Below are 57,841 nucleotides of genomic sequence, written 5' to 3' on the forward strand. Positions count from 1 at the left end.
CACTCGGGCTGGACCGGAGGGCAGGAGGACCACTCGGGCTGGACCGGAGGGCAGGAGGACCACTCGGGCTGGACCGGAGGGCAGGAGGACCACTCGGGCTGATCCTGACAGGCCGGGCACCCTGGCAGATCAGGGCAGGCGGGCACCTCTGGCAGAACCGGGCAGTCTGGCCACTCTGGCAGAACAGGGCAGTCCGGCCACTCCGGCAGAACAGGGCAGTCCGGCCACTCCGGCAGAACAGGGCAGTCCGGCCACTCCGGCAGTTCAGGGCAGTCCGGCCACTCCGGCAGTTCAGGGCAGTCCGGCCACTCCGGCAGTTCAGGGCAGTCCGGCCACTCCGGCAGTTCAGGGCAGTCCGGCCACTCCGGCAGTTCAGGGCAGTCCGGCCACTCCGGCAGTTCAGGGCAGTCCGGCCACTCCGGCAGTTCAGGGCAGTCCGGCCACTCCGGCAGTTCAGCGCAGTCCGGCCACTCCGGCAGTTCAGCGCAGTCCGGCCACTCCGGCAGTTCAGCGCAGTCCGGCCACTCCGGCGACTGTTGACTGGCGGGCAGCTCCGACGACTGTTGACTGGCGGGCAGCTCCGACGACTGTTGACTGGCGGGCAGCTCCGACGACTGTTGACTGGCGGGCAGCTCCGACGACTGTTGACTGGCGGGCAGCTCCGACGACTGTTGACTGGCGGGCAGCTCCGACGACTGTTGACTGGCGGGCAGCTCTGACGACTGTTGACTGGCGGGCAACTCTGGTGACTGTTGACTGGCAGGCAGCTCTGGTGACTGTTGACTGGCGGGCAGCTCTGATGACGACTGTTGACTCCTGATGCGTGGGGCAGGTATTGGACGTACCAGCCTGGAGACACGCACCTCCATGCTAGTGTGTCTAGCGGGAAACACCGGACCGAAAGGGCGCACTGGCGGTCTTGAGTGCAGGGTTGGCATCACCCCTTCCGGCTCGATGCTCCCCTTGCCCTGGCACCTGCGGGGCGCTGGTACTGGGCGAAGTGGGCTGTGCGTCCGTATAGGCGAGATGGTGCGCACCTCAGCGTAACATGACGCCCTCCACCTCGTACGCACCTCCCTGTAGTCACGAGTAGCTGGCTTACGGCTCTTCCCTGGCCTGGCCAAACTACCCGTGTGCCCCCCCCAAAAAAAATCTTGGGGCTGCCTCTCGGGTTCCCTTAGCTCCCTTAACTTGTCCGCCCAGAATTTTCTTTCGTCCTGCCAGGTCCATTCTTCCATTTTCTTCTCCTGTGGCTTCCTCCTCTTCTGCTGCTTGGTCCTTTGGTGGTGGGTAGTTCTGTAACGGCTGTCTTCTGTAGAAATGGACCAAGGCGCAGCAGGTACGTGAATGCTCATCTTGATTTTTAATTATCTTCAAAATGAACGTACAAAATAACAAAACACGAACGATCAACAAAAACAGTCTGGTAAGGCACAAGGCAAAACACAGAACAATCACACACACAAGACTGCCACGTCCTGACCCCAAAACTACAACAACAGCTCCATCTGCTGGTCAGGACGTGACAATGGGATTGTCAGAGGTGCCGTGCATGAAGGGAAACATGCAGATTTCCCCGAGGAAGATGATTCTGGAACATTACAAATGAAATAACCTAAATAACCCGAAGGACAAATGGACAAACAAACGGTCAGGTGACATTCTGTCCTCTCTGCTGGACTCAGATGAGAAGTGACAGGAGATTGACAGGGAAGTCAATACACATAGAGAATACCCATGAAGGAACAGGGAATCAGAAAGAGAGTGAGAAAACAAACAAAAAAAAAAAAACATTTTGGGAGATTTCATATAAATCAACGTAAGTTTTATTCTACCAACGGTTGACTGAAAACACAGGATAATTCTCATTTACATGAACAACCTGGCGGATAGGGGAGATGAGAGGCGACGAATGAGCCAATTGGAGGATTAGGTCTTAGGTGGTCATGGTTGTAATGAGGATCAGTTGAGGAATTTAGCCACGACACCGGGTTAACACCCCTTACTCTTGAAACAAGTGCTATGTGACCAACAGAGTCATCCTACACAGAGCAACGTCAACGTCTACAATCACAGCCCTTGGGGCACTAGGGCCTAATTTGAAGGAATAGTGCCCCCTACTGGCCTACTGTAATAATGACAATAAACGAAGAAACTGCAATACCGAAGTTGACAAATAGATGGCAATATTGGACAAGTAAAATATGTAATTAGCTCAGCCTGCCGAGCTACATTTATTGACAGTGAAGTTAGTAATACTTGTATTTCAGGGTGAATAAAACATATATATTTTTTGTTGGTATGTACCGTCATGTGTACTGAATTGAATCGATTACAATATAACTCCCGTAACATTACGGTAGTCCTAATTCTGTTCGCAAAACATTTCAGAACTACCGGAAATAATTGTTGGTTTCACTTTAGCTTGGGTTAAGTAAAGACCAGTGGTGTAAAGAAAAAAAATACTTTAAAGTACTACTTAAGTAGTTTTTTGGGTGTATTTGTACTTTACTTTACTATTTATATTTTTGACAACTTTTACTCCACCACATTCCTAAAGAAAATAATGTACTTTTTACTCGATACATTTTACTTTACACCAAAAAAGTACTTGTTACATTTTGAATGCTTAGCAGGACAGGAAAATAGTCAGATTCACGCACTTAAAGAGAAAATCCCTGGTCATCCCTACTGCATCTGATCTGGCGGACTCACTGAACAAAAATGCTTTGTTTGGAAATTAAGTTCTTAAATAAAGAAAAAACAAGAAAATGGTGCCATCTTGTGGACTTCATCTTATTTAGTTTTGGTAAAACCGAGTAGTTCCTTTAGAATACGGACTTGGTCAAGAGTTTGTTCGCATTATTTGTTATAAGTGTTCTTCCAATTTATCTGTTCTCACACACAGTTCCTGGGCTAGCAGTAGCTTATCTTTTTCGGCTTTCAACACCAACTCCCTGGTTCTCTCCACCTGTCTCCACCTGTGCCTTGAACTCCTTAATATAAGGAATTTGAAATGATTTATACTTTTACTTTTGATACTTAAATATATTTAAAACCAAATACTTTTTTTACTGAAGTATGATTGTACTGGGTGACTTTCACTTTTACTTGAGTCATTTTCTATTAACCTTCCTGTTGTGTTCGTTTCATGTTAATTAATTCTGTGTTCCTGGTCCAAAATGACCACCCCATTATAGCTGATTATAAATCCATAATAATACATATATTATCACCTAATGTTGTGTTAGATCTTTTTATCAATTTAAGTTCTTGTGAACATTACAAGTTTTGAACTTCTATTTGCTCTTTATGACCTGTAGGCCTCATTGACCTGAGCTCATACAACTCGTTTTTGAGTAAAAAAAGCATAATGTATGTATTATTTTTGACTATAACAAATACTCAGATGAAACATATTGTCACAGGTGTCGTCAGGAATGGACCAAGGCGCAGCGGGTTGCGTGCTCAACATACTATTTATTAAATACGTGAACACGAAAAATACAGAAACACGACAGGAACACTTTTGCAGGCTAACAAAACGCAGTGCAAAAACAACTACCCACAAAACACAAAGACAAACACACCCTATTATATAGGACTCCCAATCAAAGGCAACTCAACACACCTGCCTTCAATTGGGAGTCCAACCCCAATTAACTATACATAGAAAAACAAACCTAACTAGACACAAATGCAGCAATACAACCTAGAACATTCAACCTAGAACATACATCCAACACCCAGGAACACATAAATCAAACACCCCTCACAACACACACAAAAACCACCACCATACAAAACATCCCTCTGTCACGTCCTAACCAAAATACTGAACCACTACTCCCTCTGCTGGTCAGGACGTGACACATATTGTGCTATTTATCACAGACTACTTTGTTTAACAATGACTCTCTCCTCCTCACCAGTGTCATGATGAAAGATATTATTTTTTTTTAAATTTAACTAGGCAAGTCAGTTAAGAACAAAATATTATTAACAATGACGGTCTAGGAACAGTGGGTTAACTTCCTTGTTCAGGGGGCAGAACGACAGATTTTTACCTTGTCAACTCGGGGATTCGATCTTGCAACCTTTCAGTTTTCAGATTTGAACACTCTAACCACTAGGCGACCTGATCAAGAGCCTCACATACAGTATATCGTTTGGTCATTGTGCCGCCACAGAATGAATTGTGAGCAAGATAAAGCTTTATATATTATTGAAACAATGTTGCGATTGTTTGTGAGAATGCCAACAGGCGTGGTTCCTGTGGGGGAAAGATTGTATTGGGGACAGGAAGCCAAGATGGACACACTTCCTCTCCCAGACCCGCACATGCATGTGTGTTTGAGCACACACACACACACACACACACACACACACACACACACACACACACACACACACACACACACACACACACACACACACACACACACATGAATGTGGGGGTCTGGGAGAGGAAGTGTGTCCATCTGATGAATGGGCATGTGCCTGAACTCAATTTTATACACTAGTCGTAGTCTCACCCATTCATTTCTAACGACCGGTCGGGAAACACCACAGGTGTACAAAAGTTAAATAAAACACCCAAAATGTAATGAAAATCATCGAAATGTATGTTGTGTGTTCAGATGCCCTGTGTGGACAAAGTCATGGAACCTTATGACAATCAGATTAAATTAACTACATGTTTTAGAGAAAAAACTTGTAAATCTGGTTCAAAAATGAAAATTGTGGACTTTTTCCACCACTGGTAAAAACTTTGTTCAAATACTCTTATTATAATGTTATACTGCTATTTATAATGTTATTACAACGGTCATTATACAGTTACTATACTGTTTATTATCAATTTAATAGATGAAACATTGATGCTGTATCTGGACGGAATTATATTGTCAGTTTCATTCCGTCAGTTACTGCGCCTGCGCCTGTAGAGCCTCGCTGTTTGCGGCAGTGGTCAGTCTCTCTGCAAAATAATCTCTTTTTTATTTTACATTTATTATTCCCGCATGCCGTTTTGTTTGCTTTTATACATTTGAAGTAGCAGTGAAATCATAGTGTTAACCGACATGGTGTATCGTCGATCCAGTAGGTGAACCTAGCTATAAAAGAGGCTGGATGATTATTCAGAGATGATACGCTCCTCATCATCAAACGGTGGGTCGGTCCTCCGCTCCGGTGTCATGCACAGCAGCAACACAGCCAGGGATGCAGCGTTAAATCAAGGCATATAGAAGTAGACCTACTTGTTAATAAACCCCTCCACCACCACCACCACCTCCCACCCTTAATGAGAATATCGTCGTGATGGCTGATGAAGATGAACAACAATCTGGTCAGCTGAAGTCACATTCGGTATTGGGCTGTCTTCTTCCACCGCTAGTACCAGGACTCCAGGGCCCGGAGGCCAATGCGTTGCACTACAAAATTAAGAATTCAATTTGGTAAGACAATTGCATGAATGCAATGCATTCAATGGTCAATGCACACACACACACACTACACACACACACACTTCACTCGCTTATAAATTAGCCACGCTGCTGCACAGGTACAAAATGATGACAGACCAGGAGTTCACTCTCATTTAGCTATTGGAATCGTTAGCTAATCAATATGTAGCTAGCTAATAGCTAACTAAAATGATGTGTATTTAACTGACGTTAGCTAATAGTAGAATATTCATGTCGTTTAGTTTGTTAGCTAGCTAACTAGCTAATATTGGTCATCTCTCCATGCTAGGCTGTTGGGGCTGGTTGTGTAAATGATTGCTGCTAGTTAGCCTAGATAGCTAGCCAATTTTCCAGACAGTGAAATAGCTGGCTGTACACACACACACACACACTCTGTAGCTTGCTAGCTACAACATGACAACTAGCTAGCTAACATTGATAATGTAATGTGTGTGTAATAGCTAATTAGCTACATGTATGCATGCATAGCCAAGAGAGGCCCAATGATAGTCATAAAGCTGCAGTATGATTAGCCAGCTATATATGTCCATGACATAAATTACCCATAATGCCATTGAATCCAGTGTTTGGGCACAACATGGACTGTTCTGTATTCTTGTTGATGAGACCTGTCTTATCAATAAAACTACCTTGGCTAGGTGGGATATCCACCACGTTGCTTAGGCCTATCATATCCTATCATATCCTATCCTGTCACATCATATTACATCATATCCTATCCTATCACATCCTATTACATCATATCCTATCCTATCACATCCTATTACATCATATCCTATCCTGTCACATCCTATTACATCATATCCTATCACATCCTATTACATCATATCCTATCATATCTTGTCATATCCTATCATATCCTATCCTGTCACATCCTATTACATCATATCCTATCACATCCTATTACATCATATCCTATCACATCCTATCACATCCTATCATATCCTATTACATCTTATCCTATCACATCCAATTACATCATATCCTATCACATCCTATCACATCATATCCTATCACATCTTATCCTATCACATCTTATCCTATCATATCCTATTACATCATATCCTATCACATCCTATTACATCCTATCACATCCTATCATATCCTATCACATCTTATCCTATCACATCCTATTACATCATATCCTATCCTATCACATCCTATCACATCATATCCTATCACATCCTATCAAATCTTATCCTATCACAAGTGAATAGGGTGTAGGCCATAGGGCCTCTGGGTCCCTTTCTAGATTCTATTGCTATGATGTAAACGCAACAGGCTGTTGTGTGGAATTGAGGGCTTGTACTGACCTGAGAACATGTTTGTTATGCTACTGCGTTTTTCCACTGTCTCCCTCCCTTTCTCTCTCTCTATTCCCCCCCTTCTCTCTCTCTCCCCTTCTCTCTCTCTCTCTCTCTCTCTCTCTCTCTCTCTCTCTCTCTCTCTCTCTCTATTCCCCCCTTCTCTCTCTCCCCCCTCCCTTCTCTCTCTCTCTCCCCTTCTCTCTCTCCCCCCTTCTCTCTCTCTCTCTCTCTCTCTATTTTTCTCTCTTTCTCATTGTAGCAAATCTGTCCAGCCAAAAGTGGACAACATATTGGTGAGTAGTTGTGATTGTCATAGATAGATATCAGTTTATGTCTTAGACGCAGAGTGAAAAACAAGAGTTTAGACTAGTTTAAAGGTGCACATCTACCAGAATGCACCAATTTAGTGATCATTTCAATTTCCTTGTGTGTTTTTGAAGAATATGGCATAGAAATACCAGAAACTGCTAGAACAACTGTGTTTCAGTAACACTTGATTTAAATGATGCAGGTATAATGCGGGTTATAAGCATGTAGTTATGAGCCTTCATAATGTCATAAGGCTTATAACCTATCGAGGTTTGGGGTCAGTTCCGTTTAAATTCCAATTCAGGAAGGACGTTTAACCTTCTATTTAACTAGGGCAAGTCAGTTAAGAACAAATTATTATTTACAATGACGGCCTACCGGGGAAAAGTGGGTTAAACTGCCTTGTTCAGGGGGCAGAAAAACAGATTTTTACCTTGTCAGCTCAGGGATTTGATCAGGCAACCTTTTGGTTACTAGCCCTCCACTCTAACCGCTAGGCTACCTGCCGCCCCTCCACTCTAACCAGTAGGCTACCTGCCTCCCCTCCACTCTAACCACTAGGCTACCTGCCGCCCCTCCACTCTAACCACTAGGCTACCTGCCGCCCCTCCACTCTAACCACTAGGCTACCTGCCGCCCCTCCACTCTAACCACTAGGCTACCTGCCCCCCCTCCACTCTAACCACTAGGCTACCTGCCCCCCCTCCAGTCTAACCACTAGGCTACCTGCCACCCCTCCACTCTAACCACTACGCTACCTGCCTCCCCTCCACTCTAACCACTAGGCTACCTGCCACCCCTTCACTCTAACCACTAGGCTACCTGCCGCCCCTCCACTCTAACCACTAGGCTACCTGCCACCCCTCCACTCTAACCACTAGGCTACCTGCCGCCCCTCCACTCTAACCACTAGGCTACCTGCCGCCCCTCCACTCTAACCACTAGGCTACCTGCTGTCCCTGCACTCTAACCACTAGGCTACCTGCCTCCCCTCCACTCTAACCACTAGGCTACCTGCCACCCCTACACTCTAACCACTAGGCTACCTGCCGCCCCTACACTCTAACCGCTAGGCTACCTGCCGCCTCTACACTCTAACCGCTAGACTACCTGCCTCCCCTCCACTCTAACCACTAGGCTACCTGCCGCCCCTCCACTCTAACCACTAGGCTACCTGCCTCCCCTCCACTCTAACCACTAGGCTACCTGCCTCCCCTCCACTCTAACCACTAGGCTACCTGCCGCCCCTCCACTCTAACCACTAGGCTACCTGCCGCCCCTCCACTCTAACCACTAGGCTACCTGCCGCCCTCCACTCTAACCACTAGGCTACCTGCCGCCCCTCCACTCTAACCACTAGGCTACCTGCCGCCCCTCCACTCTAACCACTAGGCTACCTGCCTCCCCTCCACTCTAACCACTAGGCTACCTGCCTCCCCTCCACTCTAACCAGTAGGCTACCTGCCGCCCCTCCACTCTAACCACTAGGCTACCTGCCGCCCCTCCACTCTAACCGCTAGGCTACCTGCCTCCCCTCCCCTCTAACCACTAGGCTACCTGCCGCCCCTCCACTCTAACCACTAGGCTACCTGCCCCCCCTCCACTCTAACCACTAGGCTACCTGCCCCCCTCCAGTCTAACCACTAGGCTACCTGCCACCCCTCCACTCTAACCACTAGGCTACCTGCCTCCCCTCCACTCTAACCACTAGGCTACCTGCCACCCCTTCACTCTAACCACTAGGCTACCTGCCGCCCCTCCACTCTAACCACTAGGCTACCTGCCACCCCTCCACTCTAACCACTAGGCTACCTGCCGCCCCTCCACTCTAACCACTAGGCTGTCTGCCGCCCCTCCACTCTAACCACTAGACTACCTGCCGCCCCTCCACTCTAACCGCTAGGCTACCTGCCTCCACTCTAACCGCTAGGCTACCTGCCTCCCCTCCACTCTAACCACTAGGCTACCTGCCGCCCCTCCACTCTAACCACTAGGCTACCTGCCACCCCTCCACTCTAACCACTAGGCTACCTGCCGCCCCTCCACTCTAACCACTAGGCTACCTGCCGCCCCTCCACTCTAACCACTAGAGTACCTGCCTCCCCTCCACTCTAACCCCTAGACTACCTGCCGCCTCTCCACTCTAACCACTAGGCTACCTGCCTCCCCTCCACTCTAACCACTAGGCTACCTGCCTCCCCTCCACTCTAACCGCTAGGCTACCTGCCGCCCCTCCACTCTAACCACTAGACTACCTGCCGCCCCTCCACTCTAACCACTAGGCTGTCTGCCGCCCCTCCACTCTAACCACTAGACTACCTGCCGCCCCTCCACTCTAACAGCTAGGCTACCTGCCTCCCCTCCACTCTAACCACTAGGCTACCTGCCTCCCCTCCACTCTAACCACTAGGCTACCTGCCTCCCCTCCACTCTAACCACTAGGCTACCTGCCGCCCCTCCACTCTAACCACTAGGCTACCTGCCGCCCCTCCACTCTAACCACTAGGCTACCTGCCGCCCCTCCACTCTAACCACTAGGCTACCTGCCGCCCCTCCACTCTAACCACTAGGCTACCTGCCTCCCCTCCACTATAACCACTAGGCTACCTGCCGCCCCTCCACTCTAACCACTATGCTACCTGCCGCCCCTACACTCTAACCACCTGCCGCCCCTCCACTCTAACCACTAGGCTACCTGCCTCCCCTCCACTCTAACCACTAGGCTACCTGCCTCCCCTCCACTCTAACCACTAGGCTACCTGCCACCCCTCCACTCTAACCACTAGGCTACCTGCCGCCCCTCCACTCTAACCACTAGGCTACCTGCCGCCCCTCCACTCTAACCACTAGGCTACCTGCCGCCCCTCCACTCTAACCACTAGGCTACCTGCCGCCCCTCCACTCTAACCACTAGGCTACCTGCCTCCCCTCCACTCTAACCACTAGGTTACCTGCCTCCCCTCCACTCTAACCACTAGGCTACCTGCCTCCCCTCCACTCTAACCACTAGGCTACCTGCCGCCCCTCCACTCTAACCACTAGGCTACCTGCCGCCCCTCCACTCTAACCACTAGGCTACCTGCCGCCCCTCCACTCTAACCACTAGGCTACCTGCCGCCCCTCCACTCTAACCACTAGGCTACCTGCCTCCCCTCCACTCTAACCACTAGGCTACCTGCCGCCCCTCCACTCTAACCACTAGGCTACCTGCCCCCCCTCCACTCTAACCACTAGGCTACCTGCCCCCCTCCAGTCTAACCACTAGGCTACCTGCCACCCCTCCACTCTAACCACTAGGCTACCTGCCTCCCCTCCACTCTAACCACTAGGCTACCTGCCTCCCCTCCACTCTAACCAGTAGGCTACCTGCCGCCCCTCCACTCTAACCACTAGGCTACCTGCCGCCCCTCCACTCTAACCGCTAGGCTACCTGCCTCCCCTCCCTCTAACCACTAGGCTACCTGCCGCCCCTCCACTCTAACCACTAGGCTACCTGCCCCCCTCCACTCTAACCACTAGGCTACCTGCCCCCCTCCAGTCTAACCACTAGGCTACCTGCCACCCCTCCACTCTAACCACTAGGCTACCTGCCTCCCCTCCACTCTAACCACTAGGCTACCTGCCACCCCTTCACTCTAACCACTAGGCTACCTGCCGCCCCTCCACTCTAACCACTAGGCTACCTGCCACCCCTCCACTCTAACCACTAGGCTACCTGCCGCCCTCCACTCTAACCACTAGGCTGTCTGCCGCCCCTCCACTCTAACCACTAGACTACCTGCCGCCCCTCCACTCTAACCGCTAGGCTACCTGCCTCCACTCTAACCGCTAGGCTACCTGCCTCCCCTCCACTCTAACCACTAGGCTACCTGCCGCCCCTCCACTCTAACCACTAGGCTACCTGCCACCCCTCCACTCTAACCACTAGGCTACCTGCCGCCCCTCCACTCTAACCACTAGGCTACCTGCCGCCCCTCCACTCTAACCACTAGAGTACCTGCCTCCCCTCCACTCTAACCCCTAGACTACCTGCCGCCTCTCCACTCTAACCACTAGGCTACCTGCCTCCCCTCCACTCTAACCACTAGGCTACCTGCCTCCCCTCCACTCTAACCGCTAGGCTACCTGCCGCCCCTCCACTCTAACCACTAGACTACCTGCCGCCCCTCCACTCTAACCACTAGGCTGTCTGCCGCCCCTCCACTCTAACCACTAGACTACCTGCCGCCCCTCCACTCTAACAGCTAGGCTACCTGCCTCCCCTCCACTCTAACCACTAGGCTACCTGCCTCCCCTCCACTCTAACCACTAGGCTACCTGCCTCCCCTCCACTCTAACCACTAGGCTACCTGCCGCCCCTCCACTCTAACCACTAGGCTACCTGCCGCCCCTCCACTCTAACCACTAGGCTACCTGCCGCCCCTCCACTCTAACCACTAGGCTACCTGCCGCCCCTCCACTCTAACCACTAGGCTACCTGCCTCCCCTCCACTATAACCACTAGGCTACCTGCCGCCCCTCCACTCTAACCACTATGCTACCTGCCGCCCCTACACTCTAACCACCTGCCGCCCCTCCACTCTAACCACTAGGCTACCTGCCTCCCCTCCACTCTAACCACTAGGCTACCTGCCTCCCCTCCACTCTAACCACTAGGCTACCTGCCACCCCTCCACTCTAACCACTAGGCTACCTGCCGCCCCTCCACTCTAACCACTAGGCTACCTGCCGCCCCTCCACTCTAACCACTAGGCTACCTGCCGCCCCTCCACTCTAACCACTAGGCTACCTGCCGCCCCTCCACTCTAACCACTAGGCTACCTGCCTCCCCTCCACTCTAACCACTAGATTACCTGCCTCCCCTCCACTCTAACCACTAGGCTACCTGCCTCCCCTCCACTCTAACCACTAGGCTACCTGCCGCCCCTCCACTCTAACCACTAGGCTACCTGCCGCCCCTCCACTCTAACCACTAGGCTACCTGCCGCCCCTCCACTCTAACCACTAGGCTACCTGCCGCCCCTCCACTCTAACCACTAGGCTACCTGCCTCCCCTCCACTCTAACCACTAGGCTACCTGCCGCCCCTCCACTCTAACCACTAGGCTACCTGCCCCCCTCCACTCTAACCACTAGGCTACCTGCCCCCCTCCAGTCTAACCACTAGGCTACCTGCCACCCCTCCACTCTAACCACTAGGCTACCTGCCTCCCCTCCACTCTAACCACTAGGCTACCTGCCACCCCTTCACTCTAACCACTAGGCTACCTGCCGCCCCTCCACTCTAACCACTAGGCTACCTGCCACCCCTCCACTCTAACCACTAGGCTACCTGCCGCCCCTCCACTCTAACCACTAGGCTGTCTGCCGCCCCTCCACTCTAACCACTAGGCTACCTGCCGCCCCTCCACTCTAACCGCTAGGCTACCTGCCTCCACTCTAACCGCTAGGCTACCTGCCTCCCCTCCACTCTAACCACTAGGCTACCTGCTGCCCCTCCACTCTAACCACTAGGCTACCTGCCACCCCTCCACTCTAACCACTAGGCTACCTGCCGCCCCTCCACTCTAACCACTAGGCTACCTGCCGCCCATCCACTCTAACCACTAGACTACCTGCCTCCCCTCCACTCTAACCACTAGACTACCTGCCGCCTCTCCACTCTAACCACTAGGCTACCTGCCTCCCCTCCACTCTAACCACTAGGCTACCTGCCTCCCCTCCACTCTAACCGCTAGGCTACCTGCCGCCCCTCCACTCTAACCACTAGACTACCTGCCGCCCCTCCACTCTAACCACTAGGCTGTCTGCCGCCCCTCCACTCTAACCACTAGACTACCTGCCTCCCCTCCACTCTAACAGCTAGGCTACCTGCCTCCCCTCCACTCTAACCACTAGGCTACCTGCCTCCCCTCCACTCTAACTACTAGGCTACCTGCCGCCCCTCCACTCTAACCACTAGGCTACCTGCCGCCCTCCACTCTAACCACTAGGCTACCTGCCGCCCCTCCACTCTAACCACTAGGCTACCTGCCGCCCTCCACTCTAACCACTAGGCTACCTGCCGCCCCCCACTCTAACCACTAGGCTACCTGCCCCCCTCCACTCTAACCACTAGGCTACCTGCCGCCCCTCCACTCTAACCACTAGGCTGTCTGCCGCCCCTCCACTCTAACCACTAGACTACCTGCCGCCCCTCCACTCTAACCGCTAGGCTACCTGCCTCCACTCTAACCGCTAGGCTACCTGCCTCCCCTCCACTCTAACCACTAGGCTACCTGCCGCCCCTCCACTCTAACCACTAGGCTACCTGCCACCCCTCCACTCTAACCACTAGGCTACCTGCCGCCCCTCCACTCTAACCACTAGGCTACCTGCCGCCCCTCCACTCTAACCACTAGGGTACCTGCCTCCCCTCCACTCTAACCCCTAGGCTACCTGCCGCCTCTCCACTCTAACCACTAGGCTACCTGCCTCCCCTCCACTCTAACCACTAGGCTACCTGCCTCCCCTCCACTCTAACCGCTAGGCTACCTGCCGCCCCTCCACTCTAACCACTAGACTACCTGCCGCCCCTCCACTCTAACCACTAGGCTGTCTGCCGCCCCTCCACTCTAACCACTAGGCTACCTGCCGCCCCTCCACTCTAACAGCTAGGCTACCTGCCTCCCCTCCACTCTAACCACTAGGCTACCTGCCTCCCCTCCACTCTAACCACTAGGCTACCTGCCCCCCTCCACTCTAACCACTAGTCTACCTGCCGCCCCTCCACTCTAACCACTAGGCTACCTGCCGCCCCTCCACTCTAACCACTAGGCTACCTGCCGCCCCTCCACTCTAACCACTAGGCTACCTGCCGCCCCTCCACTCTAACCACTAGGCTACCTGCCTCCCCTCCACTATAACCACTAGGCTACCTGCCGCCCCTCCACTCTAACCACTATGCTACCTGCCGCCCCTACACTCTAACCACCTGCCGCCCCTCCACTCTAACCACTAGGCTACCTGCCTCCCCTCCACTCTAACCACTAGGCTACCTGCCTCCCCTCCACTCTAACCACTAGGCTACCTGCCTCCCCTCCACTCTAACCACTAGGCTACCTGCCACCCCTCCACTCTAACCACTAGGCTACCTGCCGCCCCTCCACTCTAACCACTAGGCTACCTGCCGCCCCTCCACTCTAACCACTAGGCTACCTGCCGCCCCTCCACTCTAACCACTAGGCTACCTGCCGCCCCTCCACTCTAACCACTAGGCTACCTGCCTCCCCTCCACTCTAACCACTAGGTTACCTGCCGCCCCTCCACTCTAACCACTAGGCTACCTGCCTCCCCTCCACTCTAACCACTAGGCTACCTGCCGCCCCTCCACTCTAACCACTAGGCTACCTGCCGCCCCTCCACTCTAACCACTAGGCTACCTGCCGCCCCTCCACTCTAACCACTAGGCTACCTGCCGCCCCTCCACTCTAACCACTAGGCTACCTGCCTCCCCTCCACTCTAACCACTAGGCTACCTGCCGCCCCTCCACTCTAACCACTAGGCTACCTGCCCCCTCCACTCTAACCACTAGGCTACCTGCCCCCTCCAGTCTAACCACTAGGCTACCTGCCACCCCTCCACTCTAACCACTAGGCTACCTGCCTCCCCTCCACTCTAACCACTAGGCTACCTGCCCCCCTCCACTCTAACCAGTAGGCTACCTGCCGCCCCTCCACTCTAACCACTAGGCTACCTGCCGCCCCTCCACTCTAACCGCTAGGCTACCTGCCTCCCCTCCACTCTAACCACTAGGCTACCTGCCGCCCCTCCACTCTAACCACTAGGCTACCTGCCCCCCTCCACTCTAACCACTAGGCTACCTGCCCCCCTCCAGTCTAACCACTAGGCTACCTGCCGCCCCTCCACTCTAACCACTAGGCTACCTGCCTCCCCTCCACTCTAACCACTAGGCTACCTGCCACCCCTTCACTCTAACCACTAGGCTACCTGCCGCCCCTCCACTCTAACCACTAGGCTACCTGCCACCCTCCACTCTAACCACTAGGCTACCTGCCGCCCCTCCACTCTAACCACTAGGCTGTCTGCCGCCCCTCCACTCTAACCACTAGGCTACCTGCCGCCCCTCCACTCTAACCGCTAGGCTACCTGCCCCTCCACTCTAACCGCTAGGCTACCTGCCGCCCCTCCACTCTAACCACTAGGCTACCTGCCGCCCCTCCACTCTAACCACTAGGCTACCTGCCGCCCCTCCACTCTAACCACTAGGCTACCTGCCGCCCCTCCACTCTAACCACTAGGCTACCTGCCGCCCCTCCACTCTAACCACTAGGGTACCTGCCGCCCCTCCACTCTAACCACTAGGCTACCTGCCGCCTCTCCACTCTAACCACTAGGCTACCTGCCGCCCCTCCACTCTAACCACTAGGCTACCTGCCGCCCCTCCACTCTAACCGCTAGGCTACCTGCCGCCCCTCCACTCTAACCACTAGGCTACCTGCCGCCCCTCCACTCTAACCACTAGGCTGTCTGCCGCCCCTCCACTCTAACCACTAGGCTACCTGCCGCCCCTCCACTCTAACCGCTAGGCTACCTGCCTCCCCTCCACTCTAACCACTAGGCTACCTGCCGCCCCTCCACTCTAACCACTAGGCTACCTGCCTCCCCTCCACTCTAACCACTAGGCTACCTGCCGCCCCTCCACTCTAACCACTAGGCTACCTGCCGCCCCCTCCACTCTAACCACTAGGCTACCTGCCGCCCCTCCACTCTAACCACTAGGCTACCTGCCGCCCCTCCACTCTAACCACTAGGCTACCTGCCGCCCCTCCACTATAACCACTAGGCTACCTGCCGCCCCTCCACTCTAACCACTATGCTACCTGCCCTGCCCTCCACTCTAACCACTAGGCTACCTGCCGCCCCTCCACTCTAACCACTAGGCTACCTGCCTCCCCTCCACTCTAACCACTAGGCTACCTGCCGCCCCTCCACTCTAACCACTAGGCTACCTGCCGCCCCTCCACTCTAACCACTAGGCTACCTGCCGCCCCTCCACTCTAACCACTAGGCTACCTGCCGCCCCTCCACTCTAACCACTAGGCTACCTGCCGCCCCTCCACTCTAACCACTAGGCTACCTGCCGCCCCTCCACTCTAACCACTAGGCTACCTGCCCCCCTCCACTCTAACCACTAGGCTACCTGCCTCCCCTCCACTCTAACCACTAGGCTACCTGCCGCCCCTCCACTCTAACCACTAGGCTACCTGCCGCCCCTCCACTCTAACCACTAGGCTACCTGCCGCCCCTCCACTCTAACCACTAGGCTACCTGCCGCCCCTCCACTCTAACCACTAGGCTACCTGCCTCCCCTCCACTCTAACCACTAGGCTACCTGCCGCCCCTCCACTCTAACCACTAGGCTACCTGCCCCCCCTCCACTCTAACCACTAGGCTACCTGCCGCCCCTCCAGTCTAACCACTAGGCTACCTGCCGCCCCTCCACTCTAACCACTAGGCTACCTGCCTCCCCTCCACTCTAACCACTAGGCTACCTGCCACCCCTTCACTCTAACCACTAGGCTACCTGCCGCCCCTCCACTCTAACCACTAGGCTACCTGCCACCCCTCCACTCTAACCACTAGGCTGTCTGCCGCCCCTCCACTCTAACCACTAGGCTACCTGCCGCCCCTCCACTCTAACCGCTAGGCTACCTGCCCCCTCCACTCTAACCACTAGGCTACCTGCGCCCTCCACTCTAACCGCTAGGCTACCTGCCCCCCTCCACTCTAACCACTAGGCTACCTGCCGCCCCTCCACTCTAACCACTAGGCTACCTGCCTCCCCTCCACTCTAACCACTAGGCTACCTGCCGCCCCTCCACTCTAACCACTAGGCTACCTGCCGCCCCTCCACTCTAACCACTAGGCTACCTGCCTCCCCTCCACTCTAACCACTAGGCTACCTGCCACCCCTCCACTCTAACCACTAGGCTACCTGCCGCCCCTCCACTCTAACCACTAGGCTACCTGCCGCCCCTCCACTCTAACCACTAGGCTACCTGCCGCCCCTCCACTCTAACCACTAGGCTACCTGCCGCCTCTCCACTCTAACCACTAGGCTACCTGCCTCCCCTCCACTCTAACCACTAGGCTACCTGCCTCCCCTCCACTCTAACCGCTAGGCTACCTGCCGCCCCTCCACTCTAACCACTAGGCTACCTGCCGCCCTCCACTCTAACCACTAGGCTGTCTGCCGCCCCTCCACTCTAACCACTAGGCTACCTGCCGCCCCTCCACTCTAACAGCTAGGCTACCTGCCGCCCCTCCACTCTAACCACTAGGCTACCTGCCTCCCTCCACTCTAACCACTAGGCTACCTGCCGCCCCTCCACTCTAACCACTAGGCTACCTGCCGCCCCTCCACTCTAACCGCTAGGCTACCTGCCGCCCCTCCACTCTAACCACTAGGCTACCTGCCGCCCCTCCACTCTAACCACTAGGCTACCTGCCGCCCCTCCACTCTAACCACTAGGCTACCTGCCGCCCCTCCACTATAACCACTAGGCTACCTGCCGCCCCTCCACTCTAACCACTAGGCTACCTGGCCCTCCACTCTAACCACCTGCCGCCCCTCCACTCTAACCACTAGGCTACCTGCCGCCCCTCCACTCTAACCACTAGGCTACCTGCCTCCCCTCCACTCTAACCACTAGGCTACCTGCCGCCCCTCCACTCTAACCACTAGGCTACCTGCCGCCCCTCCACTCTAACCACTAGGCTACCTGCCGCCCCTCCACTCTAACCACTAGGCTACCTGCCGCCCCTCCACTCTAACCACTAGGCTACCTGCCGCCCCTCCACTCTAACCACTAGGCTACCTGCCGCCCCTCCACTCTAACCACTAGGCTACCTGCCGCCCCTCCACTCTAACCACTAGGCTACCTGCCGCCCCTCCACTCTAACCACTAGGCTACCTGCCGCCCCTCCACTCTAACCACTAGGCTACCTGCCGCCCCTCCACTCTAACCACTAGGCTACCTGCCTCCCTCCACTCTAACCACTAGGCTACCTGCCTCCCCTCCACTCTAACCACTAGGCTACCTGCCGCCCCTCCACTCTAACCACTAGGCTACCTGCCGCCCCTCCACTCTAACCACTAGGCTACCTGCCTCCCCTCCACTCTAACCACTAGGCTACCTGCCGCCCCTCCACTCTAACCACTAGGCTACCTGCCACCCCTCCACTCTAACCACTAGGCTACCTGCCGCCCCTCCACTCTAACCACTAGGCTACCTGCCGCCCCTCCACTCTAACCGCTAGGCTACCTGCCGCCCCTCCACTCTAACCACTAGGCTACCTGCCGCCCCTCCACTCTAACCACTAGGCTACCTGCCGCCCCTCCACTCTAACCACTAGGCTACCTGCCGCCCCTCCACTCTAACCGCTAGGCTACCTGCCTCCCCTCCGCTCTAACCGCTAGGCTACCTGCCGCCCCTAGACTCTAACCGCTAGGCTACCTGCCGCCCCCTCCACTCTAACCGCTAGGCTACCTGCCGCCCCTCCACTCTAACCACTAGGCTACCTGCCGCCCCTCCACTCTAACCACTAGGCTACCTGCCGCCCCTCCACTCTAACAACTAGGCTACCTGCCCCCCTCCACTCTAACCACTAGGCTACCTGCCGCCCCTCCACTCTAACCACTAGGCTACCTGCCCCCCCTCCACTCTAACCACTAGGCTACCTGCCGCCCCTCCACTCTAACCACTAGGCTACCTGCCGCCCCTCCACTCTAACCACTAGGCTACCTGCCGCTCCTCCACTCTAACCACTAGGCTACCTGCCGCCCCTCCACTCTAACCACTAGGCTACCTGCCGCCCCTCCACTCTAACCACTAGGCTACCTGCCGCCCCTCCACTCTAACCGCTAGGCTACCTGCCGCCCCTCCACTCTAACCACTAGGCTACCTGCCGCCCCTCCACTCTAACCACTAGGCTACCTGCCGCCCCTCCACTCTAACCACTAGGCTACCTGCCGCCCCTCCACTCTAACCACTAGGCTACCTGCCGCCCCTCCACTCTAACCACTAGGCTACCTGCCGCCCCCCCCACTCTAACCACTAGGCTACCTGCCGCCCCTCCACTCTAACCACTAGGCTACCTGCCTCCCCTCCACTCTAACCACTAGGCTACCTGCCGCCCCTCCACTCTAACCGCTAGGCTACCTGCCGCCCCTCCACTCTAACCGCTAGGCTACCTGCCTCCCCTCCACTCTAACCGCTAGGCTACCTGCCTCCCCTACACTCTAACCGCTAGGCTACCTGCCGCCCCTCCACTCTAACCGCTAGGCTACCTGCCGCCCCTCCACTCTAACCACTAGGCTACCTGCCGCCCCTCCACTCTAACCACTAGGCTACCTGCCTCCCCTCCACTCTAACCACTAGGCTACCTGCCGCCCCTCCACTCTAACCACTAGGCTACCTGCCTCCCCTCCACTCTAACCACTAGGCTACCTGCCACCCCTCCACTCTAACCACTAGGCTACCTGCCGCCCCTCCACTCTAACCACTAGGCTACCTGCCGCCCCTCCACTCTAACCACTAGGCTACCTGCCTCCCTCCACTCTAACCACTAGGCTACCTGCCGCCCCTCCACTCTAACCACTAGGCTACCTGCCTCCCCTCCACTCTAACCACTAGGCTACCTGCCGCCCCTCCACTCTAACCGCTAGGCTACCTGCCGCCCCTCCACTCTAACCGCTAGGCTACCTGCCGCCCCTCCACTCTAACCGCTAGGCTACCTGCCGCCCCTCCACTCTAACCGCTAGGCTACCTGCCGCCCCTCCACTCTAACCGCTAGGCTACCTGCCGTCCCCTCCACTCTAACCGCTAGGCTACCTGCCGCCCCTCCACTCTAACCGCTAGGCTACCTGCCGCCCCTCCACTCTAACCGCTAGGCTACCTGCCTCCCCTCCGCTCTAACCACTAGGCTACCTGCCTCCCCTAGACTCTAACCGCTAGGCTACCTGCCGCCCCTCCACTCTAACCGCTAGGCTACCTGCCACCCCTCCACTCTAACCACTAGGCTACCTGCCGCCCCTCCACTCTAACCACTAGGCTACCTGCCGCCCCTCCACTCTAACCACTAGGCTACCTGCCTCCCCTCCACTCTAACCACTAGGCTACCTGCCTCCCCTCCACTCTAACCACTAGGCTACCTGCCACCCCTCCACTCTAACCACTAGGCTACCTGCCGCCCCTCCACTCTAAACACTAGGCTACCTGCCTCCCCTCCACTCTAACCGCTAGGCTACCTGCCGCCCCTCCACTCTAACCACTAGGCTACCTGCCGCCCCTCCACTCTAACCACTAGGCTACCTGCCCCCCTCCACTCTAACCACTAGGCTACCTGCCGCCCCTCCACTCTAACCGCTAGGCTACCTGCCTCCCCTCCACTCTAACCGCTAGGCTACCTGCCTCCCCTAGACTCTAACCGCTAGGCTACCTGCCACCCCTCCACTCTAACCGCTAGGCTACCTGCCGCCCCTCCACTCTAACCACTAGGCTACCTGCCGCCCCTCCACTCTAACCACTAGGCTACCTGCCGCCCCTCCACTCTAACAACTAGGCTACCTGCCTCCCCTCCACTCTAACCACTAGGCTACCTGCCTCCCCTCCACTCTAACCACTAGGCTACCTGCCACCCCTCCACTCTAACCACTAGGCTACCTGCCTCCCCTCCACTCTAACCGCTAGACTACCTGCCGCCCCTCCACTCTAACCGCTAGGCTACCTGCCGCCCCTCCACTCTAACCGCTAGGCTACCTGCCGCCCCTCCACTCTAACCGCTAGGCTACCTGCCTCCCCTCCGCTCTAACCACTAGGCTACCTGCCTCCCCTAGACTCTAACCGCTAGGCTACCTGCCACCCCTCCACTCTAACCGCTAGGCTACCTGCCACCCCTCCACTCTAACCACTAGGCTACCTGCCGCCCCTCCACTCTAACCACTAGGCTACCTGCCGCCCCTCCACTCTAACCACTAGTCTACCTGCCTCCCCTCCACTCTAACCACTAGGCTACCTGCCTCCCCTCCACTCTAACCACTAGGCTACCTGCCGCCCCTCCACTCTAACCACTAGGCTACCTGCCTCCCCTCCACTCTAACCACTAGGCTACCTGCCTCCCTCCACTCTAACCGCTAGGGTACCTGCCGCCCCTCCACTCTAACCGCTAGACTACCTGCCGCCCCTCCACTCTAACCGCTAGGCTACCTGCCGCCCCTCCACTCTAACCGCTAGGCTACCTGCCTCCCCTCCACTCTAACCGCTAGACTACCTGCCGCCCCTCCACTCTAACCACTAGGCTACCTGCCGCCCCTCCACTCTAACCACTAGGCTACCTGCCGCCCCTCCACTCTAACCACTAGGCTACCTGCCTCCCCTCCACGCTAACCGCTAGGCTACCTGCCGCCCCTCCACTCTAACCAGTAGGCTACCTGCCGCCCCTCCACTCTAACCACTAGGCTACCTGCCGCCCCTCCACTCTAACCACTAGGCTACCTGCCGCCCCTCCACTCTAACCACTAGGCTACCTGCCGCCCCTCCACTCTAACCACTAGACTACCTGCCTCCCCCCACTCTAACCACTAGGCTACCTGCCGCCCCTCCACTCTAACCACTAGGCTACCTGCCGCCCTCCACTCTAACCACTAGGCTACCTGCCTTCCCTCCACTCTAACCGCTAGACTACCTGCCTCCCCTACACTCTAACCACTAGGCTACCTGCCGTCCCTCCACTCTAACCACTAGGCTACCTGCCGCCCCTCCACTCTAACCACTAGGCTACCTGCCTCCCCTCCACTCTAACCGCTAGACTACCTGCCGCCCCTCCACTCTAACCACTAGGCTACCTGCCGCCCCTCCACTCTAACCGCTAGGCTACCTGCCGCCCCTCCACTCTAACCGCTAGGCTACCTGCCGCCCCTCCACTCTAACCACTAGGCTACCTGCCGCCCCTCCACTCTAACCACCCAGGCTACCTGCCGTCCCTCCACTCTAACCACTAGGCTACCTGCCTCCCCTCCACGCTAACCGCTAGGCTACCTGCCGCCCCTCCACTCTAACCAGTAGGCTACCTGCCGCCCCTCCACTCTAACCACTAGGCTACCTGCCGCCCCTCCACTCTAACCACTAGGTTACCTGCCGCCCCTCCACTCTAACCACTAGGCTACCTGCCGCCCCTCCACTCTAACCACTAGACTACCTGCCGCCCCTCCACTCTAACCACTAGACTACCTGCCTCCCCCCACTCTAACCACTAGGCTACCTGCCTCCCCTCCACTCTAACCACTAGGCTACCTGCCGCCCCTCCACTCTAACCACTAGGCTACCTGCCTCCCCTCCACTCTAACCGCTAGACTACCTGCCTCCCCTACACTCTAACCACTAGGCTACCTGCCGTCCCTCCACTCTAACCACTAGGCTACCTGCCGCCCCTCCACTCTAACCACTAGGCTACCTGCCGCCCCTCCACTCTAACAACTAGGGCTACCTGCCTCCCCTCCACTCTAACCACTAGGCTACCTGCCTCCCCTCCACTCTAACCACTAGACTACCTGCCGCCCCTCCACTCTAACCACTAGGCTACCTGCCTCCCCTCCACTCTAACCACCAGGCTACCTGCCTCCCCTCCACTCTAACCACTAGGCTACCTGCCGCCCCTCCACTCTAACCACTAGGCTACCTGCCTCCCCTCCACTCTAACCACTAGACTACCTGCCGCCCCTCCACTCTAACCACTAGGCTACCTGCCTCCCCTCCACTCTAACCACTAGGCTACCTGCCTCCCCTCCACTCTAACCGCTAGGCTACCTGCCGCCCCTCCACTCTAACCGCTAGGCTACCTGCCGCCCCTCCACTCTAACCGCTAGGCTACCTGCCGCCCCTCCACTCTAACCGCTAGGCTACCTGCCTCCCCTCCACTCTAACCGCTAGACTACCTGCCGCCCCTCCACTCTAACCGCTAGGCTACCTGCCGCCCCTCCACTCTAACCGCTAGGCTACCTGCCGCCCCTCCACTCTAACCGCTAGGCTACCTGCCTCCCCTCCGCTCTAACCACTAGGCTACCTGCCTCCCCTAGACTCTAACCGCTAGGCTACCTGCCACCCCTCCACTCTAACCGCTAGGCTACCTGCCACCCCTCCACTCTAACCACTAGGCTACCTGCCGCCCCTCCACTCTAACCACTAGGCTACCTGCCGCCCCTCCACTCTAACCACTAGTCTACCTGCCTCCCCTCCACTCTAACCACTAGGCTACCTGCCTCCCCTCCACTCTAACCACTAGGCTACCTGCCACCCCTCCACTCTAACCACTAGGCTACCTGCCGCCCCTCCACTCTAAACACTAGGCTACCTGCCTCCCCTCCACTCTAACCGCTAGGCTACCTGCCGCCACTCCACTCTAACCACTAGGCTACCTGCCGCCCCTCCACTCTAACCACTACGCTACCTGCCTCCCCTCCACTCTAACCACTAGGCTACCTGCCGCCCCTCCACTCTAACCGCTAGGCTACCTGCCTCCCCTCCGCTCTAACCGCTAGGCTACCTGCCTCCCCTAGACTCTAACCGCTAGGCTACCTGCCACCCCTCCACTCTAACCGCTAGGCTACCTGCCGCCCCTCCACTCTAACCACTAGGCTACCTGCCGCCCCTCCACTCTAACCACTAGGCTACCTGCCGCCCCTCCACTCTAACAACTAGGCTACCTGCCTCCCCTCCACTCTAACCACTAGGCTACCTGCCTCCCCTCCACTCTAACCACTAGGCTACCTGCCTCCCCTCCACTCTAACCACTAGACTACCTGCCGCCCCTCCACTCTAACCACTAGGCTACCTGCCTCCCCTCCACTCTAACCACCAGGCTACCTGCCTCCCCTCCACTCTAACCACTAGGCTACCTGCCGCCCCTCCACTCTAACCACTAGGCTACCTGCCTCCCCTCCACTCTAACCACTAGACTACCTGCCGCCCCTCCACTCTAACCGCTAGGCTACCTGCCACCCCTCCACTCTAACCACTAGGCTACCTGCCGCCCCTCCACTCTAACCACTAGGCTACCTGCCGCCCCTCCACTCTAACAACTAGGCTACCTGCCTCCCCTCCACTCTAACCACTAGGCTACCTGCCTCCCCTCCACTCTAACCACTAGGCTACCTGCCGCCACTCCACTCTAACCACTAGGCTACCTGCCGCCCCTCCACTCTAACCACTACGCTACCTGCCTCCCCTCCACTCTAACCACTAGGCTACCTGCCGCCCCTCCACTCTAACCGCTAGGCTACCTGCCGCCCCTCCACTCTAACCGCTAGGCTACCTGCCTCCCCTCCGCTCTAACCACTAGGCTACCTGCCTCCCCTAGACTCTAACCGCTAGGCTACCTGCCACCCCTCCACTCTAACCGCTAGGCTACCTGCCACCCCTCCACTCTACCCACTAGGCTACCTGCCGCCCCTCCACTCTAACCACTAGGCTACCTGCCTCCCCTCCACTCTAACCACTAGTCTACCTGCCTCCCCTCCACTCTAACCACTAGGCTACCTGCCTCCCCTCCACTCTAACCACTAGGCTACCTGCCACCCCTCCACTCTAACCACTAGGCTACCTGCCGCCCCTCCACTCTAAACACTAGGCTACCTGCCTCCCCTCCACTCTAACCGCTAGGCTACCTGCCGCCACTCCACTCTAACCACTAGGCTACCTGCCGCCCCTCCACTCTAACCACTACGCTACCTGCCTCCCCTCCACTCTAACCACTAGGCTACCTGCCGCCCCTCCACTCTAACCGCTAGGCTACCTGCCTCCCCTCCGCTCTAACCGCTAGGCTACCTGCCTCCCCTAGACTCTAACCGCTAGGCTACCTGCCGCCCCTCCACTCTAACCACTAGTCTACCTGCCTCCCCTCCACTCTAACCACTAGGCTACCTGCCTCCCCTCCACTCTAACCACTAGACTACCTGCCGCCCCTCCACTCTAACCACTAGGCTACCTGCCTCCCCTCCACTCTAACCACTAGGCTACCTGCCTCCCCTCCACTCTAACCGCTAGGCTACCTGCCGCCCCTCCACTCTAACCGCTAGACTACCTGCCGCCCCTCCACTCTAACCGCTAGGCTACCTGCCGCCCCTCCACTCTAACCGCTAGGCTACCTGCCTCCCCTCCACTCTAACCGCTAGACTACCTGCCGCCCCTCCACTCTAACCACTAGGCTACCTGCCGCCCCTCCACTCTAACCACTAGGCTACCTGCCGCCCCTCCACTCTAACCACTAGGCTACCTGCCTCCCCTCCACGCTAACCGCTAGGCTACCTGCCGCCCCTCCACTCTAACCAGTAGGCTACCTGCCGCCCCTCCACTCTAACCACTAGGCTACCTGCCGCCCCTCCACTCTAACCACTAGGCTACCTGCCGCCCCTCCACTCTAACCACTAGGCTACCTGCCGCCCCTCCACTCTAACCACTAGACTACCTGCCTCCCCCCACTCTAACCACTAGGCTACCTGCCGCCCCTCCACTCTAACCACTAGGCTACCTGCCGCCCCTCCACTCTAACCACTAGGCTACCTGCCTTCCCTCCACTCTAACCGCTAGACTACCTGCCTCCCCTACACTCTAACCACTAGGCTACCTGCCGTCCCTCCACTCTAACCACTAGGCTACCTGCCGCCCCTCCACTCTAACCACTAGGCTACCTGCCGCCCCTCCACTCTAACAACTAGGCTACCTGCCTCCCCTCCACTCTAACCACTAGGCTACCTGCCTCCCCTCCACTCTAACCACTAGACTACCTGCCGCCCCTCCACTCTAACCACTAGGCTACCTGCCTCCCCTCCACTCTAACCACCAGGCTACCTGCCTCCCCTCCACTCTAACCACTAGGCTACCTGCCGCCCCTCCACTCTAACCACTAGGCTACCTGCCTCCCCTCCACTCTAACCACCAGGCTACCTGCCTCCCCTCCACTCTAACCACTAGGCTACCTGCCGCCCCTCCACTCTAACCACTAGGCTACCTGCCTCCCCTCCACTCTAACCACTAGACTACCTGCCGCCCCTCCACTCTAACCACTAGGCTACCTGCCGCCCCTCCACTCTAACCACTAGGCTACCTGCCGCCCCTCCACTCTAAACACTAGGCTACCTGCCTCCCCTCCACTCTAACCGCTAGGCTACCTGCCGCCACTCCACTCTAACCACTAGGCTACCTGCCGCCCCTCCACTCTAACCACTACGCTACCTGCCTCCCCTCCACTCTAACCACTAGGCTACCTGCCGCCCGTCCACTCTAACCGCTAGGCTACCTGCCTCCCCTCCGCTCTAACCGCTAGGCTACCTGCCTCCCCTAGACTCTAACCGCTAGGCTACCTGCCACCCCTCCACTCTAACCGCTAGGCTACCTGCCGCCCCTCCACTCTAACCACTAGGCTACCTGCCGCCCCTCCACTCTAACCACTAGGCTACCTGCCGCCCCTCCACTCTAACAACTAGGCTACCTGCCTCCCCTCCACTCTAACCACTAGGCTACCTGCCTCCCCTCCACTCTAACCACTAGGCTACCTGCCTCCCCTCAACTCTAACCACTAGACTACCTGCCGCCCCTCCACTCTAACCACTAGGCTACCTGCCTCCCCTCCACTCTAACCACCAGGCTACCTGCCTCCCCTCCACTCTAACCACTAGGCTACCTGCCGCCCCTCCACTCTAACCACTAGGCTACCTGCCTCCCCTCCACTCTAACCACTAGACTACCTGCCGCCCTCCACTCTAACCGCTAGGCTACCTGCCGCCCCTCCACTCTAACCGCTAGGCTACCTGCCGCCCCTCCACTCTAACCGCTAGGCTACCTGCCTCCCCTCCGCTCTAACCACTAGGCTACCTGCCTCCCCTAGACTCTAACCGCTAGGCTACCTGCCACCCCTCCACTCTAACCGCTAGGCTACCTGCCACCCCTCCACTCTAACCACTAGGCTACCTGCCGCCCCTCCACTCTAACCACTAGGCTACCTGCCGCCCCTCCACTCTAACCACTAGTCTACCTGCCTCCCCTCCACTCTAACCACTAGGCTACCTGCCTCCCCTCCACTCTAACCACTAGGCTACCTGCCGCCCCTCCACTCTAACCACTAGGCTACCTGCCGCCCCTCCACTCTAAACACTAGGCTACATGCCTCCCCTCCACTCTAACCGCTAGGCTACCTGCCGCCACTCCACTCTAACCACTAGGCTACCTGCCGCCCCTCCACTCTAACCACTACGCTACCTGCCTCCCCTCCACTCTAACCACTAGGCTACCTGCCGCCCCTCCACTCTAACCGCTAGGCTACCTGCCTCCCCTCCGCTCTAACCGCTAGGCTACCTGCCTCCCCTAGACTCTAACCGCTAGGCTACCTGCCACCCCTCCACTCTAACCGCTAGGCTACCTGCCGCCCCTCCACTCTAACCACTAGGCTACCTGCCGCCCCTCCACTCTAACCACTAGGCTACCTGCCGCCCCTCCACTCTAACCACTAGTCTACCTGCCTCCCCTCCACTCTAACCACTAAGCTACCTGCCGCCCCTCCACTCTAAACACTAGGCTACCTGCCTCCCCTCCACTCTAACCGCTAGGCTACCTGCCGCCACTCCACTCTAACCACTAGGCTACCTGCCGCCCCTCCACTCTAACCACTACGCTACCTGCCTCCCCTCCACTCTAACCACTAGGCTACCTGCCGCCCCTCCACTCTAACCACTAGGCTACCTGCCTCCCCTCCACTCTAACCACTAGGCTACCTGCCACCCCTCCACTCTAACCACTAGGCTACCTGCCGCCCCTCCACTCTAACCACTAGGCTACCTGCCTCCCCTCCACTCTAACCACTAGGCTACCTGCCGCCCCTCCACTCTAACCACTAGGCTTCCTGCCGCCCCTCCACTCTAACCACTAGGCTACCTGCCTCCCCTCCACTCTAACCACTAGGCTACCTGCCGCCCCTCCACTCTAACCACTAGGCTACCTGCCTCCCCTCCACTCTAACCACTAGGCTACCTGCCACCCCTCCACTCTAACCACTAGGCTACCTGCCGCCCCTCCACTCTAACCACTAGGCTACCTGCCTCCCCTCCACTCTAACCACTAGGCTACCTGCCGCCCCTCCACTCTAACCACTAGGCTTCCTGCCGCCCCTCCACTCTAACCACTAGGCTACCTGCCTCCCCTCCACTCTAACCACTAGACTACCTGCCGCCCCTCCACTCTAACCACTAGACTACCTGCCGCCCCTCCACTCTAACCGCTAGGCTACCTGCCTCCCCTCCACTCTAACCGCTAGGCTACCTGCCTCCCCTCCACTCTAACCACTAGACTACCTGCCTCTCCTCCACTCTAACCACTAGGCTACCTGCCGCCCCTCCACTCTAACTACTAGGCTACCTGCCTCCCCTCCACTCTAACCGCTAGGCTACCTGCCGCCCCTCCACTCTAACCACATGGCTACCTGCCTCCCCTCCACTCTAACCACTAGGCTACCTGCCGTCCCTCCACTCTAACCACTAGGCTACCTGCCTCCCCTCCACTCTAACCACTAGGCTACCTGCCGCCCCTCCACTCTAACCACTAGGCTACCTGCCTCCCCTCCACTCTAACCACTAGGCTACCTGCCTCCCCTCCACTCTAACCACTAGGCTACCTGCCTCCCCTCCACTCTAACCACTAGGCTACCTGCCTCCCCTCCACTCTAACCACTAGGCTACCTGCCGCCCCTCCCCTCCACTCTAACCACTAGACTACCTGCCGCCCCTCCACTCCACTCTAACCGCTACGCTACCTGCCGTCCCTCCACTCTAACCACTAGGCTACCTGCCTCCCCTCCACTCTAACCACTAGGCTACCTGCCGCCCCTCCACTCTAACCACTAGACTACCTGCCGCCCCTCCCCTCCACTCTCCCCTCCACTCTAACCACTAGGCTACCTGCCGCCCCTCCACTCTAACCACTAGACTACCTGCCTCCCCTCCACTCTAACCGCTAGGCTACCTGCCGCCCCTCCACTCTAACCGCTAGGCTACCTGCCGCCCCTCCACTCTAACCGCTAGGCTACCTGCCACCCCTCCACTCTAACCGCTAGGCTACTTGCCGCCCCTCCACTCTAACCACTAGGCTACCTGCCGCCCCTCCACTCTAACCACTAGGCTACCTGCCGCCCCTCCACTCTAACCACTAGACTACCTGCCTCCCCTCCACTCTAACCACTAGGCTACCTGCCGCCCCTCCACTCTAACCACTAGGCTACCTGCCGCCCCTCCACTCTAACCACTAGGCTACCTGCCCCCCCTGCACTCTAACCACTAGGCTACCTGCCTCCCCTCCACTCTAACCACTAGACTACCTGCCGCCCCTCCCCTCCACTCTAACCACTAGGCTACCTGCCTCCCCTCCACTCTAACCACTAGGCTACCTGCCGCCCCTCCCCTCCACTCTAACCACTAGACTACCTGCCGCCCCTCCCCTCCACTCTCCCCTCCACTCTAACCACTAGGCTACCTGCCTCCCCTCTACTCTAACCGCTAGGCTACCTGCCGCCCCTCCACTCTAACCACTAGGCTACCTGCCTCCCCTCCACTCTAACCGCTAGGCTACCTGCTGCCCCTCCACTCTAACCGCTAGGCTACCTGCCGCCCCTCCACTCTAACCGCTAGGCTACCTGCCGCCCCTCCACTCTAACCGCTAGGCTACCTGCCGCCCCTCCACTCTAACCGCTAGGCTACCTGCCGCCCCTCCACTCTAACCGCTAGACTACCTACCGCCCCTCCACTCTAACCACTAGGCTACCTGCCGCCCCTCCACTCTAACCACTAGGCTACCTGCCTCCCCTCCACTCTAACCACTAGGCTACCTGCCGCCCCTCCCCTCCACTCTAACCTCTAGACTACCTGCCGCCCCTCCCCTCCACTCTAACCGCTAGGCTACTTGCCGCCCCTCCACTCTAACCACTAGGCTACCTGCCGTCCCTCCACTCTAACCGCTAGGCTACCTGCCGCCCCTCCACTCTAACCACTAGGCTACCTGCCGCCCCTCCACTCTAACCACTAGACTACCTGCCGCCCCTCCACTCTAACCGCTAGGCTACCTGCCGTCCCTCCACTCTAACCACTAGGCTACCTGCCTCCCCTCCACTCTAACCGCTAGGCTACCTGCCGCCCCTCCACTCTAACCACTAGGCTACCTGCCTCCCCTCCACTCTAACCACTAGGCTACCTGCCTCCCCTCCACTCTAACCACTAGGCTACCTGCCTCCCCTCAACTCTAACCACTAGGCTACCTGCCTCCCCTCCACTCTAACCACTAGGCTACCTGCCTCCCCTCCACTCTAACCACTAGGCTACCTGCCACCCCTCCCCTCCACTCTAACCACTAGACTACCTGCCGCCCCTCCCCTCCACTCTAACCGCTAGGCTACCTGCCGTCCCTCCACTCTAACCACTAGGCTACCTGCCTCCCCTCCACTCTAACCACTAGGCTACCTGCCGCCCCTCCCCTCCACTCTAACCTCTAGACTACCTGCCGCCCCTCCCCTCCACTCTAACCGCTAGGCTACCTGCCGTCCCTCCACTCTAACCACTAGGCTACCTGCCTCCCCTCCACTCTAACCACTAGGCTACCTGCCGCCCCTCCCCTCCACTCTAACCTCTAGACTACCTGCCGCCCTCCCCTCCACTCTAACCGCTAGGCTACCTGCCGCCCCTCCACTCTAACCACTAGGCTACCTGCCGTCCCTCCACTCTAACCGCTAGGCTACCTGCCGCCCCTCCACTCTAACCACTAGGCTACCTGCCGCCCCTCCACTCTAACCACTAGACTACCTGCCGCCCCTCCACTCTAACCACTAGGCTACCTACCGCCCCTCCGCTCTAACCACTAGGCTACCTGCCCCCCTCCACTCTAACCACTAGACTACCTGCCCCCCTCCACTCTAACCACTAGACTACCTGCCGCCCCTCCACTCTAACCACTAGGCTACCTGCCTCCCTCCACTCTAACCACTAGGCTACCTGCCGCCCCTCCACTCTAACCACTAGGCTACCTGCCTCCCTCCACTCTAACCACTAGACTACCTGCCGCCCCTCCACTCTAACCACTAGGCTACCTGCCATCCCTCCACTCTAACCACTAGGCTACCTGCCATCCCTCCACTCTAACCACTAGGCTACCTGCCTCCCCTCCACTCTAACCACTAGGCTACCTGCCGCCCCTACACTCTAACCACTAGGCTACCTACCGTCCCTTCACTCTAACCGCTAGGCTACCTGCCGCCCCTCCACTCTAACCGCTAGGCTACCTGCCTGGCGCCTGAGACGGCGTTTTCAACCATCATCAACAAAACACTAAATGATGGGAAATTCTCCTGGAAGACTGGTGTCTCATCCCTCCAATAGAGTTCCAGACACTTATAGAATCTCGGCCAAGCTGCATTGAAGCTGTTCTGGCTCGTAGTGGCCCCGACGCCCTGTTAAGACACTTTATGTTAGGGGGGGGGGGGGGGTTTCCTTTATTTTGGCAGTTACATGTAACTACAAGCAGTACATTCCACTAAAGTAGGTAGTAACTGGCAACAGTGAAGCAGGTTGGTTCCCATGGTCACAGCAATATAGTATGTTTGTACTAAATGTTTTGTTTCCCCTCTCTACTACCTCTCATTTTACAGCAAGACGTTGAGAAGTTTACAGACATCGAAAAACTCTACCTCTACTTGAAGTTGCCTTCTGGTCCCAGCAATGATAAAAGGTACCTTCTTGTTTCTCCTTTTTCTGTCATTTATTAACAATAATAAATATATATATATATATATATATATATATATATATATATATATATATATATATATATATATATATATAAATGTCATGTAGCAGATGCTTTTATCCCAAAGAGACTAAATGTTTTGCACAGTCCAGGCATCGCAAGGGCCTTGCTCTACCAACTGAGCCATACCGGACCATTTAGCTGTATCTCATTGCACTTTGTAGCCTATATTTTATAATATACCTACATATATATGCATATATATATATATACTTTCAGAAAGTATTCACTCCCCTTTGCCTTTTTACAAATGCTGTTGTTTTACAAAGTGAGATTCAAATTGATTTCATTGCCATATTTTGTTAACGAGCTACACAAAATACTCTGTAACGTCAAAGTGGCAGAACATTTCTAACATTTGTAAAAAAATATATATATATTTTTTTTTAAACATGAATAATAAAACACTAATATATCTTGAGCAAATAAGTATTCAACCTCCGGAGTCAATACATGTTAGAATCACCTTTGGCAGTGATTACAGCTGCAAGTCTTTCTGGGTAAGAGCTTTCCACTCCTGGATGATGCAACATTTGCCAATTATTCTTTTGAAAATTCTTCAAGCTCTGTCAAATTGTTTTTTGATCATTGCTAGACAAGTCTTGTCATATATTTTCAAGCAGATTTAAGTCAAAACTGTAACTCGGCCACTCAGGAACATTCACTGTCTTCTTGGTAAGCAACTCCAGTGTAGATTTGGCCTTGTGTTTCAGGTTATTGTTCTGCTGAAAGGTGAATTCATCTCCCAGTGTCTGTTGGAAAGCAGAGTAAACCAGGGTTTCCTATAGGATTTTGCCTGTGCTTAGCTCCATTCTGTTTCTTTTTTTATCCTGAAAAACTCCCCAGTCCTTAACAATTACAAGCATACCCATAACATGATGCAGCCACCACTATGGTTGAAAATATGGAGAGTGGTACTCAGTAATGTGTTGTACTGGATTTACCCCAAACATAACACTTTGTATTCAAGACAAAAAGTAAATTGCTTTGCCACATTCTTTGCAGTATTACTTTAGTGCCTCGTTGCAAACAGGATGCACGTTTTGGAATATTTATATTTTGTACAGGCTTCCTTATTTTCACTCTGTCAATTAGGTTGGTATTGTGGAGGAACTACAATGTTGTTGATCCATCCTCAGTTTTCTTCTATCACAGAAAGTCCCCCATTGGTCTCAATGGTGAAATCCCTGAGCAGTTTCCTTCCTCTCCGGCAACTGAGTTAGGAAGGACGCCTGTTTCTTTGTAGTGACTGGGTGTATTGATACACCATCCAAAGTGTAATTCATAACTTCGCCATGCTCAAAGAGATATTCAATATACGTTTTTTGTTGTTGTTGACCCATCTACCAATAGGTGGCCTTCTTTGCGAGGCATTGGAAAATCTCCTTAGTCTTTGTGGTTTAATCTGTGTTTTAAAATTCACTGAGGGACCTTACAGATAATTGTATGTGTGGGGTGTCATGTTAAACATTAGTATTGCACACAGAGTGACAGTCCATGCAACTTATTATGTGACTTTTGTTAAGCAAATGTTTTACTCCAGAACCTTTTTAGGCCATAAGAAATGGGTTGAATACTTATTGACTCAAGACATTCCAGCTTTTTATTTTTAATTCATTTGTAAAAAAAAAAACAATTAAAAAAAAATAATAAACATAATTCCACGTTGACATTATTGTGTAGACCAGTGACAAAATAAATCAAAATGTAATCCATTTTAAATTCAGGCTGTAACACAACAAAATGTGGAAAAAGTACTTTCTGAAGGCAGTGTATTCTCTCATTGCACTTTGTATCCTATATTTCTGGTTGTGGAGCACGAAGTTACCAATTGTTATGGCCATTTTATTTTTGGGGGTTTCCTGCTATGTTTTTACCCAGCTGTTTTTTGATCACAAACAGGTAGAGCTCTGCTACCCGAGCCGAGCCCGACGGGCCACGACATTATACATCCGGTTAGGGTCGGATAGGGCCTATTTTGTTCATCAATAACTAGGGTACCGGCAGGGCTCGTTTAAAACTAAATTGATCAGTAACAGTTTGAAGCTGAGCCATTCGCTCGTCCTCTGCTGCTGCAGTACAGTCATATCTGACTGAGATTCATTAACATGGTGTCAGAAACGCTTCAACCTTCGTCAAATACAAGACAGAAGAGATTCTTTTTGTCAGAGTTTAGACTAATGAAAATTAGTTAACTGCTTTCTGGTGTCTCTTCATTGAGCAGAGCAGAGCCCAAGCGGAGCTGTTGCTATGGTTACTCACAGACTCCCAATCAACCACAACGAACTTCAGCTGTGCCTGATTGGGAGCCACACACGGCCCAAAACAAAGCAATACAAAAACATAGAAAAAGAACATAGAACGCCCACCCAATGTAACACCCTGGCCTAACCAAAATAAAGAACAAAAAACCCCTCTCTGTGGCCAGGGCGTTACAAGTAGGGCCTGAACTTCACAGGCATGGGTAGGCGGGGGGCTTTAAATGAATGCCGTGCAGGGCTCTACAAGCAGGATGCATTCATTCGACTAATATTTCAGCGCATTTGAAAAAAATAAACTGTCTCTACAATTCCTTTGCATCAATATTCAACACTGCAGTCTCTGTATTGTGATTTTTTATGCTTATGGCTGCTCATATAGTGTTTATTTGTACGATTATGAAGCGATACTAGTATAATGATTGATTTGCTTTCATATCCAGCTTTCTGTGTATTTAATTTGTTTCGCCATCTTTTATCTATTTGTCCATTACCTCAACTCTTCAACACTGCAACATCACTAGGACTGAGAACCAGAGAGCCTCCACTCCTGGACTATGGTACTTACTACATTACACACACACACACACACAGACACACACACACACACACACACAGACACACACACATACACACACACACACACAGACACAGACACACACACATATACACACACACACACACACACACACACACACACACACACACACACACACACACGCTATTCCCTGAAAGAAATCCAAACAAAACCGGAGACCGTTTTTCTTTACACACTTCCTCGTCTTTTCAAGATCAAAACGCATCACAAGAACGTATAAGATTCGAGGTTGTTTCACCACTAACCTGTTTTGTGTCGCCGTAACTTTAACCGTTTCAGTGACCAGAGTGGCATGTCGTCCAGTCGAACACAGCAGATGTACGCTTTCAACTGGATCCGGAATCACCTAGAGGAGCATCCTGAGACATCACTGCCAAAGCAAGAGGTGTACGACGAATACAAGTGAGTGTGACCTGTAAATAGGGGGTTTGCAAAAGGTTTTCCAGAAATCCTGGTTAGAAGATTCCAGGAATCAAAAGGGAATAAAGAAGAAATCTTAAATCCTCTAACCGGGATTTCTGGAAAACTTGGGTAATTTTTGAGGGAAAGTACTGGAATTTTGTAACCTTACCTGGGTTCTCAGTACAGAATCTCCATCGAAAGTGCTTCCTAGACTAGGTTTAAACTGTGTCTGGGACAGCGGCCCTTGAGTGTATTAGTAGTGGTTTGTCCCGTTGAAGAAATGGATTGATGAATGTGCCTTGTGTCAAAATTGTCGATAAGAAAAATCATCCAATTTCTAATTAAAAAGTTTGACGTTTATTTGCCATGTTTACATTTATTATATTTGTTTTATCTTATATTCTCGACTAGAGAATCATCTAACTTTAGTGTGTTTCTTTCTGTCAATCAAATGTATTTTATAAAGCCCCTTTTCACATCAGCAGTTACCCAGCCTAAAACCCCAGAGAGTAAGCAATGCAGGGGCAGAAGCACAGCGGTTAGGAACGACTCAACATGGACAGATTGTATTGGTTTTAGTACAAGTCATGTCTATCATTGTCACGGGCGTCGTAGGGATTGGACCAAAACGCAGCGGGAACGTGTAAACTCATCTTCTTATTTTATTAAAGAAGGAAAACGTAATACAAAAACAACAAACGACACTAAACAGTCCCGTCAGGTGCACGAACACAAAACAGGAAACAACTACCTACAAAACCCATAGAAAAACACCCCTACTAAATAGGACCTTCAATTAGAGACAACGAGGAACAGCTGCCTCCAATTTGAAGGTCAAAACAATAAACTAGACATAGAAATAGAAAAACTAGAAAATAGAACATAGAAATTACAAAACATAGAACACAACACAAAAACCCCGACAACACAAAACAAACACACCCTCTGCCACGTCCTGACCAAACTACAATAACAAATAACCCCTTATACTGGTCAGGACGTGACAATCATATTGTATTAATACAAGTCATGTCTATCATATTGTATTAATACAAGTCACGTCTGTCATATTGTATTAATACATGTCATTTCTATCATATTGTATTAATACAAGTCATTTCTATCATATTGTATTAATACAAGTCATGTCTATCATATTGTATTAATACAAGTCATTTCTATCATATTGTATTAATACAAGTAATTTCTATCATATTGTATTAATACAAGTCATGTCTATCATATTGTATTAATACAAGTCATTTCTATCATATTGTATTAATACAAGTCATGTCTATCATATTGTATTAATACAAGTCATTTCTATCATATTGTATTAATACAAGTCATGTCTATCATATTGTATTAATACAAGTCATTTCTGTCATATTGTATTAATACAAGTCATGTCTATCATATTGTATTAATACAAGTCGTTTCTGTCATATTGTATTAATACGAGTCACGTCTGTCATATTGTATTAATACGAGTCATGTCTGTCATATTGTGAATGTGTTCCAGGAGCTACTGTGACAGTCTTGCCTACCACCCACTGAGTGCTGCAGACTTTGGAAAGATCATGAAGCATGTCTTTCCCAACATGAAGGCTCGCCGCCTGGGCATGAGAGGCAAATCTAAATACTGTTATAGTGGACTGAGGAAGAAAGCTTTTGTTCACATGCCTTCCCTGCCCAACCTGGACTTACAAAAATCAGGCGACGGGGTAAGTTTACATGATGGCTTTTTTAGCCAGGAAGTGGCCATAATCATTTCAGAGCAAGTACATATAGATTTTAGGGTTGGGGTGAGTTCCATTTCATCAGGGTTGGGGTCAGTTCCATTTCATCAGGGTTGGGGTCAGTTCCATTTCATCAGGGTTGGGGTGAGTTCCATTTCATCAGGGTTGGCGGTGAGTTCCATTTCATCAGGGTTGGGGTGAGTTCCATTTCATCAGGGTTGGGGTGAGTTCCATTTCATCAGGGTTGGGGTCAGTTCCATTTCATCAGGGTTGGGGTCAGTTCCATTTCATCAGGGTTGGGGTCAGTTCCATTTCATCAGGGTTGGGGTCAGTTCCATTTCATCAGGGTTGGGGTCAGTTCCATTTCATCAGGGTTGGGGTCAGTTCCATTTCATCAGGGTTGAGGTCAGTTCCATTTCATCAGGGTTGGGGTCAGTTCCATTTCATCAGGGTTGGGGTCAGTTCCATTTCATCAGGGTTGGGGTCAGTTCCATTTCATCAGGGTTGGGGTCAGTTCCATTTCATCAGGGTTGGGGTCAGTTCCATTTCATCAGGGTTGGGGTCAGTTCCATTTCATCAGGGTTGGGGTCAGTTCCATTTTAACTCAGGAAGTAAACTGATAATCCAATTCCAAATCTCATTGAGAAGCAAGTTTAGGAAAATTTGAATTTCAGTTTAGATCTAAATTTAAATGGAATTGACCTCATTCCTAGTAAATCCACCCAAACTCCAGACAGGATATCATATCTGAATGACCTCTTCCCTAAACTCCAGACAGGATATCATATCTGAATGACCTCTTCCCTAAACTCCAGACAGGATATCATATCTCAATGACCTCTTCCCCAAACTCCAGACAGGAGATCATATCTGAACTCTTCCCCTACTTTACCCTCTTCTCTCCAGTGTGAGCCGATGGAGCCGTCGTCGGGCCAGTCTCCCAGTGCAGAGGATGAGATGCGCTCAGCAGCCTGTGGCTTGGTGTGTGAGTGGGCTCAGAAGGTCCTCAGCAGACAATTTGATGCCGTGGAGGATCTGGCTCGCTTCCTGCTCAACAGTCATTACATAGGAACCAAGTCTATGGCTGCCCTCACCGTCATGACTGGGGCTCCCACAGGTAGGCCTGACTAATGGGGATGGTGGTATGGAAGCTACAGGTAGGCCTGACTAATGGGGATGGTGGTATGGAAGCTACAGGTAGGCCTGACTAATAGGGATGGTGGTATGGAAGCTACAGGTAGGCCTGACTAATGGGGATGGTGGTATGGAAGCTACAGGTAGGCCTGACTAATGGGGATGGTGGTATGGAAGCTACAGGTAGGCCTGACTAATGGGGATGGTGGTATGGAAGCTACAGGTAGGCCTGACTAATGGGGATGGTGGTATGGAAGCTACAGGTAGGCCTGACTAATGGGGATGGTGGTATGGAAGCTACAGGTAGGCCTGACTAATGGTGATGGTGGTATGGAAGCTACAGGTAGGCCTGACTAATGGGGATGGTGGTATGGAAGCTACAGGTAGGCCTGACTAATAGGGATGGTGGTATGGAAGCTACAGGTAGGCCTGACTAATGGGGATGGTGGTATGGAAGCTACAGGTAGGCCTGACTAATGGGGATGGTGGTATGGAAGCTACAGGTAGGCCTGACTAATGGGGATGGTGGTATGGAAGCTACAGGTAGGCCTGACTAATGGGGATGGTGGTATGGAAGCTACAGGTAGGCCTGACTAATGGGGATGGTGGTATGGAAGCTACAGGTAGGCCTGACTAATGGGGATGGTGGTATGGAAGCTACAGGTAGGCCTGACTAATAGGGATGGTGGTATGGAAGCTACAGGTAGGCCTGACTAATGGGGATGGTGGTATGGAAGCTACAGGTAGGCCTGACTAATAGGGATGGTGGTATGGAAGCTACAGGTAGGCATGGCTAATGGGGATGGTGGTATGGAAGCTACAGGTAGGCCTGACTAATGGGGATGGTGGTATGGAAGCTACAGGTAGGCCTGACTAATAGGGATGGTGGTATGGAAGCTACAGGTAGGCCTGACTAATGGGGATGGTGGTATGGAAGCTACAGGTAGGCCTGACTAATGGGGATGGTGGTATGGAAGCTACAGGTAGGCCTGACTAATAGGGATGGTGGTATGGAAGCTACAGGTAGGCCTGACTAATGGGGATGGTGGTATGGAAGCTACAGGTAGGCCTGACTAATGGGGATGGTGGTATGGAAGCTACAGGTAGGCCTGACTAATGGGGATGGTGGTATGGAAGCTACAGGTAGGCCTGACTAATGGGGATGGTGGTATGGAAGCTACAGGTAGGCCTGACTAATGGTGATGGTGGTATGGAAGCTACAGGTAGGCCTGACTAATGGGGATGGTGGTATGGAAGCTACAGGTAGGCATGGCTAATGGGGATGGTGGTATGGAAGCTACAGGTAGGCCTGACTAATGGGGATGGTGGTATGGAAGCTACAGGTAGGCCTGACTAATAGGGATGGTGGTAGAGACGGTATTGGCCGGTGTTGATGGCCACAATCAACAGGGGGCTCAACAGTCAATAGTCACTCATCGGTCACTACATTGGGACCGAGTCCATGGCAACGCTAAGCGGGCACCCACAGGTAACAGGGATCGGTTTAGGGCTGTTGATGGGAGTCTTGGGAGTCTTGCTCATGTATCAAGCTGTAGTTGGTTCAACGACTTTTAAAACCATTTCTCAGGCGTGTTGACAAATCTCTTTTCTCATCTGTATGTCTCACCAGGTCTGAAGACTCCCACGCCAACCTCTGCATTCGTGCCCACGTCCGAGGCCTCGTCCTTCCAGCCGCAGGTGAAGACGCTGGCCTCTCCCTCAGTGGACGCCAAGCAGCAGCTCCAGAGGAAGATCCATAAGAAACAGCAGGAGCAGAAGCTCCAATCCCCCCTGCCTGGAGAGGCCCAGGGACAGGGACAGAACCAGGCCAGGAGGACCGAGGCCAGCACCCCAGGGCCAGCTATCCCCTGTGGAAGTCCTGCTCTGCTTTCACCACAACCTACCATTGGTATTGTGGTGGCAGCCGTCCCCAGCCCCATCACGGTACGATGGGATAACATATGTATGCACAGATACACACACACACACAGATCAGACAAGATTGATAATGGTTTTAGATGACTTGCTCAGTATTAAAAGGAAAGATAAGGCAACAATTTATTGAATGTCAAGAATGGCTCTGCGATGGATAGCTCCTGAACAATTCTGCTATTTGGTGTGTTTTTTCATACTGACCGTAACCTTTTCTTTTGTACATAATGTTTAACGACATCGTTTCCTAAATCAGAACAACGATCACTAACACCGATTTGGATGAAGATTTCTACTTCAAGGAGTCGGCGGAGCAGGAAATACTGCTCACCCCGGGACAAGCCCTAATCCCAGAGACTAGACCGGGCCCTAATCCCAGAGACTAGACCGGGCCCTAATCCCAAAGACTAGACCGGGCCCTAATCCCAGAGACTAGACCGGGCCCTAATCCCAAAGACTAGACCAGGCACTAATCCCAGAGACTAGACCAGGCCCTAATCCCAGAGACTAGACCGGGCCCTAATCCCAGAGACTAGACCGGGCCCTAATCCCAAAGACTAGACCGGGCCCTAATCCCAGAGACTAGACCGGGCCCTAATCCCAGAGACTAGACCAGGCCCTAATCCCAGAGACTAGACCGGGCCCTAATCCCAGAGACTAGACCAGGCCCTAATCCCAGAGACTAGACCGGGCCCTAATCCCAGAGACTAGACCGGGCCCTAATCCCAGAGACTAGACCGGGCCCTAATCCCAGAGACTAGACCGGGCCCTAATCCCAGAGACTAGACCGGGCCCTAATCCCAGAGACTAGACCGGGCCCTAATCCCAGAGACTAGACCGGGCCCTAATCACAGAGACTAGACCGGGCCCTAATCCCAGAGACTAGACCGGGCCCTAATCCCAGAGACTCGGAAGAGAAAAGGCGGCGTCAGAGAGGCCAACGTGTGCGAGTACCCTGATGAAGCTACGTCAGTGAAGAAATAATCCGCCTCTACCCTCCTTTCTATTGGCGAACGTACAATCACTGGAGAATAAACTGGACAAGCTCCGTTTGAGACTATCCTATCAACGGAACCTGAAAAACTGTAATATGTTTCTCAGAGTCGTAGCTGAACAAGGACATGGATAATATACATCTAGCTGGTTTTTCTATGCATCGTCAAGACCTTACGGCAGCTTCGGGAGCTGCCCAGTGACGCGAGCCACTTGTCAATTAGGATATTCTAACAATATTTTTTTTTACTTTGTCAGAATGACATTGAATAGAGGAGATTGTAGCTTTCCAACGGTGTCAGAATTATTTCTCAACACTCAATTCTGAGCGCTTGAGAGACGATTGTACAACCGGAGTACACAGCATTGGTTTCATTAACTGCCCGCCCGTATCAAATTTGTGTCGGCCATTTGCCGTTCTACACGTGTGCCGTTGGAAAGTTATTTTAGGACATGGGACATGACAACATAGCTAAATAGTTAACCAGCCCAACTACACTATGTTTTGAATTGGTTCTGTAGTTAGTCTGTTGTATATATCATTGTTTTACAATGTGTGTCTCTCTCTCTCTGTCTCTCTTTCCTCTGGCAACGGCCCACTAGCACACGCAGGTGATGCACACAGCATGACTTTTACAGGATTTTCATTGCTGACCTAAAATGAGTTATAACTGGGTAAATTACTCACTAACTAACAATGAATGTCAACAAATGTGCTTTGACAAAAAAACGCATCTCTCGACTGCATGATTAAAAAACAGATCAATGGAGACCTACAATAATTATACTCGCTCTGCAGAGATTAGGAGGACAGCGTGCAACACACGTAGGACATTGATCCAATTCTGATCAAAATATTCTTATTGTTTGATATTATGATTTGTTTTGTCTAGATAAAAAAAAAATGTACATGTCCGTTCCGGACAACTTAATAAATGTTATACTTGCCCCGGGCAAGCAGACAAGCGTTAATGTCGAGCCCTGCAGGATGTGACGACATGTCATCTTGTAACTGTACATAGTGATCATAAACGTTGACACTGTCTATGACATGAGTTTTATGATATGGGAATTGTGAAGTGCACATTTGGACTCACGGGTGTTTGGCTCTGCTTGATTGACATCAAAGCGATATTTATTATAATCCTCAACGTCTCATCTTTCAAAAAACATTGAGTCCTCTTTAATTTACAGCATTTCCCTCATTTAGACAACAAAAAAGTTGCAAAAATTGCTCAATTAGCGGGAGAGATGGGGGCAACTTATTGTCCTGTGCGGTATGTATCTGCCATTTTCAACCCTTGTAAGGGTGTAAAGGGCTCCAGGCTAAACTGATCCTAGACCTGCATTCCTCCTCTGAGACCGGGGCAGTATATATCAAGCGTCTAAGAGTGCTGGTCTAGGATCTGTCCTCTTATTTATTATGATATAAAAGGCTAAACTGATCCTAGACCTGCACTCCTACTCTGAGACCCGGGGCAGTATGTATCAAGCGTCTAAGAGTGCTGGTCTAGGATCTGTCCTCTTATTTATTATGCTATAAAAGGCTAAACTGATCCTAGACCTGCACTCCTACTCTGAGACCCGGGGCAGTATGTATCAAGCGTCTAAGAGTGCTGGTCTAGGATCTGTCCTCTTATTTATTATGATATTAAAGGCTAAACTGATCCTAGATCTGCATTCCTCCTCTGAGACCGGGGCAGTATGTATCAAGCGTCTAAGAGTGCTGGTCTAGGATCTGTCCTCTTATTTATTATGATATAAAACTCTAAACTGATCCTAGACCTGCGCTCCTACTCTGAGAGGTTTTCTGAATAGTGGCCCAGATTTTTTACATTTTAGTCATTTAGCAGACGCTCTTATCCAGAGCGACTTACAGTAGTGAATGCATAGATTTCATAATTGTTTAAAAAAAAAAAAAATCATACTGGTGCCCCATGGGAATAGAACCCACAACCCTGGCGTTGCAAACACCATGCTCTACCAACTGAGCCACACGTGACTGTGGTTCTACATGACCTTGGGCCCAGATCTACATGACCTTCGGCCCAGATCTACCTTGTGCCCAGATCTACATCACCTTGTGCCCAGATCTACATGACCGTGGGCCCAGATCTACCTTGTGCCCAGATCTACATGACCTTCGGCCCAGATCTACATGACCTTGGGCCCAGATCTACATGACCTTGGGCCCAGATCTACATGACCTTTGGCCCATATTCTATGCCTGAGGAGTGTTACTTCCTTCTTCACCAGTAATAATATAGACCTTTTAACAGATGCTTTTTTCCAAAGCGACTTACAGTCACACTGAATACATTTTACGTATGTGTGGCCTCGGGAATCGAACCCCCTTACCTTTGGCATTACAAGCGGCCGTTGTCTAACATGTTCCCACTGTGTGTGTCTCCCGGCAGGTCCAGAGGAGCAGGCAGCTGATGACATCCCCTAGTCCGGTGGGGTCCGCCGAGGGGAAGGTAATGCCAACGGTCAACTTCCAGGTGGTCACCCACACCCAGTCTCTGACCCACAGACAGTCACCTAAAACGCCCCAGAACATCTCAGCCAGCCCCGTGGGAGACCGCCTGGCTAGGCACAGGTAATAATGAGAATCATCATCATCACCATTTATCATAATAATTATTTTATTTCTATAGAATACTTTAAATACACTATGGGCTGGTTTTCCGGACACAGATTAAGCGCACCGCTACACTCTTAGTAAAAAGAGTTCCAAAAGGGTTCCTCAGCTGTCCCCATATGAGAACCCTTTTTTTGTTCCTGGTAGAACCCTTTTGGTTTCCATGTAGAACCAACCCTGTTAGCAGTTGATGTTACTCTTCAATAACATAGACCCCCAAATAAAATTATACAAAGAGGACAAATCATGGATGTTCTGCTAAGAGGTATAGATGTTGATTCTCACCTGTCCTCAGTGATTCTCTCCTCAGTGATTCTCTCTTCAGTGATTCTCTCCTCAGTGATTCTCTTCAGTGATTCTCTTCAGTGATTCTCTCCTCAGTGATTCTCTCCAGTGATTCTCTCCTCAGTGATTCTCTCCTCAGTGATTCTCTTCAGTGATTCTCTTCAGTGATTATCTTCAGTGATTCTCTCCTCAGTGATTCTCTTCAGTGATTCTCTCCTCAGTGATTCTCTTCAGTAATTCTCTCCTCAGTGATTCTCTTCAGTAATTCTCTCCTCAGTGATTCTCTCCTCAGTGATTCTCTCCTCAGTGATTCTCTTCAGTGATTCTCTTCAGTGATTCTCTCCTCAGTGATTCTCTTCAGTGATTCTCTCCTCAGTGATTCTCGCCTCAGTGATTCTCTTCAGTGATTCTCTTCAGTGATTCTCTTCAGTGATTCTCTCCTCAGTGATTCTCTTCAGTGATTCTCTCTCAGTGATTTTCTCTCAGTGATTTTCTCTCAGTGATTTTCTCTCAGTGATTCTCTTCAGTGATTCTCTCTCAGTGATTCTATTCAGTGATTCTCTCCTCAGTGATTCTCGCCTCAGTGATTCTATTCAGTGATTCTCTCCTCAGTGATTCTCTCCTCAGTGATTCTCTTCAGTGATTCTCTTCAGTGATTCTCTCTCAGTGATTCTCTCTCTCAGTGATTCTCTCCTCAGTGATTCTCGCCTCAGTGATTCTCTTCAGTGATTCTCTTCAGTGATTCTCTTCAGTGATTCTCTCTCAGTGATTCTCTCTCAGTGATTCTCTCCTCAGTGATTTTCTCTCAGTGATTCTCTCCTCAGTGATTCTCGCCTCAGTGATTCTTTCCTCAGTGATTCTCTCTCAGTGATTCTCTCCTCAGTGATTCTCTCTCAGTGATTCTCTTCAGTGATTCTCTTCAGTGATTCTCTTCAGTGATTCTCTTCAGTGATTCTCTCCAGTGAACAAAGTGACAGCATGTAGTTTTATAACCCAACCCTAGCCTGTGGTTGACCAATTAGAATTCCTTGCAATAAAACTGGGCCAATGGCCAAATAACAAGTATCCTATTTCTTTCTCAATGTATAAACAATTTGGACCAATGAGAACGTGCCAATGTAGCTATGAGTCCCAGACTGAAATTCCTCCCATGTCTCTGACCCATTGATCATTAATCCCCTATTACATAAAAAAAAGATATATTTCCAATGATCGTTAGTACTCTATTGACCTCTCATCCTCTGCGTTGTATATTTATCTTCAAAATATTCTTACAACCCTCTGTGGAAAGGGTTCTACATGGAACCCAAAAGGGTTCTAACTGGAACCGAAAGGGTTCTAACTGGAACCAAAAGGGTTCTAACTGGAGGTTCTAACTGGAACCAAAAGGGTTCTACATGGAACCCAAAAGGGTTCTATCTGCAACCAAAAAGGGTTCTTCAAAGGGTTATTCTATGTGGACAGCCGAAGAACCCTTTAAGGTTCTAGATACAGTAGCATCCCTACCGTCATAGCCCTTGTAGCTAAAAAGCTAATTCAATGAACATTCTCCATTGAGCATGCTTTTAAGTCCAAGAAAGCAGCCCTATAAAGTTCAGTTGTCTTTGTTTGTGTCAGTAATCTATTTCCATCTCCTGACGCCACAGGTACCCCCAGATTCTCCCCAAGCCCTCTGCCACGGCGGCCATCACCTTGCGTTCGCCCCCCACCCTGCTCATCACCAACAGCCCCATGAAGACCCACCACGTGATCCAGCCCCAGCTCAGTTCCCACGTCAACGTGGTCAAGATGACCGCCATCTCTCTGGCCCCTAGCAACACTATCAGTACCAGCAGTAACAGTATGGTCCTCAGGCCAGCTTCAGCCTCGGCCGGGGTGGGAACCACCACCACTTTTACCACCATCGCTGCCCTAGAGGAGGTCCAGCAACAGGGACAGAGCCAGGGAGGTCCCCCAGCCCCAGCTACCCCACAGTGTCCTGCAGGACGACCTGGCGCCCCAGCCTCCAACCCTACTCCCACAGTGGCTCCTGAGGCCATCATCACTGACAATAACCCGGGCTCTAACTCAGATAAACGGAGCACCATACAGAAGTCCCCCGGTGGGTCCAAGGGTCCAGAGAGGGCCACTAAGTACCGAGCGTCCAGCGAACCCTCGCTCCTGGTCATATGCTCACCAGGACCTGAAAGAGTGACCGCCAGGACCAAAAGCTACCCTTCTTCTAGTTCCCCTCCCACCTCTGCCACCAATGCAGCGACTATTAGGGTAGAGGCCAAGCAGGACAGCAATAACAACAGCAGCACCGCATCCACCTGTCACCAAGAAAGTCCTTTTTATCTGACTGTTGTGCCCTCGGCCAATCAGAACGCTCCTAACGTCAGCGGAAAGTCCTCCTCGTCCAATGGCTTATCGGCTGTTACCCTATTGTCTTCTATAGACTCCTCCTCCTGTGCGTCAGGTTCTAAGAGTCCCCGGAAGCGAACCGGCCCTGGTCTGGATTCCTCCCACGTGATCCCTGTGAAACGTGTCTTCATCTCCCAGCAACCTTTAGGTGTGACCTTTGACCCCAAACCAGGGATTACCGCCGCCGTCAAGAGGGTCCCAGCCAGACAAGGCACCCCCGCCCGACCAGAGAGCGCCCCATGTCGAGTGACGGTGAAACAACGCCTAGTGCCCACGCAGATCCTGGCGCTGTCAGACTTGCCCGTCACGAACACGGAGATCTCCTCCTCCTCCTCTCAGACTGTCGACGTGAAGCCCCAGTCCTCCTCGTTGCTGCTAGTGAAACGTGAAGACCAGTCCTCTCTAACTCTAAGTCTCAGCACTGTCAGCAGTCACACCAGCAGCACTGAAGCCCCTGGTACGACCACCACCACAGTGACTGAGCAGCAGCAACAGGCCTTACTACAGCAGATCACAGCAGGACCAGTAGGAGCACAGCAACACTCTGAGGCCTCTGTCTCTGCGATGCCAGTAGGAGCACAGCAACACTCTGAGGCCTCTGTTTCTGTGATGCCAGTAGGAGCACAGCAACACTCTGTCTCTGCGATGCCAGTAGGAGCACAGCAACACTCTGTCTCTGCGATGCCAGTAGGAGCACAGCAACACTCTGTCTCTGCGATGCCAGTAGGAGCACAGCAACACTCTGTCTCTGCGATGCCAGTAGGAGCACAGCAACACTCTGTCTCTGCGATGCCAGTAGGAGCACAGCAACACTCTGTCTCTGTGATGCCAGTAGGAGCACAGCAACACTCTGAGGCCTCTGTCTCTGCGATGCCAGTAGGAGCACAGCAACACTCTGTCTCTGTGATGCCAGTAGGAGCACAGCAACACTCTGAGGCCTCTGTCTCTGCGATGCCAGTAGGAGCACAGCAACACTCTGTCTCTGTGATGCCAGTAGGAGCACAGCAACACTCTGTCTCTGCGATGCCAGTAGGAGCACAGCAACACTCTGAGGCCTCTGTCTCTGCGATGCCAGTAGGAGCACAGCAACACTCTGAGGCCTCTGTCTCTGCGATGGGGAACATGAATTGCACAGTGTTGGAAGAGTCAGCCGCAGGACATCTGGTGGAGCAGCAGAAACAGACCTTCATTCAGACTGTGAGTGTTTATTATGACCCACTATGTGTCAGTCTTTAGTACAGTATATCAGGCTAACTATTTTTCATTTGTGGAGTTTACAAAAGTTTTTTAACCTCCCACAGCCAGTGGAATCGTGTGGCGCGAAATACAAATACCTCAGAAATGCTATAACTTAAATTTCTCAAACATATTACTATTTTACACCATTTTAAAGACAAGACTCTCGTTAATCTAACCACATTGTCCGATTTCAAAAAGGCTTTACAGCGAAAGCAAAACATTAGATTATGTCAGGAGAGTACCCTGCCAAAAATAATCACACAGCCATTTTCAAAGCAAGTATATATGTCACAAAAACCAAAACCACAGCTAAATGCAGCACTAACCTTTGATGATCTTCATCAGATGACACTCCTAGGACATTATGTTATACAATACATGCATGTTTTGTTCAATCAAGTTCATATTTATATCAAAAAACAGCTTTTTACATTAGCATGTGATGTTCAGAACTAGCATACCCACCGAAAACTTACGGTGAATTTACTAAATTACTCATGATTAACGTTCACAAAATACATAACAATTATTTTATAGATACAGAACTCCTTTATGCAATCGCGGTGTCAGATTTTAAAATAGCTTTTCGGCGAAAGCACATTTTGCAATATTCTGAGTACATAGCTCGGCCATCATGGCTAGCTATTTTGACACCCACCAAGTTTGGGGCTCACTAAACTCAGAATTACTATTAGAAAAATTGGCTTACCTTTGCTGTTCTTCGTCAGAATGCACTCCCAGGACTTCTACTTCAACAAAAATTTTGTTTTGGTTCCAAATAATCCATAGTTATGTTCAAATAGCTCCGTTTTGTTTGTGCGTTCAGGTCACTATCCGAAGGGTGACGCGCGAGCGCATTTCGTGACAAAAAAAATCTAAATATTCCATTACTGTACTTAGAAGCATGTCAAACGCTGTTTAAAATCCATTTTTATGCTATTTTTTTTTTCGTAAAATAGCGATAATATTCCAACCGGGCAACGTTGTATTCATTCAAAGGCTGAAAGAAAAAAATTTAGAAGTCTCGTGAACGCGCATCTCAGTCTCACTGTCCCCAGGCTGACCACTTACAAATTCTGCTGCTGTTCTTTGCCCAGAGACAGCAGACACCCCATTCCACTTTCTGGCTGCTTTAGAGAGCCAATGGAAGCCTTAGAAAGTGTCACATTACAGCACAGATGCTGTATTTTCAATAGAGATGCAACAGAAGGACAAGAAATTGTCAGACAGGGCACTTCCTGTATGGAATCTTCTCAGGTTTTGGCCTGCCATATGAGTTCTGTTATACTCACAGACACCATTCAAACAGTTTTAGAAACTTTAGAGTGTTTTATATCCAAATCTACTAATTATATGCATATTCACGTTTCTGGGCAAGAGTAGTAACCAGTTTAAATCGGGTACGTTTTTTATCCGGCCGTGCAAATACTGCCCCCTATCCCAGACAGGTTAAAGCGTCATTCCACAATATTATAACAATTGACCGGACACATTACTTATTAAAATGACATTTGATGTTTTTGAAATCATCCTTGTAGGGTGATAACCAATAAAACATTGTCCCTCCTCCTCTGATTGTCAATAAAGTTCTGTTCTATTTCATTCTATTCTAGATAGCAGCAGACCACACCGAGCACCAGGCCCTGGATTCCACCGACCAACACCAACTCTCCAACGTCATGTCCCAGACCTCAGACTCCTCTGATCAGTTATCTGGTCTTCATCAGGAGATGCTGGACTTTGCCTCCTCATCCTCCCAGCACGGCTCCACCATGGACTACTTCTCCTTTAACGATGATGATATGACCCAGGACAGCATAGTAGAGGAACTGGTTCAGATGGAAGAACAGATGAAGCTGAAGGGCCTCCAGCCGCTGTTCAGTAGCTGTGTGGATAATATCTCTCTCCAGGGCCAGCCTGGGGGCCCCCAGGGGCCCATCCTCAACACTCACCACCAGGGGGATAGCTCTTCTTTCTACCAGTCTGCCCATAGCAGTATTACCCCCATCCAGACCCCCACCCCAACCCCCACCCTGACTCCAACCCCTACCCCACGGAGATGACTCTCGGCGGGCACAGGCTGACCAGAGAGAGCCCCTACTGCCATCACAGCATGGCCCCTATCACGCCCGTGGAGGTTCCTCTAGGAGGCCGACACACCCCTATAAGCTCTCTGTCTAACTGTTCTAGCGGCATCCCGCCCAGCCCGGTGGAGTGCAGGAACCCGTTTGCCTTCACACCTATCAACTCCAGCATGGCAGGGGGTTACCATGATGCCTCCGTGGTGTCTGTCTCCTCCAGTCCCATCAAGCCCATGCAGAGACCCATGGCCACTCACCCAGATAAGGCTAAACTGGAGTGGATCAACAACCGTTACAACAGTAGTGGTACTGAAGCTATTGGAGGAGTCGGAGCAGGGCCAGGGTCTGGGTTATCCATCTGTAACCACAGCCTTGGTGGACTCCTGCCTAGTTACCAGGATCTAGTGGACGATCACTTCCGTAAGCCTCACGCCTTCGCTGTCCCGGGTCAAAGTGGCCAGTCTTTCCGGGTCCAGTCCAGACATCAGGACGGCAGCCATTTTGGACATCTCGCCCCCATCTCTCCGGTGCAACAGCAGTTGACCAGCGTATCGACCACACCCACCAACACGGCAACCAAACAGGACGAGAGCTTCGCTGTGCCCGCCCCTCTTGACGGCAAGGGTGGAGCCCTGTCATCAGGGGGCGGGACGTTCCGTTGCCGTAGCGTCAGCCCCGCCGTGCGTCAGATGAACTTCAGCGGTACCGACACAAGCACCGGCACTACCACTCGATTGGTTGTCTCGCAGTTTAGTTCCCCCATGACCTCACAGGAAATACTCAGCATCCTGTCCAACAGCCAATCGGTGGGCGGCAACCTCCACAGCGTGGCCCAGCGCAGCCAATCGGTGCCCTTAAACATCATGATGCAGAGCGTTGTGGAGATGCAAGGCATCCAGGGACAGAACCAGAGTAATGCCACTAAGATCACCAATGTCCTCTTGAGTAAGATGGACTCTGACGTGAACGACACTGTGAGGGGCCTGGGCATCAACAACCTCCCTTCCAACTATACCGCCCGCATGAACCTCACCCAGATGCTGGAGACCCAGTCTCAGAGTCAGACTGCCCCTGGGGGCTTCACCGCTGGAGGAGATGGAGGAGGAAGAGGAGGGAACGCCCATCAGTCTCAGCTGCAGGCTGTCAGCTCCAGCCCTGCCTCTTTCGAGCTCCAGCAGCACGGGGGCTACCTCACCAGTACCGGAGGAGGCGGGGGGGAGATGAGCTTCAACCAATCACAATCAGGCCCTGGTGGTGAGGATGTGGACCTGGAGCTACAGCAGATCCAGGAGCTTCAGGAGGCCTCAGGACAGCTCCATCCCCAGCTACTACAAACCCAGGCTAGGCTGCTCCAGAGTCCCCATCCCCAGCTCCACATTCCCCAGGCCCAGCTCCAGAGGGCCCAGCTCCAGAGTGCCCAGCTCCAGAGTCCCCAGCTCCAGAGTCCCCACCCCCAGCTCCAGAGTCCCCAGCTCCAGAGTGCCCAGCTCCAGAGTGCCCAGCTCCAGAGTCCCCAGCTCCAGAGTCCCCAGCTCCAGAGTGCCCAGCTCCAGAGTCCCCAGCTCCAGAGTCCCCACCCCCAGCTCCAGAGTCCCCAGCTCCAGAGTGCCCAGCTCCAGATTCCCCAGCTCCAGAGTCCCCAGCTCCAGAGACCCCAGCTCCAGAGACCCCAGCTCCAGAGTCCCCAGCTCCACATTCCCCAGGCCCAGCTCCAGAGGGCCCAGCTCCAGAGATCCCAGCTCCAGAGTCCCCACCCCCAGCTCCAGAGTCCCCATCCCCAGCTCCAGAGTCCCCAGCTCCAGAGTCCCCACACCCAGCTCCAGAGTCCCCATACCCAGCTCCAGAGTCCCCACACCCAGCTCCAGAGTCCCCACACCCAGCTCCAGAGTCCCCACACCCAGCTCCAGAGTCCCCAACCCCAGCTCCAGAGTCCCCACACCCAGCTCCAGAGACCCCAGCTCCAGATTCCCCAGGCCCAGCTCCAGAGTCCCCACCCCCAGCTCCAGGGTCCCAACACCCAGTTCCAGAGTCCCCACCCCCAGCTCCAGAATCCCCAGCTCCAGATTCCCCAGGCCCAGCTCCAGAGGCCCCAGCTCCAGAGTCCCCATGCCCAGCTCCAGAGTCCCCAGCTCCAGAGTCCCCATGCCCAGCTCCAGAGTCCCCACCCCCAGCTCCAGAGTCCCCAGGCCCAGAGTCCCCAGGCCCAGCTCCAGAGTCCCCACCCCCAGCTCCAGAGTCCCCAGGCCCAGCTCCAGAGTCCCCACCCCCAGCTCCAGAGTCCCCAGGCCCAGCTCCAGAGTCCCCATGCCCAGCTCCAGAGTCCCCAGCTCCAGATTCCCCAGGCCCAGCTCCAGAGTCCCCAGCTCCAGAGTCCCCATGCCCAGCTCCAGAGTCCCCACCCCCAGCTCCAGAGTCCCCACCCCCAGCTCCAGAGTCCCCAGGCCCAGCTCCAGAGTCCCCAGCTCCAGAGTCCCCACCCCCAGCTCCAGAGTCCCCAGGCCCAGCTCCAGATTCCCCAGGCCCAGCTCCAGATTCCCCAGGCCCAGCTCCAGAGTCCCCATGCCCAGCTCCAGATTCCCCAGGCCCAGCTCCAGAGTCCCCATGCCCAGCTCCAGAGTCCCCAGGCCCAGCTCCAGAGTCCCCAGGCCCAGCTCCAGAGTCCCCATGCCCAGCTCCAGAGTCCCCAGGCCCAGCTCCAGAGTCCCCAGCTCCAGAGTCCCCACCCCCAGCTCCAGAGTCCCCAGGCCCAGCTCCAGAGTCCCCACCCCCAGCTCCAGAGTCCCCACCCCCAGCTCCAGAGTCCCCAGGCCCAGCTCCAGAGTCCCCACCCCCAGCTCCAGATTCCCCAGGCCCAGCTCCAGATTCCCCAGGCCCAGCTCCAGATTCCCCAGGCCCAGCTCCAGATTCCCCAGGCCCAGCTCCAGAGTCCCCAGGCCCAGCTCCAGATTCCCCAGGCCCAGCTCCAGAGTCCCCAGGCCCAGCTCCAGAGTCCCCAGGCCCAGGCCGGGTTCCAACTCCTCCAGCCCATCACCACCCAGCAGCAGCAACAACAGGATGAAGAAGACGATGCGCAACAACAGCTAGACTTCAACAACACTGTTAAAGACCTGTTAGGTGACGACGGTCTCAACGTCCACGCTGAAGGCCTCAACCCTAGCTCTCAGCTGGTTGGTCAGGTGGCCTCGGAACTCGACGCCGCTGTGGCGTCCGACTTCACCAACGACATCGGGCTGACCTCCGACCTCTCCAGTAGCATCGCAGACCTGAACACGTTGGACGCCAACCTGCTGTTCGATCCGTCCAATCAGCAGCAAGAACAGTACGAAGACGCCACACTGGAAGAGCTGAAGAACGATCCTCTGTTTCAGCAGATATGTAGTGATACTGTGAACTCCTCGTTCGACTGGCTGGAGAGCAAAGACCAGCCTACTACCGTAGAGATGTTGGGCTAATGTTGCTATTGTGTGTGAACGAATGGAAGCTTATTCCCTAATATAGTTCACTATGGGTCTTTGTCTATTGGCCCTAGTCAGAAGCGGTGTACAATATAGGGACTAGGGTGTCAATTCAGATACAGACTGGCTTAAAAAAAAAAAAATGTATTTTTATGTTTTTTGTTTTTGTATTGTTTTGTCAGGAGAGAAAAAAACTTCTGGACCACTCGGCCGTTTGTCCAGTGAAAAGTGCCGGCCTGGAAATCTCTCCTAATTTTTCTTGTTTTTATATCACTTTTATTGTTAAGATATCTGAATCACAATACATTACCACTTCATTTCACCTTCCTATGAAATCATCAATGAGTACATTTCAAGTGAGTGAAGACGCGGACTGTGAGACGCGGACTGTGAGACGCGGACTGTGAGACGAGGTCAGTGAGACGAGGTCAGTGAGACGCGGACTGTGAGACGCGGTCTCTGAGACGTGGACTGTGAGACGTGGACTGTGAGACGTGGACTGTGAGACGTGGTCTCTGAGACGTGGACTCTGAGACGCGGACTGTGAGACGCGGACTGTGAGACGAGGTCAGTGAGACGTGGTCTGTGAGACGTGGACTGTGAGACGTGGACTGTGAGACGTGGACTGTGAGACGAGGTCAGTGAGACGAGGTCAGTGAGACGTGGTCTCTGAGACGTGGACTGTGAGACGTGGACTGTGAGACGTGGACTCTGAGACGTGGACTGTGAGACGTGGTCTCTGAGACGTGGACAGTGAGACGTGGACTGTGAGACGTCTCTGAGACGTGGACGTGAGACGCGGACTGTGAGACGCGGACTGTGAGACGCGGACTGTGAGACGCGGTCTGTGAGACGCGGACTGTGAGACGTGGTCTCTGAGACGTGGACTGTGAGACGTGGACTGTGAGACGCGGACTGTGAGACGTGAGACGTGGACTGTGAGACGTGGTCTCTGAGACGTGGACTGTGAGACGTGGACTGTGAGACGTGGACTCTGAGACGTGGACTGTGAGACGTGGACTGTGAGACGTGGTCTCTGAGACGTGGACTGTGAGACGCGGACTGTGAGACGCGGACTGTGAGACGTGGACTGTGAGACGTGGTCTCTGAGACGTGGACTCTGAGACGCGGACTGTGAGACGCGGACTGTGAGACGAGGTCAGTGAGACGTGGACTCTGAGACGTGGACTCTGAGACGCGGACTGTGAGACGCGGACTGTGAGACGAGGTCAGTGAGACGTGGACTCTGAGACGTGGACTGTGAGACGTGGACTGTGAGACGTGGACTCTGAGACGCGGACTGTGAGACGTGGACTCTGAGACGCGGACTGTGAGACGTGGACTCTGAGACGTGGACTGTGAGACGTGGACTCTGAGACGTGGACTGTGAGACGTGGACTGTGTCTGAATGCCACCCTAGTGCTCTGATTAAGAGTTCTGCACTATATGCAGTAGGGGTCCATTTCAGTGGCAGACTTGTTATAATGGGGTAGATTTCCCAAGGTACAGTATAATGAACACCATACAGTTAAAACATATCTTCCTATGTTGTGTGTACTCATTCAATAATGCAATAGTTTTATTCAGAAATCATCTAACAAATAGGACATCTGGCACAAAATCACACAATCGCACAATCACAAAATCACACAATCACACAATCACACAATTACACAATCACACAATTACACAATCACACAATCGCACAATCACACAATCACACAATCACACAATTACACAATCACACAATCACACAATTACACAATCACACAATCACACAATTACACAATCACACAATTACACAATCACAAAATCACACAATTACACAATCACAAAATCACACAATCACAAAATCACACAATCACAAAATCGCACAATCACACAATCACACATGTTTGCTGTAGGATGTAGTATCCTGTTTTAGTGTGTTTCAAAAGTGAATCCAAACAGAAAAATACAACATTAGAAGGCAACTTAATAACATGCACATGACATTTTAGCAGTAAATTTGCCTACCATGTCCGAATACTAAACGGGTAGCATCCAGAAGCTACCAGGTGCTGAATTTAAGACATCTCTATCATGCATCATATTGATACCAAATCAATGGCATACTGGTTCATATCTGAACAGTTTAAATGTCAAAATCTATTTATACTACTTGTACTGTTCAATTAGGAAGAGATGAGAGGAATTTTGAAGATGAGGAAGATGAGCTGGATTCGCTAGTACTGGTAGTCTTATCTGGTGAAGAACCAATATGACACTCCTAGGAAGGGAAGCAACAACAAACATGGCTGCCTTATTACGCCATCTCTACAGACAGACTGTATATAATACTATTCAGTAGTACATAGAATCTAGAACCGATTCTATAATTCTAGAACCGATTCTATTATTCCAGAACCATCCAGAGCTTCACCATTCATATCAAGGCAGCTGATTAAACTCTGATAATGTTTTCAATACTTTTTCTTATGATTCTCTTTTTATTTGCAGTGTCACTTGAGGCATCGATACTGTATAAAAACAAAGCACATGCTGTGTGCCCTTATCATCAGCTGTAGATGGAGAATAATGTTGACACAGGCATACGTTTCAGTGGCCAGAGGGTAACTCCCAGGGTTGAACAAAATATTTTACAACTGTGTCCTAAATGGAACCCTATTCCCTATGTAGTGCGCTACTTTTGACCAGAGCCCTATAGAACCCTATTCCCGATATATAGTGCACTACTTTAGACCAGAGCCCTATAGAACCCTATTCCCTATATATAGTGCACTACTTTAGACCAGAGCCCTATAGAACCCTATTCCCTCTATAGTGCACTACTTTAGACCAGGGCCCTATAGAACCCTATTCCCTATATATAGTGCACTACTTTAGACCAGAGCCCTATAGAACCCTATTCCCTATATATAGTGCACTACTTTAGACCAGAGCCCTATAGAACCCTATTCCCTATATATAGTGCACTACTTTAGACCAGAGCCCTATAGAACCCTATTCCCTATATATAGTGTACTACTTTTGACCAGAGCCCTATAGAACCCTATTCCCTATATATAGTGCACTACTTTAGACCAGGGCCCTATAGAACCCTATTCCCATATAGTGCACTACTTTAGACCAGGGCCCTATAGAACCCTATTCCCTCTATAGTGCACTACTTTAGACCAGGGCCCTATAGAACCCTATTCCCTATATATAGTGCACTACTTTAGACCAGAGCCCTATAGAACCCTATTCCCTATATAGTGCACTACTTTAGACCAGGGCCCTATAGAACCCTATTCCCTCTATAGTGCACTACTTTAGACCAGAGCCCTATAGAACCCTATTCCCTCTATAGTGCACTACTTTAGACCAGAGCCCTATAGAACCCTATTCCCTCTATAGTGCACTACTTTAGACCAGGGCCCATAGAGCTCTGTATAGGGAACAGGGTACCATCTGAGATGCATCCTATATAAATGGTATGGTGATGGTTAAATATGAAGGCAACACAGAGGCTGCATAGATACCGTAGCTGTAAGATTTGGTTTTCTGATTTTGATGATGTAGTTACGAGGTTTGGTTATTGTCTTTCTGGAGATCCAGCCTTATTTCCATACCAAAGAAGAGCTGTTGTTTAAATGAACATAATTTTTACGTTAGAAGAAGTTATATGAGGTTGTATAAGACGTTGTTATACATGGGATTTAAAACCATCCATGTTATCAGTGAAGAGAAAACAAACATAACTGGGGTCTACGTCCCAATTGGCACTCCATTCCCTTTATAGTGGGGGGTTCCATAGGGCTCTGGTCTAAAGTAGTGCACTATATAGGGAATAGGGTTCTATAGGGCTCTGGTCTAAAGTAGTGCACTATATAGGGAATAGGGTTCTATAGGGCTCTGGTCTAAAGTAGTACACTATATAGGGAATAGGGTTCTATAGGGCTCTGGTCTAAAGTAGTACACTATATAGGGAATAGGGTTCTATAGGGCTCTGGTCTAAAGTAGTACACTATATAGGGAATAGGGTTCTATAGGGCCCTGGTCTAAAGTAGTACACTATATAGGGAATAGGGTTCTATAGGGCTCTGGTCTAAAGTAGTGCACTATATAGGGAATAGGGTTCTATAGGGCTCTGGTCTAAAGTAGTGCACTATATAGGGAATAGGGTTCTATAGGGCTCTGGTCTAAAGTAGTGCACTATATAGGGAATAGGGTTCTATAGGGCTCTGGTCTAAAGTAGTGCACTATATAGGGAATAGGGTTCTATAGGGCTCTGGTCTAAAGTAGTGCACTATATAGGGAATAGGGTTCTATAGCGCTCTGGTCTAAAGTAGTGCACTATATATAGGGAATAGGGTTCTATAGGGCTCTGGTCTAAAGTAGTGCACTATATAGCCCAGTGTGACCCAACTCCGGTCCTCCAGCACTCCCAACATCAACACATTGTTATTGTAGCCCAGGACAAAAATCACCTGATTCTACTTGTCAAGTGGCTTGATGATTAGTTGACAAGTAGAATCAGGTGTGCTTGTCCGGGGGCCACAATAAAAAGATGTAATGGCGGGGATACTGGAGGACCGCAGTTGAGAACCACTGATTATAGAATGCCATTTGGGACGCACACGTGTAAAAGACGAAAAGCTGCAAAAAAAATCTATGTAAAGTATGTAAATGGCTGAGGTC

At 52.4% G+C, this 57,841-nt stretch overlaps 1 protein-coding gene across 1 annotated transcript; it reads left to right on the plus strand.

Moving 5' to 3' along the window:
* The first annotated feature begins 4,925 nt into the window (after nucleotides 1–4,925).
* Nucleotides 4,926–55,626, plus strand: LOC106561777 (DNA-binding protein RFX7-like). Its single transcript, XM_045688767.1, is given in 14 exon segments — nucleotides 4,926–5,456; nucleotides 7,053–7,086; nucleotides 31,841–31,920; nucleotides 34,781–34,816; nucleotides 35,134–35,256; nucleotides 36,779–36,980; nucleotides 37,902–38,112; nucleotides 39,760–40,073; nucleotides 43,472–43,653; nucleotides 45,627–47,580; nucleotides 49,236–49,674; nucleotides 49,677–52,201; nucleotides 52,244–52,552; nucleotides 52,613–55,626. Coding segments are annotated over 14 exon segments (7,089 nt in total). The 5' UTR covers nucleotides 4,926–5,319; the 3' UTR covers nucleotides 53,156–55,626.
* The last annotated feature ends 2,215 nt before the right edge of the window (nucleotides 55,627–57,841 follow it).

The sequence above is a fragment of the Salmo salar genome, chromosome ssa10 (assembly GCF_905237065.1).
Source record: "Salmo salar chromosome ssa10, Ssal_v3.1, whole genome shotgun sequence".
NCBI lineage: Eukaryota > Metazoa > Chordata > Actinopteri > Salmoniformes > Salmonidae > Salmo > Salmo salar.